General features: G+C 37.5%; 1 protein-coding gene across 1 annotated transcript; it reads left to right on the top strand.

Annotated features, from left to right (window-relative positions):
* The first annotated feature begins 28,034 nt into the window (after nucleotides 1-28,034).
* Nucleotides 28,035-54,035, top strand: LOC114892083 (enolase-phosphatase E1-like). The gene is made up of 4 exons (XM_029216799.1): nucleotides 28,035-28,140; nucleotides 29,648-29,659; nucleotides 51,451-51,506; nucleotides 53,217-54,035. Exons 1-4 carry the CDS (start codon nucleotides 28,035-28,037, stop codon nucleotides 54,033-54,035), a joined length of 993 nt encoding a protein of 330 aa, XP_029072632.1.
* Nucleotides 54,036-72,089: the final 18,054 nt, after the last annotated feature.

The raw sequence follows: 72,089 nt of genomic DNA, 5'->3' as shown, positions 1-72,089 counted from the left end.
TTTTATGACACCCTCAACCCAGGTTTTTAGTGTAAATGTCGTGTTGAACAACATATGGTCAATCTTTCTCTAACTAGAACTTAGACCTTCATATTTTGACACCAAAATGCCAAGAAATGTATTCGAGGAAATAATATTATTTTTAATTACAGGAGTCCAATATGACATTTTAAGGGACAGTGAGATGCTTTCCTAGAATCTAATTTAATAACGACATGGTTGAGCAGATGGAGCATAAAATGACTAGTTGTGTTCTAGTTTATTTTCTTAGGAGTGCTAGTTTCTCATGCACCAATTATTCTGTTGGGCTTTGGAAAACATCAGCAAATCAGAACTGTAGAGAAGGTGACAGTAAATTAAGCCTTATTGCAAAACATTACAAGTAAAGTGACTCATCTAAAATCATGAGATCTCTTAAGTAACTACTAATTTAGTTAATCAAGGTGATATGGCTTTAGAAAGCAAATTATGCTTAAATGAGGCTTTGATGTGACTCTGCTCCTTTAAATAGTTCCCATAGCATGTCCACAATGATGACAGAATTAAAATAATTTCATTGGATGTTGTGTAATCTAAGAGTTTAATGTTAGAAAGGCAAAGATTAAAATTCCCAAGTTAAGCTGTTATGTATTGGATAATGTATAAAGGAAAGGATCCCAAAGCCTCTCCATGCAATTCTAAAGTCAGGAGTCAAGCACACATATCCCCTCTACTGCAGTGGGAATAAGAAATTTTCCTTTTCTCTGTGGTTTCCATTACCAGGCATGGGCAGTCTCTCTTATAGTAAGTGTTAGATATGTAAGGGCTATAATGCTGAGGTTTAGGAGGAAAAATAAAAACAGAGTGGAGAGGAGATATAACATATTGGGGGATAGAAAGAGCTGTAGCAGCCAGATCATCCTGCTGGGAGGTATCCTTCATACCCCAGGACCTAAAGATGACCCCAGCTACCTTTCTCTTTATTGCTACCACTTTTACTCTTGATTATCATTTCTGTGTAATAGTTCAGTCCAAAACAAGTACCCTTTGCCACATTTTGTTAAAAATGTGTCATGAGAGCACTTCTGCTTCCAGACATAGTGAAGTAACAGGGACAGGATTTACCTTCCTGCTTTAAACAACTAACAAAACAAGCAACATGTGTGAAACAGATCTTTTTAGACATCAGACAACAGGCAGCATAGTAGAGTGATCTCAGAGAAGCAAAGTAAATGAAGTGGGCTTTGTGATTGCCCCAGCTCACTGCCTACAGAGAGTATCCAGCCTGTGGTAATGGGAGGGAAATTTAAACAGAACCAGAGACAGAGAGCTCTCAGGAGATCTGCAGAGATTCCTCTGTCACACCAATAGCAAAGTACTAATGATAAAAGCATGCATGTAAGGAAACCACCCAAGGCTGGGGGAAGAACCAGTATAAAGGAACAAGTTGGACAATGTCTAAGGATCACACAGGGCCAGGAATAGTTCACAAGCAAAGATGGAAAGACCTCTTAATATAGGTATGGTTAAGTAAAGTACTTAGAAGAGTATTGCCTTAATTTGTGAGACCAAATTAGCCCTAGACTAAAGGCTGTTTGTTCTGTACCAGCCTAACAAACTTAAAGGCAAGGCTCAAAAGTTTCAAATTGTTTCAAAGTCACTTAACTGTGGCCCAGAACAAATCCCTAAAAAGTAGTTAAAGAACTACAACAAAATCCAGTACCCAACAGCATAAAATTTATAATCTCTGACATCTAATAAAAAATTACCTAGTAAGCAAAGAAGAAAGAAAATATTATCTATAATGAGGGGAGAAAAATCAATTAAAAGAAAGAGACCCCAAAATGCAACAGAAGATAGAATTAGTACACAAAGACATTAAAGCTGTTATTTAAATATACTCCATATGTTCAAGAAGGTAGCAGAAAATGTGAGCATAGTAAAGAAAGACATAGAAGACCTAAAGAAGATGTAAATCAAATTTCTGGAGATTGAAAATACACTGCCTGGGATGAAAAATGCACTGAATGGAATTGAGAGCAGATTAGACAGTGTTAAGCAAAGGCAGTGAATTTAAAGCTATATCAATATAAAGTCTCCAAACTGAAGCAAGAAAAAAAGACTTAAAAAAAGTGAACATGTGGGACAATACCAAGTGAGCTAAAACGTGTATAATTAGAGTCCCAGAAAGGGAATGGGGCATTAAAACATTTAAAGAAATGACTAAAAATTTTCCAAATCTGATGGGAAATACAGATTCTATTCTCTACTGCCTGTATACTGAATCAGAATTTATTGGGTGGGCCTATGTCTCTGATTAAAAAAATGAACCACTGGAAATAGATGAATACACGGGAAAATGAAGAGTGTCTTTGAAGGAAGAGTATATAACTCTGAATTGAAATAGAGGAATGATCTGAATCCTGAAGGTTTACCATCTTGGAGTTGGTTATCCTGCTTTTGTGCCCAACACAATCACACACACAAACACATCATATTGTGAATTAATTCTAATAAGGAACATTTAATAAAATCTTTGAAGAAAAAATGGAGCTTCTCCTAAAAATCCCATACAAGCTCTGGATGAACTCTTCTCCTCTTTGTCTCATGGCCTCAAGCTATAGCAGAGTGGATGGGCTATATTAACATGGATGAATAATTAACAATATTATAATTAATAATTAAATTGTCTCAGAGGAAGATGTGCAGGTTTCAGATAAGCAGGTTATAGATTTGCTCGCTTTAGCATGAGCAAAATGAAAAGTGCAAATACAACAGCACCCATTTGTCTTAGAGAGAAAGGGAGAATACAGAACACAGATAGAGTACCTGGCTGAAGATAAAATATGATCTAAAGAACAAAAGAAGAGTCCTCATTAATATCTTGCATTGTAAAAGAAGTTAATAAAATGACAAATTTAATAAATCAATAGATTGAAGTCCAAGAAATAAAACACGAAAATAAGATCTAAAGAAAATTTACAGAATTCAGGGAAAAATCCTTTGATCCAAAATCCAACTTTACAGAACTAAAAATGTGAATTAGAAATAGTAAACAACAAAATAAACTGCATTAAAATGGAATTGAATTATTTCAAGGAAGGAAGTCTTAATATAGTTACCATGAACACATAAGAAATAAAGAGATCAAAGCAATAGGACAAACATACTATACATGACAGACAACACACATATAGGAAAAATTGTTCTGCTAGATTACAGAACATAACTCAGTAATAATCAAAATAATTTAAAATAAAATAAAATTCCTTGAATTAATGGCACAACTGAATATGAAGATTGAAAGGCACATCTCGTTAAAATGTTATAAATTAATAATAAGACATGCCTTAGTTCAATTACTGAGCTTTAAAGAAAAATACATCATTCTTTAGCATCACAGTAGAAAGTGCAAGCCATCTTCTATAATGAAAAAAAGTCAGGTTATTTTAACATTTCCCTCAGCAATAGGCAAATGAGCTAACACGGTTCTGAGAAAAGGTAGAAACAAAAATATTTCAGTTGGCCAAGTTGATTTTCATTTGTTGGGTAAATGGGCTCAAATTTTCAAATAAAAACAAACACAGAGGCCACTTTGCCAGCACCTTACATTAGTGGAACAGTACAACACTATAAACGGAGGCTGATGTTCTAAATGTCAAAAATTTTTTAATTATGCCTATTTTACATCTATATATCTGTAACTATATATCTATATCTATCTATCTATATATATATAACAAGCTAGGAACTATAAAATAAAGTATGTTCTCTTTTCCTACCTTGATAAATATACTCTTCAACTCTCTGGTTTAAATTAAGAATTTTTCAACTTTTTGTAGTAACAAACCAGAACATGGTGTGCAGCACAAGCCAGCCCTGATGAATCCACAACCCTTTTAAATGTTTGGTACCATGAGGGGCCTCATTTGTATAGGTATGAATACCTTAGACCACATTTCCAAGCTCTCTCCATACTTCCTCAGAAAAGTTGTCTCTGGGCCACCCCTCGGTCTAGGTGTAGTGGTATGGTCCACATTCAGAACAGACAGGCTGCTTCTGGAAACAGGCTCAAGGCTGTTTGGATAGAAATTGTTAGACTCCCAGGCACCCCAAATATGATCTAGAATAGGTGCAAGCACAAAGTCCCTAGGACATTTATACTCTTTGCTCTGTGGGAAAAGGCATGAGTTGGGATAAGCTAGTTCAAGCTCCTTTAAGGTATAGAGCCTGGGTCAGGAGCACATTTTTTTTTTTTCTTTTTTTGCGGTACGCGGGCCTCTCACTGTTGTGGCCTCTCCCATTGTGGAGCACAGGCTCCGGACGCACAGGCTCTGTGGCCATGGCTCATGGGCCCAGCCGCTCCGCGGCATGTGGGATCTTCCCAGACCGGGGCATGAACCCCTGTCCCCTGCATCGGCAGGCAGACTCTCAACCACTGTGCCACCATGGAAGCCCCAGGAGCACTTTTTGCCCAGGTCTAAGTGTAGTACTGGTGGCCAAAGCTCCCATAAGTTATTCTTGAAGAAACTACTGAAGATGAAACCCTGTCAACCAAAAACTAAATGGAGAAGACTCTAAAGGATTAAACCACCACTGAATTCCAGAAGATGGTAGAGGAATGACTACAGAATTTAGCAATAAAGAGACACAGCCAATAACTTTATTCCCTTCAACATTTTTTTCTCTGGTATAAAAGGCAACATACTGACATTTTCAAGCACATACAAATTCATAGAATACAGGAGTTGTGTCTTTCTTTAAAAAATTAATGATTAAATCCATTCAACTAATAAATCAGTATAGAAAAGTGTGGCAAAACCCTTGGTGGTTATCATGGCATCTATTTAAAATAGAAACTTAGACTAAATAACTGAAGGAATTATGGTTACAGAATAGAATATAAATGCTATAAACCCTGTAATATAAAAAATTATATCACCAAAATTAAGGGGTTGGAAGAGAAGACTGAAGAGTGCTAATTTCCTCATTTCTAAAAGCAGAGTCAATTATTCCATCTAAAATTGAAATGTGTCATTTAAAAGAAATGATAACTCTAGATATTTAGTGTTGCTCCATGTCTATGTTTCTTTCAAAAAAGTCAGAAAATTATATATTGAAATGAAGAAACATAAGTTTAAGATTCAGCAGTTTCTTCAGCTTCTCTTAGGTTTCTTCTCTGTTAAATGCAAAAATTAAATCTAATACTTTCTTTTAAAAAGTAGCATGTATAGGGTGATCAACTTTTTATAAAATTACTTTTATCTTTTGATTAGTCTGCCTATCTATCTATCTACAATATCTATTTTTCTACCTTCCTGCTGATCTATTCACTTATCCATTTTTCTGTTTACCAACTTCTTTGTCTATTTCATCTATCTGTCCATTCCTTGATCTGCAAATCTTCAAGAGATGCCTAGAATGATAATCATTTAATATAAATTCTATAGTGTTATTTTGCTTATTTTGTTAATTTCTTCCTTAATATCTACGTCTTGATTTCATTATAATATAACAAACATTTCTAAGTTTCACCAAAACAGTGAAGTTGTTATCTGAGGTAGCTAGGTTTGCAAACCACTGATGCAGAATATTTTGGGTGAGAAAATTCTTAGTGGAAGTTTTTTCCAGAGGCAGAGGACAAAGGAAGAAAAGGACTAACAAGGAAGGAGAATAAGGTAATTGATCTAATTGTCAAGAGCCTATATCAAACTGAAGGCCAGACTTAGTTCCTATTGATATCTACCTACAGATCAATCAAATATCTCAACTTTGCTTAGAATTTCAAATGAGTCTCAAGGATTGAAGTCTAGGTGGAATGTTACCTGCTGATATTTATAATTAGCCAGTGATCTTGCTTGGGAAGGAAAGCAGGATTCAAATGCCAACCTACAATGTCCTCACATTTCTTATTCTCTCCATCTGAGCTTGGATGCTGACATCTGCAATGGATACAGAGATGGTGAAGCAGCAACATGTAGAACTCTGAAGAATGCAGTGGGAGTGCATTACCCCCATGGGATCTCTGTAAGGCCCTTTATATTGTAGGGTAATGTCTCTAAGATCTGCTGTGCAATTAGTCCTTTTTTCATTCTGTAAAGAACAAACTGAGAATAGAGACATCGGGGGAAAATGCAAGAAAGCCAAAGGTCCTGAAACACATGGGGAGAGTCAGTAGGCTCCCGGCTGACAGGGAATTGCAGAAAGAAAGAGACCAAAAAAACTTGGAATGACAGAGGCAGAGAAAGAAGAGAATCAAGCCAGGGACCTTTGGGTTTAAATCTGCAAAGTATGAGACTGCCAAAATAAGTTGGACTGAGAAATTCAAATGACATATCTGTTCTTTAGATATGTGCATCTGGCAGCTCCATTTATGAAATTGAAATTTAATTTCAGAAGATGTGGGGATTTTATAAGACAATTAGATTCAACCACATGAAGTTGTAGTTTTTAGCAATTTCATGTGGTTCAGCCTAATATTGACTTTACTCTCGCCTCTGATTTTCTCTAAGGTCAGACCGATTTGGGTTTGAGTTGTGCCCAGTCACATTCTAGCTGTGAACACTGGGCAAACTTCCTCTACAAGATTCACTTTCTTCATCTAGAAAGTGGGAATGATATTATCATAGCAAAGATTAAAGTAGTTGATGTTTATTGAGTATTTATCCCAGTAAGCATTCAATGGCAGCTCTTCATTACTTTTGATATCATTAAATACATCTTTATGTCACACCTCCCTTCTTAAATTCTTTCTCTGACTTTCCATTGCTCTTGAGATAAAGTCAAACTCCTTGACATGTCTTACAAGGTCCTTCATGGCTTCTGGCTTTTGCTTATTTTTCCAGACTCTTTTTGCGACTCCCATAAAAAAATGTAAATACTTTTCACATCCCTGTGAAAGTGAAGTTCTTTCATTCCTCAGCAAGCCACTGTTTGCTCTCATTTCCTTAACCTATAACACTAATCCTCTGATCTGATCTTTCTCCATCCTACTCGTAAGTGCCATTTTTCTCCTAGAAACTTTTAGACAACCCCTATGCTGGGTACATAACTTCACAGCTCCCATAGGGCACTGTGTGTTTTCCCTCAGTTTGCTCACCAGCTTTTATTATAATTCTTTGTTTTGTTATCTCTCTCCCCCTCTGCCTTATTCTCCATTGCTTCTCACAACTGAGGATAGCACTGGACACATTTTAGGAGATCAACCATTCTCTGCTAATGCTGCCACATCAGAAACTTACATTACAGCAAATCCAATTTTTTTTTATTTTCCAAGATACTAATTTTTCCTTTAGACACAACTCACAGATGTATGGGCTGGCTGACAAGGAGAAAAAATACCTGTATCAACACCAGGTCTATATAGAAGATTTATTCCATATAAATAATTAATTATTAAATACAGTGGCTTTTAGTTTACCCCAATATTATGTCTGTGTTTAGATTTGTTTGAAGTTTAAAAGGGCAATGAACATTTCAAGTAAAGCTATGAATCTGAAAGAAAATATTCTGGATGTGATTGAAAAATGTTATTTACCAGATATTCAGGGTAATCAGGGAAAAAGGAGAATCTCAGTTCTCATGAAATGATACTTTAATCAATGTTACAAAATACAGTTAATATTTCCTTTCAAATTATTGCTTTCAAATTTTTTATTTATTTAGCTTATTTTTCTTTATATAAATAAGAGCTTAATTTACTCCAGCTCAGTAGAAGCAAAGGAGGAAGCTATTTGGATTAAAAATGAACACTTTTGCTTCAGGATGATGTGAATGCTTCTATTTAGAAAAAGGTTGAAGGAGAAACAAAGTATCATTTTTTCTTCACACTATACCCAATACTCTTAACACATCTGTCATCTGGTCAACAAATATGTGGTAGTTTTACCCTCTGAAAGCAATTCTGTAGTATCAGCTGGGTGTCCTATAAATTTAGCTCAATTCTTACATTACCTACCTAGAGATACTGTCAGATCCCTCTGGTTAAGGGCTCAGTCCCACAGACTACCTCCATTTCAGATGTCAATTTCTTTTATCACTGTCTTATAGTTTTCAGTGTACAGATCTTTAACCTCCTTAGCTAAATTTATTTCTAATTATTTTATTGTTTTTGATGTTCTTATAAATAGGATTTTTAAATTATTTTTTCAGATAATTTGTTGTTAGTGTATAAAAATGCTACTAATTTTTGCATGTTGATTGTATCCTGTAACTTTACTGAATTTGTTGATAAAGCTAATAGGTTTTTGGTGAAATCTTTAGGATTTTCTATATATAAAATCATGTTATCAGCTAATAGAGACAAATTTACTCCTTCCTTTCCAGTTCTGATTTCTTTTGTTTCTTTTTTCTTACCCTGTTGCTCTGGCTAGGACTTCTAGTACTATGTCAAATAGGAGTGGTGAGAGTGGGCACTCTTGTCTTTTTCCTGATCTTAGAGGAAAAGTATTCACTCTTTCACCATGATACGGAGAGACCCACAATGCTGGGGGAACTGGATGTTCACCTTGGTCTCTCTTTTCCCACTGGAGAAATCACAGACACTGGTGTGGGGGGTGGGGGATGGGGAAGAGGGTGTGTGTGTGGGGGCATCTCCCTGCAGCACTGTGCCAGCCTGGAAGAGGGGTGATGCAGTTAGAATGTAGCTGTTCCTCTTGTTCTTGTAATGCAGTCCTTCTCAGTCTCTGTGGTCCACAGGGGTGCTTCAGCCTCACTGCCCTGTTCACAGATTTTCACAGTGGTATCTTGTGTATGGATAGTTGCTATCTGGTGTTCTTATGAGGGGAACTGAAGTCAGGAACACCTATGCCTCCATCTTGATGACATTACCTCCTGCTATCTGGCCATTGGTGTTTGAACTTGATCTCCAGCCTTTGTTCTTTCCCCAGAGATTAGGGAATGGAGCTAAAAGTTCCATCTTGTTAATTGTGGTTGGTTCCCCTGGCAACCAGGCCCCGTCCATAGGTACTTTCCAAAATTCACATCATTACAGGTGTGGTTGAAAGGGGTTTCTTATACACATCAAAAGACACTTCATTGTTCTTATCACTTAGTAAATTTTAGGAGCTTTGTACCATAAATGGGATGAAGGCTGTGTATTTCTTATTATAACTCATTATACCATAGAGGCCAACTTAGGGCTCTGTTTAAAAGCTGGTTGATTTTATCATTCTGAGGAGTGATTCAGTCTACTACTTCTAATAGAGAGGAGACTATTGTTTTAATGAGTCTCATTATTTTACATTAAATATTTTGCCTTTCTTTGAGAATAGTTATAAAGCATATTATTACACAGAATGCTTTATACATGACAAGGAATGTTCATATATTTTCTTATTTGATTCTTATTAAAATTTTGTGATGTGACCACAGATGTGGAAATTGAATCTAAAACATGTAAACTAATTGCCAAAGTTCATTTAGTAGTGAGAAGTGAGTTTTGCACCTGTGTCTTCTCAAAACATAATTATAAAATAATTTATAGCCAATATGTTTTAAATAAGACTTTTCTACTTTTTTTGTACTATCCTATATAAAGATCTATTTGTTTTGTTAAATTATTTCTTAATGAATTTTCTCCCAAATAAAGCTTTATCTCATGTTACGTTTTTTTACTCCATTAAATTGACAGAATTCTCAATGTATACAATTAGCCAAATAGATATATAGAAGGTATCTTAAATGTTAGCCCCTAAAGACTATAGGATAATTAGATCCCATTTATATATTTTTGTTTTTATTTTCATTACTCTAGGAGGTGGGTCACAGAAACTGTTGCTGTGATTTATGTCAAATAGTGTTCTGCCTATGTTTTCCCCTAAGAGTTTTATAGTGTCCAGTCTTACATTTAGGTCTTTGATCCACTTGGAGTTTATTTTGGTGTATGGCGTTACAGAATGTTCTAATTTCATTCTTTTACATGTAGCTGTCCAGTTTTCCAGGCACAACTTATTGAAAATTCTGTCTTTTCTCCATTGTGTATTCTTGACTCCTTTGTCATAGATTAATTGACCAAAGGTCTGTGGGTTTATTTCTGGCTTTCTAACCTGTTCCATTGATCTATATTTCTGTCTTTGTGCCAGTACCATACTGTTTTTATTACTGTAACTTTGTAGTAAAGTCTGAAATCAGGGAGTCTGATTCCTCTAGCTCCATTTTTTTTTTCTCAGGATTGCTTTGGCTTTCTGGGGTCTTTTGTGTTTCCATACAAATTTAAATTTTTTTTTATTCTAGTCCTGTGAAAAATGCCATTGGTAATTTGATAGGGATTGCACTTAATCTGTAGATTGCCTTAGGTAGTATAGTCATTTTGACAATATTGATTCTTCCAGTCCAAGAACATGGTACATCTTTCCATCTGTTTGTGTGAACTTCGATTTATTTCATCAGCATCTTATAGTTTTCAGAGTACAGGTGTTTTGTCTCCTTAGGTAGGTTTACTCCTAGGTATTTTAAAAGCTTCTGCATAGCAAAGGAAACCATAAACAAAACAAAAAGACAACTCACAGAATGGGAGAAAATTTTTGCAAATGAAGTGACCAACAAGGGGTTAATCTCCAAGATATACAAACAGCTCATGCAGCTTTATGTCAAAAAACAAACAACACAATCAAGAAATGGGCACCAGATCTAAACAGACATTTCTCCAAAGAAGACATACAGATGGCCAAAAAGCACATGAAAAGATGCTCAACATCACTAATCACTAGAGAAATGCAAATGAAAACCACAATGAGGTATCACCTCACACCAGTCAGAATGGCCATCATCAAAAAATCTAGAAACAATAAATGCTGGAGCGGGTGTGGAGAAAAGGAAACCCTCCTACACTGTTGGTGGGAATGTAAATTGGTACAACCAGTTTGGAGAACAGTGTAGAAGTTCCTTAAAAAACTAAAAAATAGAACTACCATATGTTCCACTCCTGGGCATATATCCAGAAAACCATAATTACATAAGACACATGCACCCCAATGTTCATTGAAGCACTATTTACAATAGCCAAGACATGGAAGCAATCTAAATGCCCATTGACAGATGAGTGGTTAAAGAAGATGTACATATATACAATGGAATATTACTCAGCCACAAAAAGAATGAAATAATACCATTTGCAGCAACATGGATGGACCTACAGATTATCATACTAAGTGAAATAAGTCAGACAGAGAAAGACAAATATCATGATGTCACTTATATGTGGAATCTAATTTAAATAAATGATACAAATGAACTTATTTACAAAACAGAAACAGACTTACAGATATCAAAAGCAAACTCATGGTTACCAAAGGGGAAAGGTGTCAGGGGAGGGATAAATCAGGAGTTTAGGATTAAACATACACACACTACTATATATAAGATAGATAAGCAACAAGGACCTACTGTATAGCACAGGGAACTCTACTCAATATTCTGTGATAACCTATATGAGAAAAGAATCTGAAAAAGACTCTTTTCTCATATATGTATAACTGAATCACTTTGCTGTATACCGGAAACTAGCACAACATTATATATCAACCATAATCCAATAAAATTTTTAAAAAAGGCTATAGGATACATTGGATCATTCATTACATTTCCTATAACAAGTTGCTTCAGTGTCTTGGGGCTTTTCTTTTGCTTGTATTTACTGAAAAATTATATCTCATAATCCTACTTAAAATATGCATTTGCTCCATTACCTCTTTATTATTGCCTTCCCAAATGTTGTCCTTGGAAAATACAAACAAAAAGGTGCTTGTGTGAATGGGACTTAGAAAAGAAATTGTATTTATTGCCTGGTGTCTAGCATTCTCATAGGACTTTTAATAGCACAGACTATTGATAAAAGGAGAAAACATCCTTCTGTAGTTATTGCCCTTTCACAGTATAAATGTTTAACCTCTAACAGAACATTATTTGAGATTATTCTTTTCCTTAAGGAATACCAGGGCAGAATCAAAAATTTCAAGTTTAATATGGAAGAATAATTTTTTTTAAATTTTATGACTGATTTTTCTGATTATAAAAAATAAAATGGACATTGATGAAAAATTTTTTAACCTTGAAAAGTAGAAAGAAGAAAATAAAAATCCCTGAAGTCCCACCAACCAGGATAATACCCTCAAACTCCTCTTTCCTTCTAAACAGCTAAGTGTCTCCAGGGAACTCCCCAGCCTCCCATCCCTTGCAAAGCCACAGGCCCTTTTACAAACCCCTGTGCCTGAGACTCTGCTGGCACCAACTTGGTGCCTCATATGTTCCATCTCATTTCTTTCTAACTGCTTGTTAACCTTCTGACAATAAGGAGAGAGTGTGTGGCTGGTAATGCTGTCAGGCAGATCAAACTCTCATTGCCTCTGAGTGTAAAACCAGTAGAGCAATGGGTGTCTGCTAGTTGATGCAGATCATACCCTTTTTTGGGTGTTTCTACTAGACTGTCTTCTTGGTGCTTGATTTCAACTTACCCTCAGATGATTGTGCTGTGAGCTCAGGCCCACCTCTCTCAGCCTCATAGCCTGTTAACTGCCAAGGTAATTTTGGAACCCTGTCTGGCCACAGGATACTACTTGCTTTAAAAGGGTGTTTGGAACACACCCATTTTGTTTAAAAGGGTGTTTGGAACACACCCATTTTGTGCATTCTGCCTTCCTTCTGATTCCTGAAAGGGAAATTATGGGCTACAAGTGAGGGGGTATTAATTACTTTTGTGTCTCTTCATACATATTGCCAAATTACTTTTCTTATTAATTAGTATGTTCTCCCTCTATATTATTTATAATAAAATTTTATCTGGCAATGTTATTTTAAGCAAAAATTTACAGTTTATTTTCTGTTTTTAAATATGATTTTTTTTCATATTTTATTGATGTCCAATCTTTCACTTGTTCCTTGGCAAGATCTTCCACTACTTTTATGAATGCAAAAGTTTTACATGTACTCTTAAGAGGTTTTATCATCCGCATATTTACTTCATGTTTTCTTACGGGCATCTTTATATTTATTTATCTCTTTTATTTATCAAAAATTGTAGTATTTTATCTGATGGGGCATGGTAACATGATTATTTTTAAAATTCCAAACATAGTTATTCCAGTTTGAAGTATTGAAAAATCCAGATTGATCCATTAAATCATTTGTATAAATGATAAAGCAGAAAGCAAACTCCGGTTCTGTGCATAATTATGACAACAGTGTTTAATATGGTTTGCATACATTTTAAAAAAGCTAACTGGATTTTGTATTATGACAAAGGAAGGACTATATAAGGGCTTGTTATTTTAGCCCATAATAGTCCCTTGAATGACATGATAATGAAAAATCCTAGAAACCCTATTACTATAGTTGGTAGAATCATAAAACTACCCTAGTGTTTTACTGGATGGGAAGACAGTGTAAATGAGAATAAACATGAAAGCTTGGATTTACATATAAAAAGTGGACCCCAAACACTTCCTTTTAATGTCCCAATAAGTACCGTCAAAAAGAGAGACAACAGACAAAATATGTGGGTTTGTATAGCCATATCCATTCAAGCACTCTTTCAGAGTCACATAGACATTCCTGGAGACATCCCTCTTTAGGTTAGTGTCGTTTATGAACAATGTAGTTGCTCATCCACATTCCCTCTCTGTACCAAAAGTCCAAGTTCTTGGAAAAGGCAGCATCTCACTTTCCTTGTACACCTCCTTTTATGAATTACTCTGAGATTAGAGACATCAAGACAGACAACTGTTTAGTTTATTTTCTCTGCCATTATCATTATCCAGGAGGGTGGCTCATGCAGGAATACAGAACTTGGAACCATCTACATGACTTGATTTTAAAATTCTGGTGTGGGATCCAGTGTCAGCAGTGTTTCCTAGTTCCCCAGGTGATTCTTATGACTGCTTAAGTGTGAAAACCGCTATAGTAGGGTCTGTGTTTAAGCGATGTATTCTGTTCCATTGCCTATATATTATTTTTTGCTAGTTTGTCATTGATATTAATTCATGTCATTTTTGTTTTATTTACCTAGTAGAATAAGATTTATTTTAATTATTTTTATTTATAATTTCAAAATGTGCTTTTTGCCTTCCAGATGAATTTTAGAATAATTTTATCATGCTCAAAGGAAAATTTTACTGAAATTTTCATAGGAATTTAGTTCAACTTAATTGTTATTTTTAAAACATTTATGCATTTCAGGAACATAAAAGCTTATGTTTAGTCAAGATTTCTTTTATTTTTCTTGGTGAAGTTATATTATTTTCTTTGTAAAGAACTATAATATTCTTATTATATTATTATAATATTGTTATTATTAGGTATCTTATGTTCTTAGTTGCTATTGTGAATGAGTTTTTGTTTTTTCTTTTGTAATATCTTTGATTTGGTTTTTGTTACTATACAAACAATTAATATTTGGACATCTATTTTGTACCCAAGCATTTTAATATTTTTTACTCAACTGGAATATATTTTAAAATTTTATTTGTATTTTCTTGGCTTTCTGCAAATAATGATCCATATCTGAAAGTTCCTTTTGGTTTTCTTGCAGAGACTACTTATCTCGTGACAAAATTCTTGGGCAAAAATCCCCACTTTTTGTTTCTGGATTTGGGTTCTGGTTTTCTGGATGTGTTCAGTTTCTGAAAATTCATCAGGATGTACACTTATAATCTATGCACATTTCTGCTATAACATTTTTTTTAATCCCTTGTCAAACTTTGTACCCCTGTGGTTCTCAAACTGCAGAGTGTGTTAGAATTACCTGGGAGCTCATTAAAAATGTAAACTCTTAGGCCTAATGTCTCAGAGATTCCGATTCAGGAGATGTCAGGTGAACACAAAACACCTGATTTTGCTGAGCACCTCAGGTGATTCTCATGCAGGAGGCCCTTATTACATTTCAGGAACACTGCTGATATATTTTTTTTCCAGTGCCTTCTAGTATTTAGTGTTTCATGGGAAAAACCTGAGATTTCTGTCTTCCCTCCTTTACTTCCTATCCTGTATCACCTGGGTTTCTTTCCCCTTGGGTAAACACAGAAAGTGGGGAGGGAAACAGTAAGAGGATGGTGGAGGCAGCCCAAAGATAAAATTTAAACTCCCCCAGAATGAAGCATCAGCTGAGCAATGGGCTACTGCAGTTGATACAGATCATAAGAGAGGGTGGGCGCTTTTCTTTCATCTCCAGTCAGATGCTGCTGCTACAGTGTTTTAGAATCTGAATGAAGCCTGTAGTAGGTCATGATTGAATTCCTCAATGCTAATTGCATTTATTTAACAGAAATTCATCCTGATCTGCAAACATCTTCCTTCGTTCAGAGCCTCCCCAATCTTCCTTGTCATATCTTCATCTGTATTTTAATGAAGAGTTAGGCATTTGGGGAAATATAAGTCTGGAGTCATACTAAAGTAGAAATTTCAGGAAAAAAATTCACAACATTTTTCCTCTTCCTTAAAAATAGCACAATGATTAGTAGAAACAAAATTTACCAGAACAATTGTAGATATAGATGGATATAAATATAAATATATGGCTTTATATTACTAAAAGAACTCACATCTTAGAGTCCTAAAATATTAATCTTTCTCACATCAGTATCTTTGAGCAGCAGAATTGGAGTCAGAAGAAAGGTTTTAATCAAGGGTCTGTCACCTACTTTCTGTATACCTTGGACTTAAACTACCTAGGTTTTTCCCTGCAAAATGAGGGATCTGGAATCTGTAATCACTTAGGGTATTTTTTAGCTGTGTATAATGAGGTCTTGGGGGCACTCAGAGATCACAACTAAGAGAAAAAAAAGCTTAATTTCTATGTTATGCTTCTTATAGCAGGATATAGTGCATTTTAGAAATTGTTTGACAGAAATGAAGACAAAATATTTAGATTACCTCCTAGCTCCAAGTTCTTGTTAACTAGAGTTTATATGCCTGGTTAGAAATTTGAATAGCCTTTTCCTGTACAGTTTTGGATTATGAGATGGGCACTGAATTTGGAATTCACAAGCATGTATCCTTTATTTTTGAAATTACAGAATATCTCTATCATCTGCTTATGTGTATGTGTATAAACAAACATACATTTAAAATATTATTTTAGTATTATGAAAGCAACTCCTATTTAGGTAAGAAGTTCAGCTTTCCTGGAAATCACATTGCTCCCCTTGGTGAAAAAAAAAGTTGAATTTGTTTATTTTTAGTGATCTTGAGTTAATAAAAGCATTCGCATTTGTAATTTTTGTAAATGAACCAAACTTGAGAAGCAGATCTTAAAATTTGAAGAATACAGTGAATACTAACACTCAAGCCACTGAAAATCAAAAGTTCTAGAATATGTGAGAAAGTTTGAGAAACAATCATTATTTTGTTCCATTGACTTCTTTGTGATTCCGAAGGGCTCTTAGAAAGAGGACAATGTGATATTAAGAAGGAAACTATAGTCTGTTTCTGCTTGCTAAGGAGATAAAGAGAAAGATACCTTACTAACTGGGAGGTAAACAGAGTAAGAACAATTCTGAAAGCTGGAAGCTGCACAATCTAATTTTGAGCTAGGAACAGAAAAGTATCTCTAAAGCCATTATGAATGTTATCCATCCATATAATAAAAATGTAGTAAGTAGCCTTTATAGAGGAGGCATCAGAGATGAAAAGACATTAAGTCCCAGACCTCAAGGAGCTTAGGAGTTGGAGGACAAAGACAGTAAATAGATAAGAACATAAAGTGTAATAGGTGCTGCAATAAAATCATGTTTAGGGAAAAAGGGAAGCCTCAGGATTTTTAAAAGCCCAGCCTCTAATACTTTGTAAAGCTCCCTGGTGATTCTAATACTCTGACAAATGTAAGAACAACTATGTAAAAAGAGTCATTGAAGGGATGTATCCAATGTTTATTTGCTCCAGAGTAATAGGATAAAAAAAGCAACTAATATTTCTGATTGGTATGATAATTTTTGTTGACTTAAGTGGATATATTTGTGGTCCTTTTTCTTTTCTTGATTTATGAAGATCATGGGTTTTCCTATAATTTGTCTTAAGGATTCTAGTTATCTCAAATAATCTTCAACTATCATACATTTGTCTAAAACTGTCTTTCCAAAATCTGTCTTGTATGTATTGGTACATGTATAAGATCAGCTGTATGAAATGAATACCCAGTAAGGGGAGAAATGAGCTAACATAATAAAATTAAAATAAAAACCTTCTGTAGCTTTCTAAAGTGATATGGCACTGTCATAAAACTATTTATGACTCTAAACAATCAGATATCTCCTAATTAGGAACAGATTAACTCTGAAAAAAAATTAACCCTGAAAATTGAAAACAGCTAATCAAAACTATACATAACTGAGAGCATTGTAAAGAATGAAACCACAGACACATTAAGGCTTAGTTAATTTAAAGGATTTTGGCTGGGATTTGACCCCTCGAAGCTTCAGAAGGTGACTCATTAGACTGTTCTGCTTGGTAAACTTCTATTTCACCTCATAGGCAGCCACTGTGATTTGGATTCCTTGAAAGTTATTGTCATCATTCCCTTTTCATGTACCTCTCCTCAAAGTTACAAACATTTTCTCTCACCTACTTTATAGCAGGGAAGATAAAGGGGGAGAGATTGGGAGTCTAGGACTTGCTATCCTCTCAAGCTACCATCAGCTGTGTAACATCTTGTCCTTTCTCTAACTGGCTCCAACCAATTTATTCATGTCCCAAATTATTAGTCCCTTCTGTGAATACTTTCCTTGTATTGAAACCAAGATAAAGGATGTTGTCAGTACAGTGGGAAATGAAAAGAGAAAATACATTAAATTAAAAGAAAATTGAAGTTTCAGCCCATAGTTAAAGGAGATCAGGATTCCCCTGAAAAAGAGAATGCCTTTCTCTTTCTCACTTTCTCTCTCTGTAGTTTTCCATCTCCATCAAGACCCCAAGGAATTTTTATACTCTTGCTACAGTGACTGTTCTCTCCTGCTGGAAGACCTATGGATTCCTCCTCTTACAGAGTTTCTTCTTAATGTCTATATCTTCTTAATACCTAAATATAATAAATATCTATATTTATCTGTAATAAATAGAGATAGCTCACCCTCAACAAACTTCTGAAGTAAATGAAGCCAATTTGCTGTTTCACAGCTGGAGGCCCCAGAGGCTTAGTCAGAACCAACACTTTCTGCCACGTGACCCTCTGTTAAACCTTCTCTTTACTCCATTTTGGAATTTTTCAAGCCCAACTAACCTGTGCTACTGCAGTGCAACAACAGCATTGTCTTCTGCATCCTCCTTTCGAGTGGCACTGAGGTATGGTTTCCCTGCGTCTGGACTGTGTTGGGGGAAGTTATGGTGGTTTGCTCTCTAAGAACCTTTCTTTTTTCTCCAGTCACACTCCATAATGTATAATCCGTAGTAACAACTTTAACTGTGTTCCTTTCCATGTCATATCCTGCTAGCCTGTACTTCAATAAATTAATCTTTCTTTTGAGGAAATTCTTCTTTTTTCTAGTTCATTGGCCAGGTTTCTTTTTTTTTCTTTTCCTTTTTTCTACCTTTCTACTAACCCTGACTTGACTGAAAGAACAAAGTATATTTTTAATGTGATTCTTTTCCTTTTTGAGTCTTTGAGAAATCTCAATTCCTAGAGAAAGGTGTTCTGGAGACAAAAATTTCTAAACTTTCTTAACCTTTGGAACTGGAATGCTTCCATGAGGCTTACTGCACTTTGGTTTAGGAAATGATGTTACCCTCATGTTCCCTATTTATTGATAAAATACACTAATCATGGGTTGGACTCAGTCTGAAGTCCTAAAATCCATAACTCTCATCAAAAACAGTCAAGAGAGCCATCTGTGTGTCATCTTTGGAGAAATATCTATGTATTGTAGATCTTCTGCCCATTTTGTGATTGGGTCATTTTTTTGTTTTTTTTTTTGATGTTGAGCTGTCTGGGCTCTTTGTTTGTTTTGGAGATTGATCCCTTGTCGGTTGCGGGTATCTTCTCCTATTCTGAGGATTGCCTTTTTGTTTTGTTTTGTGGTTTTCTTTGCTGTGTAGAAGCTTTTGAGTTCAGTTGGGTCCCATTTGTTTGTTTTTGTTTCCATTGCTCTAGTTACGGATCTAGAAGGATATTGCTGTGATTTATGTCAAAAAAAAAAAAACAGTCAAGAGAGAGTTTAGAGAACAAGTGGTGATTGTATTGGGGGGAGTGGATGGTTTTTGAAAATCTATTAACCTGTTGATATATTGTACAAATCCAAGTTTAGTCCTAAATTTCACCCTCTAGTGACTAGGAATATCTACTTTTGCCCTTGGGACCTAAAGTCTGGATTGAAATGCAATACAAGGTCCATCTCCTAATACCTTAAAACATCTGTATGCATAAACTCTGCTTATTTTTGTTTCTAAGTGGTCCTTGGGTCACTTTTAAATAATAAAAAACTCACCACAGCTGTGCTTGCACTAGCAGCTGTGGTCAAGCTGCTATAACCTCCACAGTTCAAAAAGTCCACATACGTCACTGTGATCCTTGATCTCAATTAGCAGTCGTTGGTGTTTTTTCATTTTAGTTTTTCTCAGGAGGTTTTCTGCTCAATGCCCCATGTGACAAAGATTAGATAATATAAAACATTTATTCCTCTTATCATACTGGTTCTAACTAGTAGAATATAAACATAATGATAGTAGAGAGGGCTCAAAATATTGGCTTTATTAATGGCTGGGAAGCATACTCAAGCCCCAAAATACAGAGCTATAGAGTCAACAGTACTGAAAACTGCTGCTTGATTTAAAGCATGTGCTACCAACTTAATTCTCTTGACTGCTAGCTGTAAAGCTGAAAAGGGCTCTAATTGGGTCTGCCAGGGTAGGGGTGGTATGGCTGCATGATCTGTTTATTCCAGTGGTTTGCAAGTTTGAGTGTGCATCAGAGTCACCTGGAGAACCTGTTAGATCACATTGCTGGGTCCCACCCCCAGAGTTTTGGTCCAGTAGGTCTGGAGCAGGAATGGAGGATGTGCATGTCTAACAAATTCTCAGGCAATGCTCATGCTGCTGGTCTGGGGCCCATACACTGAAAACAGCTGATCTACTTTGTGGAAGCTAGAAGTGTAAAGCTGATCAATCACCCCCGCCCCCGCCCCGCCCCCGCCCCGCCCCCGCCCCGCCCCGTCCGCCCCGTTACCGTGGCCCAAGTGAAAGAGGTTTGCATTACTTTTCCAGGGCAGTAATCCTGCCCCCACGCCCTACTTCCCGCCCTCCAGAACACGTGACCCAGTGGATATCAGATTCAACCAGTTTCGCCCATCAGAAGGTTCCTTTCCTCCTAGCAGGGAAGCAAGTAAAAAGGATGGAACGGGAAGCCAAAAATATGTGCTCAAATTTTGTCCCTTCCTAAGGTATTGTTGCCCTTTTGAGGAGGAAAGAGAAGTCAGAGAAAGCTTTCTCATTAACAGTTAAGAGCAATGATTGAAATTTTGCTTCTTGAGGAATTAGTTGTGGGAGGATAACAGAAAAATATACATTCCAGAGGAGCCTACAAGACACTTTGAGGGAACACTGGACTCCTCCTTCTTCATGTGACAGAAGTATGTGTGATTACCAGAAGATTAGAGAATTTGGAGACCCCTGGATCACACAAAGGTGAGTAAGGCTTTTGTAACTTAAGGATCTTAAACTGGCTTTTATTAACTGTGTCATCTTGGGAAAGTCAATTTCTTTATGCCTCTGTTTTCTCATCTAAAAAAAATGGGAATAAGCTTCCTTTGAGGAGGGTGTTTGTGGATATTAAATGAAACAATTCTTTAAAATGCTGAGTACATTGTTTTGTCCATAATATACTTAGTAGGTGGTAACTGTTTAAGTAGTAAGAGGTTAGTGACCTAGGAGAATTCAAACACAGAAAGAACTTGAAGGAGTGTACTAGTTTCCTATTGCTGATATTGTAAATTATCACAAACTTAGTAGGTTAAAACAACACACATTTATTATCTATAGTTCTGAAGGTTAGAAGTTTGATACAGGTCTCACTCGGCTAAAAGCAAGATATCAACAGCGCTGTATTCCTTTTTGGAGATTCTAGGGAAGAATTCATTTCCTTGCTATGCTCAGCTTTTAGAGGCTGCCCACATCCTTGGCTAATGGCCTCCCCCTTCTATCTGCAAAGCCAGCAACATAGCATCTTCCTGACCCTGCTTTTTATCATCACATATCTTTCTTTCACTCTACTTTTCTGCCTCCTAATGTGATTATATTGGTCTCTCCCAGGTAATTCAGGATAAACTCATTATTTTAAGGTCAGCTTGTTAGCATCCTTAACAAACTGTAACCTTATTTGCCTTGAAGCCTAACATATTAACAAGCTCTGGGACTGGGACATGGATATCTTTGGAGCTGGGGGTATTATTCTGCTTTCCACAGGAAGGAAAGTTCATTGTCATTGTGTTCCATGAATATATGTTTGAGGCATGAAATTTTATTCGTTTGTTTATTCATTCACCAGCATATATTAAGCATTGATATCTATTTCACTAATCACTGGAGATACAAGGTGAATAAGACTATTCCTTAAAGGAACTTGGGATCCACTAGTGTTTTACAGACTTGTAAATAAGTCAAACAGTGAGAAATAGTACAATAGTGAAGCCAACAGAGGACCCAACCAGGGAATGGTCCATTCTGTTACGAATGGATTTGGTAGGACTACAGGAAAGGCTAGATAGGAAAGATGCTTGAGCCTTGAAATTTGTTAAACAAACAAATGGGGAGGCAGAAAAACATCCCAGACAAAAGATGCAGAGAGCACAATGACATGACATATGGTGGCTGCCTGGAAAATTGCAAGTAATTCAGCAAAAATGGAACATGCAAAGAGAGAAAGCTGGAGAGATAGATAGGTATCAGAATCTCAAATAACTATCTGCTGCTCTTTTAGCATAACCTTGCATTACCTGCATTATAGCAGTTTGGCTTTATCTTAAGGCTAATGGGGGACAATAGAGCAAGTTATGATGAAGCCAGATTACAGAAGCCCTTGGATTCCATGCTGAGGCTTCCTCCTCTTCATGATGATCTCTCCCTCATCTGATTCAAATCATTTAATTACTGATCAACTATATGCCAACCACATGACACTGTTTTCTTCTGGGGATAAAGGAAACACTATCTTTGGCCTTAAGCAATGTCAAGAAGACAACATACAATTATGGCATACTGTGGTAAGTAATGGAAATGAGATGTCCATACTGCTTACATGGCCTCGTGACCTACTGCATTGTGATATTCTTTCCATACGTGTACTGGTTTTGGCTACTCACCACTATTAATGTTTTTGAAAGCAGAAGCTTATGCAGAGCATTTGCTTAGAAAATCAGTATTAACTCTTCTCCCTCTGCATTTGCCATGGCAATGGGAAGTGTTTGGCATAGACTGCTTTGCATGTTCATTTACCTGGATATTTTTTAAAAGAAAATTCTTCAATCATTGTAAACCATTATTTGGATTTTAGTGTCTGTCCCAACACAGTTTCTTAGAAATTTCATCTACCTTTTCTTTTCTCTCCCTAAAATCTATCTTTGTAAGTTAATTTTTTTCTAAACAGTAGCTTTGAGAGGTATAATCTCCTTCAGCTGGGTCGCACTGCAGGTTGCAATGCAAAAGATCTCAGGTATTTCTGTTTAATGTTAAAACAGAATATCATAGCTCTGGACTCCCTCTCCTATCTGCCATCCCTAGAAGCTGCTTCCTTCCTAGAACAGACCTGCATTTAGACTTCTCCAGGAAAGCTGTTCATTTTCATATTCTACAATGGACAGAAGGGAGAAGGAGGAGAGCCCAGTGGTCCTCATCATCCATTATATAAAACAGCTGCTTTAGGCCACCCTTCTTCCCCACTAATTGCTGTTGACTTCTGGTCTCCTGTTACCCACAATCAGAGAGGGCTTTGAGACCTGCCCACACTTATTCTCTACTTGGGCACCATCAGTGTCTGTGGTGACTTGAGTACTCACAGTCCTCGAGCCTAACAATGCCCAGGCCTCTTTGACTGCAGTGGTCACCTAGTCTATCCCACCTTAGTCATTTATCTCAAATTACACACAGAAACTTTGAATCCTTAAAATTTGCCCCATCTCTAAATCTTAAACCTCAGTTTACAGAAATTGTGTTTTCCCCTTTGGATCCATCATTCAGTGTCTCATTCCATTCAGGCTGCTATAACAAAATACCATAAACTAGATGACATATAAACAGCGGAAATTCACTGCTCACAGTCAGGAGGCTGGGAAGATCATGGCACCGGCAGATTTGGTGTCTGAGAGTCTGCTTCCTGGTTCACTGCATCTTCACATGGTGGAAAAGGCTAGGGAGCCCTGTGGTTCTTTCCTAAGAGCACTAATTCCATTCACGAGGACTCCGTCCTCATGGCTTAAGCATCTCCCCCAAATCTTCACCTCTTAATACCATCATCTTTGGGGGGGTACAGTTTCAACATATTAATTTTGGCAGGGATACAAACATTGATTCTGTTGCATTCAGTCTTCTCTACCCTTGTCTGTGCCCCAAGAGGCAGACCCACTTAGACTCCATCAATGGGTTCCTTTGGTCTCTAGCTTCCAGTTTGTTTCAGTCAATAGAGAATCACGGATCTGAGAGAGGAAGAAGAATCTAGTCAGGGAATTTATTCCTCATGCACCTTATGGAGTTGCTATCAGGAGGCCCTTTCAATATAGTTATCCTCCATTGTTTCTGGTAACTACTCTCTCCACCTACCTCTTCATGTTAAGGCATTGTCAAACTACCCTGCTTTTGTTAGGCCGAGGTAATTATTTCTATGGTTTCCATACATCCTGCCCTTGGATACACATTTGTGAATAGTTGTTTTACTAAATGCTTCCATAATTACTCAATATGAGAGTTGTGTATGTTTTCTACTGGAACACCAACTGTTATGCTACTCTTCTTACTCTTATTCTCAACATATTATTATACTTTCAAATCTCAAGTCACCTGTCTGCTAATATATCAATTATTCTCCAATTTGCTTTTCTTTGCTATCTAACTAGATCTTCTGGTCCTTCAATTTAGTTACTCTTTTGTGTTTTCTTCTGACTCTTTTCCCTTGCAAAACTCCAGTCCTGCAACGATCTGCCTAGTTATATCTAAGTGGATATTACAAATTTGAACATTTTCCCCTACTTTTATCCTACTTTCAATAGATGGTCCACCCTGCTAATTTATCAGAAGAACATACATTTCAGTTAACAATTCCCTAGACTCCTCCCTGTATTTATATTCTTTCCTTCTTAAGGTTTTGTAAGTATAAGAAAGATATTGGTGGTAACTAACAGAAAACCTAACCCCAACTGGCTTACTCAAAATGCTGTTTGTTGGAGTAAGTATCTGGGAAACTCAGGAGGAAGGCTGACGTAGGCAAGGCAGGAACTCAAATCCTGTCACCAGAACATGGTTCTATCAGTATTAACTCTCCGTCTTAACTTGTGTTGACTTTGCTATTGAATGGACCTTCTCCTGTGGTCACAGGGATGTCCATAGCAGCTTCAAATATCACATTCTTTCATGTTCATGTTTAAAGGGGATGTTAGGTCTACTTTCCCTGTAACAGTCAAGCAGAAGTTCTGGGCCTGTGTCTAGTTAGCTTGAATTGGGGCAGCCCCCCTTCACTGAACCAATCAACCTAGTCAGAATATACGCTAATTACCTTAAATCATTCAATGCCTAATCTTGGATCTGAGGATTTGTTCAAGTACCCATGAGATTTGTGCTGAAAAACTAACATCTGGTTTAATTGAATTAGTTACTGGGGCAATGGAATGTGAGGTCTTATGTCCAATCAATGAAGAATGCAGCAGAGACCTCACTACTAGAAAAACTGTTGACACAGGTTCTGACCAACAGACTCAATAACAAGTGTTTCTGGGCTCCATGAACCATCACAATGGGTAGTAATGTCATTCTCAGGACCTAACCTGGAACCCCTGATTCTACTTAGCTAAGCTTCCTTACACTTATAAATTGACTATGTTTCAAACAAACAAATAAATACATAAAATTTGATTTAGCTGATACAAATCACACTGAAAGATATCCTACTGTATGATATTATTAAACTACTTATTTCCTTTAGTACTTTTTGTTACAACCTAATCAATAAGATAAGATAAAAATGGTTATTATAGCTAGGCCAGTGAAGAGCCTAATTTCTCTGGGGCTATTTAGTTATACTCCATTTAATAGGTAGCACTCCTAAAAATTCCATAGGAAATTGGATGAGTCTTCATGGTTTGTTTCATTCTCTTTCAAAATATAATAAATTAACATTGGCAAAGAGAATATAGGTAGGCAGTGTCAGAACTCTCCCAGTTTTGTACAGTATACAACAGACCTTCAAGAGAAACATGGTGTTCTATTATATCCATGTCAGTACTGAACTAACAAAGCATTTGCTTCAAGAAACCTCTAACAATTTAACATTTCTAGCATAGTGAAGAATTTCTAAGACATGCATACTGCATAAGAAAAATTCTTCAAACTTTCTTTTGAACATGTTTTTCAAAACTGTGGAGTTCAATATATTTTGAAACTCCTTTCCACACTTCAGCTCATTTGATTTTTGATAAACAGCCTGTTATATATACAGAATTTTTAAAAAGAAACTTGACTATAAAAACTCTATTGCAATACATTTTTCCATCTGATTCTGAGATAATTTTAATAAGTAATTTTCCACTTAAGTTTTTGGCTTGGTTTCTTGTATGAAAATGAAGAGAGAGAAAGTGAACTCCTTAGTGATTTGACTTATCTTTTCCTCCAAAGTCTGGTGAAGAAATAGTTTTAATAAATAGCTGGATTGCTGGTTTACTTATCTTTCCTCTTACTCCTGTGTATAGTAGTTATCTACACTTTTAACTACAAAAATATGGTTAGTGAAGAATGTATGACTTGGGATCAAATATTGGGTTTGAGTGTTGACTTTACCACTTATTATGATATCCTGAACAATTTTACCATTCTGAAGTTGTTTCCTTAGTAAAAACTGGGAAGGTAATAGTTAGCTCCCCAGTCTGTTGTGTAAGGATGATTAAGTAAGATACTCACACATAGTGCATTTAATAATAATTCCTGGTGCTCCACTCAAGATTTTGAATCTGGTTTATGAGAGAATTTTTTTCTACTTATCCCTCCAAATGTTTCAGTACAAATACATTAATTGTGCAGAAATGTCCTACTGTTTCCAATCCAAAAAAAAAAGCTGTTTTGAAAATGCCATGTTTATTCTAGATGAATAGTTTGTCCATTTTTTGACAAAGAAATTATTTTTTAAAATAGTAACAATACAGCTTAGCTTACAGTTTGCAAAACACTTACCTCATTTTGATCTCACTTTTGAGGCCAAATAAGAAATAAGGATCTGAAATAAAATTCAGTCTTAGTGAACAACATAAAGTGTGCATACTATTTTATAGTGTGAGGTCTTTAGGGTTGTTCTTGGCTACTGGGATTATTTAGGTAATAGGACAAGAGAACTATGGCAAAAATACTATAGGCTAAAGACTCTCGCTCCTTTTCCTCTTGCAAACATCATTAATCATCTCAGAGAGATGCTTTTGTTTATGCATTTTAAACAAAGCTCTATTTGTCTACAATCCTGATGGAAATGTTTATTAAACATATTCTTAGAGTGAACAGCTGTTAAGGGAAAATTGACCCCTTTTTTCCAAGCAAATAATGAATTTTATTATTTGACAGGCTTTTCAAATTTCCTTTTATCCTTTCTCATTTTTAGTGCCTGTGAATCAGTAACAGTTCAGATTAATTCGTATTCTCCTTTCTCCTGTCACCTCAGCCTGGCTTAGTACTGTGGATATGTTGCTATAGCTGTCTGAGCAGCGGCAGTGATTTGCATCAGTTGATGTTCAAGCAGCTAGCTCAACTTCACAGCCCAGCAGCTGTGATTGTTAATACCTGCACGCAAACCCTGTCTTTTTTCTAAATCTTATAGATTCTCCTACCTCCAGATTCCTTGTTTGCTGTAAAGCATTTTTATAAGTATACATATTTACTGCTATTAGTACTAGGCAGAGGTCTGGTTTGGAACTGAGGCTTCAAGAGTTTCTAGCTGTGGCTTCTGGGCGAGTGATTCATATCCGTCTCATCATATGTCCTCAACTTTACACCTAAGCTAATGGTAAGGACCATGAGACATTTTGTAAGGAATAGACAAAATTATGCAAAGAATCAGCACAATTATTGATGCTACAGGTGAATTCGAAAATACAGGCTAACATTTTTCTCCCTGCTCTCAGAAGTGAGATGGGGGTGGGCCTGGGTGTGTGGGTAAGAAGGGGATAGAGAAGTATTTGGAGAAGTGTTTTTATCACCATAAGGTTTATATGGGTGGGAAAAATGGGTACTCTTGCTAGTATGTTGGAAATTGGTTTACTTAACACAGATATGTGGAGAGCATTTTATGTGCCTGGCACTGTTCTAGACTCTGGGGATATATCGGTGAACAAAACAGATGAGATTCCTACCCACATGGAACTTAAATTCTAATAGATTTAGGCAGCCACATTACAGCTCTCTCCCAAGAATAATTTAAGTGAGATGAACAGCAAAACAGTGAGTTATAGATATTGAAGAGGAGGGAGGGGGGAGTTTAGTCCCCAGCAGATGAGAGGTTCAAATACAGGTCTAGAAGATGAAAGGCAGCAAGAGTGGTGCATGGGGAGGGGTGGAGGAATCAGCAGCCTAAAATGTGCATGAGGAGGAGTTGCTGGCCTGTGAGGCAGCCCTGGCCAGGACCCTCTGCTCAGTTCCTCCCAAGGTTTGTAAGGCTGGAGGCAAATGGCTGCCTGGCCATCATTACACAGAAGCAACAAGACAGGACCACATAGCGAGATCATTTTGGAGACACACTAAGAAATTGTACCTGGAATCCAACTGTGAGATCCAGGTGATATGACTTGTTAAAGATATTTTGCCACCATATAAATCATTATGCTGGAATTTCTGGATGATATGTTTGTTTGAAGGCTTAAGAGGCTTCCCACCTCCTGACATAACCTTACCCTGGAAAAATGACCATCATGCCATCCTCCGTGAGGACACTAGAGGTTGAAAAGAGAAGCCTCATCACCTCTGGTCCTTTCCTGAAAAGATCCTTGGAGGCTATTCCAGTAAAAGGTAACTTGTTTGTAAGGGCTAACTCGGGCCTCTCACTGTTGTGGCCTCTCCCGTTGCGGAGCACAGGCTCTGGACGCGCAGGCCCAGCGGCCATGGCTCACAGACCCAGCCGCTCCGTGGCATGTGGGATCTTCCCAGACCGGGGCGCGAACCCGCGTGCCCTGCATCGGCAGATGGACTCTCAACCACTGTGCCACCAGGGAAGCCCAGGGCTAACTTATAATCTATTCTTTTTTTTTTTTTTTTTGCGGTATGCGGGCCTCTCACTGTTGTGGCCTCTCCCATTGCGGAGCACAGGCTCCGGACGCGCAGGCTCAGCGGCCATGGCTCACGGGCCCAGCCACTCTGCGGCATGTGGGATCTTCCCGGACCGGGGCACGAACCCGCGTCCCCTGCATCGGCAGGCGGACTCTCAACCACTGCGCCACCAGGGAAGCCCCTAATCTATTCTTAAACATAGTTCTCTTTGATATTAATTTCATTTGGGAACCAGAAACACTATGCCTATTAAGCCCAGGGATGGGAGTAGAGGGTAAGAAATGGAATGGAAAAAAAAGGACTTAATTAAATATCTGTTTGTAGAAGTCAACTTGCCTCTAACCTTTCCCAATTCCTCCCTTTCCTCTCTCATAACATTGATGTCATTCACCTCACTTATCCATATGGTATAATCACCCAATACATCGTTATTATTATTACTTTAAACAACTATCTTTTAGATCAAATAAGGATAAGAAAATAACATACTTTATTTTACCTTTATTTATTCCTTTTATGATAGTCTTCCTTTCTTTATGTAGATCCAAGTGTCTGACTTATTTAATTTTCCACCTTTGACTTACCTAGCCTTTGCAGATTTCCCTCTCTCTGGAGCACCCACACTGTGGTTGTTGAGGACACCTTCACATTTAACTATCTTGTGTCTTGCATTGTTCTTTGTTGTTTCATGATGTAAACCATGATCCTCCAATAGGGTTATGAACTCTCTGAGGCAGAGGTCCTTAATTGTGTTTTTTAATCCCACATAGAGCTTGACACAGAGGTTGAGTATATAAAAGACACTGGATTAACCCCGATTGATTATAGACTAGTAGAAATGTCAAGGTGCAGCACGTAGGACTATGCTTACATGGGTTATGTCATTTGAATAGTTCAGGAGGTTTGACAGAGTGCCTCCAGTGACTTCACTGTTCCCATCAGAGAGCTTCATCCCCTGATGCAGGTGCTTCGTGTATGTAATTATGATTATTTTAATGATACCTAGTAAGAATTTCTAAGAACAGCTCACAATCTAAGCTTCAGAATTAACAAGGATAGAAATACACATCGTGGATGGTATGAGGAAAGTGATGGCAGTTTTAGTCATCACCGCTTGGTACCCAGGAACTGGTCCTGCAACTTCCTGACATCTTGCCTTCTTGCGGACACACTCTATGATCATGTGGGAGGTAGAAGCAAGTCAGGTCAACTTTTGCATTTTACCCTTAAAATTACTAATGCTTTTCAGGTAAAATTTCAGGTAAGTTTGCAGAATAGAGTTTGGAGGGATTTGGGGGAAAAAAAAAAAAGATTTTGATCTCAACTACACTGGCTCCCTTAGTGTTTTCTGGATAACTGTGAGTGGAGATTAAATACCAATGCTTAGATAGTACTTCTTTTTTATCTACTGCTATAACTGAGCATCATAATGTTTGTAATTTCTTTATCATCTAGTGCCACTTGTTGAAATGTTTAATGATAGCAGTGATCTCTGAAATCTTTCATGAGACCAAGAATGAGTGCCTGTCCCTTTCATAGTGTTAAAGGGTATATGACCAACAAGTGAGTGCCCTCACAGCCCTGCATTGCCCTGTTTTCCCAAATTATCCATGGCTTCACTTAGGTTTCCTAATTAACATTTTCCTGATAATATTTATTAAAAGTACCTCCTTGATATAGATGGCAGTCACATTAAAGAGGTATAGTTACCTTTTTATTAAATGGAGGGTAAGTGGTGACAAGGCACTTTAATTTTTGATTGTTTTCTTTCAACATCTCAGAAGGAAATTAGCCATCTTAAACATTTGAATTAGTGGAATTCATGGGATTTTAATTCTTCATTCCAGTGCCAGCTCTATCACTAACTAGCTTTGTATTTTACCCTCTTTGAGCCTTCCTATTTGCATCTGTAAAAATATGTGTGGGGAGTGGGGAGAGGTGGTTTAAGGTATTATCATCTGGAAAGTCTCTAATTTCAGTTTAATATTGAATCCCATGAGCACCCACTCTGATTGCACCACCTCACAATTGCAGAACATTTAAGAGTTTGAGATATATATATATATATATATATATATATATATATATATATTCATTTGACCCTTAAGGTAACCTTATAAAATAGTCAAGGTATATTTTGTTATATCCATTTTACAGATAAGAAAACTGAGGATTGCAGTCCATATAGGTAATAATTGAGAGCAGAGCACATTCTTTTGAAGCAGGATAGACGTGGTCCAAACACCTGCTTGGTTCAAAGGGTACAGAATCTAAAGCTAATTTTTCCCATAAGAAGATCTCCCCTTGAACATAACCAGTGACTTGTATTTCCATGACTTCTAAATAAAGAGGAAAATCTTAGAATTTGGGTCATCCTAGTTACCTATAACAGTGTGACACTTTTGTGTTGAAATCATTTGCCTTCTCTGCTCATGACAGTCAGGAGACAGGGCTGGGGTGTGGTGATATGGAGAGCTTCATCCCTGTGGTTTGCTTTGTAGAAGTAGTTTACCCAGCCTGAAGCTGAAATAACATACACTGTTAGTGACAATAGATTGAGTTTGCACAAGGATCATAGTTTTGTGTTGGGTGTTTAGAAATAGAGAACAAGTCAGGAATTACTAACACCTTGAAGTGAGAAAAGGGTAGTCTCTGGTGCCAGACTGATGGAATTCATGTTGCATTTGCCACTTACTAGCTGTTGGACCTCAGGAAGTCACTTAACCTCCACGTGTATTAGTATTATCATCAGTAAAATGGGAATAAGAGTGTTATAAACCTCAGAGTGTTACTATGAAGAGTATTATACATATTTAATAAATATGTATAAAGTGCTTACATCATTGCCTAGTATACAGTATGTGTTAAATAGGTATCCAGTATTATAGTAAGAGTTAATATTTATTGGCTATTTCCTATGTCAGACATGAGTTCAGTGATTTATGTATATCATCTCATGTAACTCCCACTACAATCCCTGAGACAGGGACTATTTTACTGCTCATTTTATGCAAATTCACATAGCCAATAAGCATTAGCATATCTCTTAAAATTGTGCCCTCAACTTCTATGCTAAAAATAGTTATTTTCTAATATAAGTTGCTTAGAAATAGAGAAGATGAAAGTAGGAAGCCCTATTTCAGAGCATTCTGTGTTTTTAAGCTGACAAAAGTAACCTCTACATTGCAAACTTTGTTTTAAATGATTTGTCTTAAACGTTGTCAATAAATGGTTGATATTGTTGATATAACCTTAATCTGTCATATATATAAATTCTAGGTGTCTTTTAAGCACAGTGACTCTGATTTTGTTGTAACTGTACAGAATGAAATAGAATGTTTAACACTGATGATCTATGGTTTTAATGTTAAAAATGAGTTCTATTAGAAGCAAAAGAAAATGTCGTCTCAGTAGAGTACAGATGCCTGGAATAAATTTGGGTTGCAATGAGATGGGATGATTCATCTATTTGTATGGATTCTTTCCATTGTGCACTGCATGTTAAAATGCTTTACAATGATGGATTATTTTTCTTACATCTCTATAAACTTAATATTTCCACCATCTATTTAGTCAGAAAGATGTTCGTTGAGAATGCAGATGTTTCAGAGATGTTTCAGAGATGTTTTAGAGAGCATAAGCTTTAAAAAACTTAGATCCATTTAATTTGAATGTCCTTGAGCAAATTATTTAAACTCTCCAAATCTGTTTCCTTATTTATAAAAGAAAGGGTTGTTTTAACTTCACTTAGCAAGGCTATGTCAAACAAAAATATTGTACCAGGCACTTTATAATATTCTGATAAAAGTCATTGCTATTAAGACAGGTCTGTGTAATAAAACAGAAATTTGTATGATCCCATCTCTATTAGAGTTCTCTGGAGAAAAAGAATCAGTAGGATAGCTCTGTCCTCCCTCCCTTCTCTCTCTCCTCTCTCTCTCTGCCTCCCTCCCTCCCTCCACTGTTACCTACCTAACCTTATATATGTATTAAATATACATATATAGAGATCTCTTAATATCTCTATGTAGATATCTATATACATATCTATATCTGTAAATATATATCTAGATCACTCTCTTGACAATTATCTAATTACTAATATTAACTATTATTATTAATTATTATGACAGAGATGGTAGGAGCTAGTAAGTGTGAAATTTGTAGGGCTGGTCAGTAGGCTAGAAATTCAGGAAGAGTTGATATTGCAGTCTTGAGTCTAAAATCTCCAGGTGGGCCAGCAGGCTGGGACATCAGGCAGTGTTTTTATGTTGTAGTGTTGAGGCAGAATTGCTTCTTCTTTGGGAAGACTCAGTCTTTCCTCTTAATGTCTTCAACTGATTGGATGAGGCCCCCGTTATGGACAATAATTTGTTTCACTTAAAGTCAACTTATTGTAAATGTTAATTATGTTCACAGTTACCGTCACAGAAACATTTAATGTTTGACCAAACACCTGGGCACCATACCCCAGTCAAGAAGACACATTAATTAGCTATGACACCATGGAACTTTCTTTTCTTTTTCTGGTGTTAGGGTCACCACTACACTGATAAGTGTTCTAGTCAGCTATGTTATGCTGTTAAGGATGCCTTAAACCCATTCCACAGTCAACTGAGATGGGAGGATTTGTTTGTTTTGTTTTGGGGAGGATTGTTAATGGAAGGTGAATCATAGGAAAAACCACAATCTTTGGTGCTGGAATTCCTAGTGCCAACAGAGTCAGTAGTTGATAATTGACCAAGAATGGCAGATGTGGTGACATGGGAATGAAGCCTAGAAAAGTGTACTTTGTGCTTCTGGGGTCTTCTCTTTACCTCAGCTCAAACCAGATCCCCTTTGGGGATTGAACGCTCTTCCCACAAAGGTGTCCTATTACTGTCAGGTGAAGGCATTTCCCTCAAGTTAGTACTTCAAACTTCCTATCATGCCAGAATGATGGAGTCACTTCCCCCCTAGCAACTGCTGTGGCTGCCTCATTTCCCGGGAAACACTGGCTGCTATGCAGGTGACAGACCATCAGTTGCTTATTTGAGTCATATTTGAGATGTAGCTGGTGCTTTGGAGGGGAACATGGGAGTTATCCACTCTCCATTTCTGATGCAACAACTGGAGACATCCCTCCAAAGAAGATAATTCCAATACTGCCTTTTTGAAATGAGAGCCTAATGGAGTGCCATATGCTACCTCTTCTGAATTTGGCCCACATGCTCGGTGGGCCCAGTGCCATCTCTTTGGGGATATATATTCTTTTTTTTTACATCTTTATTGGAGTATAATTGCTTGACAATGGTGTGTTAGTTTCTGCCTTAAAACAAAGTGAAGCAGCTATATACATACATGGGGACATATATTCTTGAAAGAAAATTAATAAGTACAGGCTACCCAAGCCCTATAGAAAAATGCTCTCAGGTATTTGAGAGTGTGTTGTTAGCTGTTATCATCTCAGATATTCTCCTCCAAAAGGAGGCGATCTGTGGTGGTATAGGTTGTTTTGGGACCAGTATATAGTATCTTTATTTTCTTCAAGATGTTTTTCCATAGGCAGATTACTCTAGGAGACCAGGGGCCTGTGTGTATATTTAAATTTTTTCCAAAATAAAAACCTGTATCTGCAGGATAAGAAATTGAGTTCGGACACTGGTATGTGGACATTGTTCTGCCCATGTGGACTCTCTCTCTGCAAAGACCATTATAAAGAAATAATGCCTTTGATATTTGGGGAGAAAATTCCCATTGAAGTGCTTCATCTTCAAAGTCATCCTTTCTATCTTCCTGAAGGCTGACAGATGGCCACCATGGGGCAGTTGTATAGACTGGCTGCTGAATATAACACTCGTACTAAGGTCCATAGTGAGAGACAGACTTCCCTCCCTGCAGAGGCCACAGACAGGGCCTTATCAGGGATGACAGGCTGCTGAGGGGATGCCCAGGTCCTGTGCCTGGTGAGCATGCTGCTGCAGTGTGCGACCACAGAGGGCTCTTGCCTGTCCAGGTGCTCTCAGCGGCGGTGTGATAAAGACTTTGGAGGCAGTTTGAAAGCCTACTTCTGCAAACACTTCCTGGGATGATTTGTAATACCCTTCACATGTCATATTGAAGTGGGGTAGGTAAGGCTCTGAGAAGATAGGTTCAAGTTCAGGGGTGTTGAAAATGAAATAAAAGTTCTGTTCCAAACTGTATTTCGGGCACAGCCATGGGCTTTAATTAGGCTGGGTTTCTATTTGTCCTCCTTGATTGAGGGACATAGAAGAGAGCTGCTTCTGCTGCCCTGGGGACAAAAGATGTCTGATGACACGTGAGGCAGATCGGGGATCTGTGTGCTGACTCTGTCCACAACTTCCCCCCATGGAAAAGTGACTTTCAGCTAAACAGAAGAGAAGTGGACTCTGATGCTTATTTAAAAATAAATTATATGTCCACTGACTTCTCGACTTGTTTTGGAACTTGAAGGGTAAAAAAGTAACAAAAGAACATTTCGCTTATTGGAAAATCTGTTATCTTTGAGACACTGAAATACATGCTTTCCTCTGCCTACCTCATCTTCTTAGTGCAGTGATTTATTCTGACGTTGTCAGTCTAATCAAAGAACCCAATCTTTGGCACAAAAGGAAACAAACATTAACTCCACCTCTAGAGAGAATAAGCTTGATAAAAGAATATCAGGGCTTTGTCTCATGGTTCAGAGCTTTTATCATTTAGCTCAATTCTTCCCTAATACACACACCTGCACACTGACAGAGCTGCATATGAAGTTTAAAAGGGAATACTTCGGTTCTGGGGAAAAAAATAGTTCCATCTGGTGGTTTAGGACCTCATTTAATTTTTCAAATGTTTTCCGAGGGACGTAGCTAGGTGAAGGTGGTCATTTCAAGGCCCTTATATTATAGAATTTTGATAAGTTTTCCAAATTTTTACTTGCTCCCTTGTAGCACATTATCTCCTATCAACATTTGAACAGCTATCTGTGAGGTTGAGAATTTTGTCTCTTGTGTCTTGTTTTCTTGAAGCCCCCTCTAGAGGCCTCTGATTATCACCTGAGTTGCCATGTTAATAAATACTTGTTGATGTCCTTTCCATGACTTTGCTAGTTTTTTCCCTCCTTTGAGAAAGGTCTTTCTTTTGTCTACAATTAGGCAACATAATTAGGAAACTTTCTTCCACAGCCACTGGAAATAATAACTGGCAGTTGGGACATTTGTGGAGTGAGTGGTGAAATGGGAGTGGTCATGCATGTGATTAGAACATTAGGCCCTGTTGCATAGGCTCACACCCTAAAGTTCACAGAAAAATCATAATCACAATCAGAGTACCAGGAGCAAAAAGGGTTTTACCATGTTGTAGAGGTCAATGATATATTGACCTCCGTAATCTCTGGGTGAACCTGACTGCTATGTGTTGCCCTGTCCCTTGCCTTTCTTTAAAATTATAATTAGTCTATCACACAGTACTAAATTTCTGAAACATCTACATTACTTTTTTATATACATAATCATTTTCTCATGTATCAGGTAGATTCTTATTTGCCTGAATCTTAATATTTGGCCAAGAAATGGTAGACTAACTTCCCACTGTTAGCTGCAGGAAATTAGGCTTTAGTTCAAAAGCTTTTTGTATTTTATTTTCAGGCAAAGGTGCTGAGTACTTTGGCTGCAGTGCTTTGAACTAACCTTGTGCCTTTCATCTGAGTGTCTTACAGTTGCTGTATTTTCTCATTTAAACACACGACTGCCTTAGGAGATAGGAGTAGAGTAATAGCAATCCTTTGTAGATAAAGACTTGGGATACAGAGATTTGAAACCATGTGAAACAGTCTGGGAGAGACGGTAAAGGAAATTAGGATTCCTACACAATGCTGAATAATGGACTGGAATATTTTCTATACACAAGGTACACAGGCTTCTCTTTGTTCTAGCACACACTGAGGGTCTCTTGGACTGTCAACTATGTGAAGATTATTTTATTCGTTCATTAAAGTTCAGCTTGGAACTCCTGAGCTCAGGTTGCCTGCTATTGCAGGCCGACTACAGACATGATAAGGCTCTCAATACCCACACCCCAAGGATCTTACCTTTTTCTGACACCAAAACAATCTATGCCCAAACTGCCTTTAGAGAGTCAGGACCAGTCAAAGCCATCTATACCTCCCAATGCAGTGAGCAACCTCCTCCAAAAACCAAAGTTCAGTTTTTTGAGCACCTATATTTCTATTCTTTAATTCCCATACTGTTCAGTGATTCTTACCAAGCTTCATTGCTGTACTGCCGACCTTCCATACAATAAAATCATGGTGCCCTCTAGGAAGCCTGTTCTATTATAGATTACCTTCCTGCATCTTTAATATCTTCATATTACTCCGTGGTGTGCTGGTAAATATTCAACAATGTACTATCTGAAAAAAGACGTGTATATATATATACACATGAGTTATTAATATTTTTACTAATATAAAGAATGTGTAGCATACTGTTTACAAATAATACATGGTACTCTCTATTATAAATTCTGTATAGCCAATGCATTTGCACTTAACATTTTCATGATTTTTTGCTGAACTCTTGTATCAATAACAAACCAATGGTTGTAAATGGCTGTAAGCCCGGCATGAATGTTGGTTGGTACTTTCATTTGGATGGATAAGTAGGATAAAAGTGAAACAATGAAGGCATATGTCAGAATCGTGCTTATTTGTCAATGACGTGAGGGACTTCTGTGCTGAATCAGATAGAAGTTTAAAATACCGTGAGAATATTTTCGCAAGTTTTACTTCATGCTGCTCACAATAAAGTATCAACAGACATGACACACTTTTAAGTTTCATCTGCATTATTTTCTCCACTATTTCCTTAAGTCTAAACCAGGATTGGGCAAACTTTTTCGTAAAGATCCAGGTATTAAATGCTTCACATTTAGAGTCACATTGTTTCTGTGGTAATTACTCAACTCGTGTTATAGTGGAGCCATAGACATTACCACTGAGTACTGGCATTTTCCAGTAAGACTTTATTTACAGAAACAGGCAACAAGTGGGCAATAGTTTGTCTAGAAAATTGGCAAAACAGTAAATCAAACCTTGATCTATTAACATTTACCGGTTTCTATGGTGTAAGAACTCCATCACAGCCAATTTCAAGCTACCAGTGTGATGTTACTGAACATGTATTTGGGAAAGAATGTGCAGTAGCACCCCATTATGTAATATTTCCACTATATAGACACAATGGGTGGAAATATCTCAAGAGTATGGATAATAAAAGGTAGTATATTTATTAGAAAATGAGGAGTTTGAGTATTTATTACCTTTGGTTTTAATGTTACTGCCTTAATTATAAGGTCATATAGTCTAATTTTTGATAATCATTATGTTCAGCAATCAGCACTCAAAATTTCTAAAAAAAATTGTAATTAGGCCTTGCAAGCTGGCATGAGCTGGTTCTACCACACCATTTCTTTTCTTGGCACATTTCCCATTGGAGTTTTAATATTTTATATTCAAGGAACTGTAAAGCAGGACCTGTAAATTCATTCCATAGACATTTCATTAACTATGCATTTGTGTCAGACATTCCACTGTCATTCTTGACTCCTTTCTCTTACTTTGAGATGCATTTTCTTCACCTCTCCTGAAAAATGTCTGCACCTTTGAAGCTTGGCCTTCTTCTAACCCATTGACTACTCTATCATTCTGTTAAATTTATTGATTACGTATTTCACAGTCCTCTGCCATCCCCAGCGTGACTTCAGCTGCCATGTGGATGATCCTATTAACATTCCAAGTAATTTCTTTAATTCCAGTGGCCTTTACGACTGTTCTAATAACATATTTCCATACATGTTTCCTAAACTTCTCAATGACTAGTTTAATATCTTGAACTCTGATATCTTACTTTGTGAATTAAACTATAAACTGTGTTATCTTCCTAATTTTAAGATATTTAAATTTCTTTTTTTATTGAAGTGTAGTTGATTTACAATATTTTTTTAGTTTCAAGCATACAGGATAGTGATTCAATATTTTTATAGATTATATTCCATTTAAAGTTATTATAAAATATTTTATATATTCTCTGTGCTGTACAATATATACTTGTAGCTCATTTATTTTGTACATAGTTATTTGTACCCTTTAATCCCCTACCCCTATATTGCTCTTACCTTCTTTGGACTCCCCACTGGTAATCACTAGTTTGTTCTCTATATCTGTGAGTCTGTTTCTGTTTTGTTATATTCATTCATTTACTTTTTTATATTCCACATATAAGGGATAACAGACAGTATTTGTCTTTCTTTTTTAGTGATATAATTCACTAAACATAATACCTCCAGATTCATCCATGTTGTTGCAAAAGGCAAAATTTCATTCTTTTTTGTGTGTCTGTGTAGTATTCCATTGTGTGTGTGTGTGTGTATATATATATATATATATATATATGCTACATCTTTATCCATTCATCTGTTGGTGGACACTTAGGTTGCTTTCATATCTTGGCAATTGTAAATAATGCTGCTATGAACATTGGGGTGCATGTATCTTTTTGAATTAGTGTTTTCATTTTCTTTGGATATATACCCAGGAGTGGAATTGCTGAATCATATGGTAATTCTGCTTTTAGTTTTTTGAAGAGCCTCTATACTGTGTTACATAGTGGCTGCACCAATTTACATTCTTACCAACAGTGTACAAGGTTTCCCTTTTCCCTACATTCTCACCAACACTTGTTATTTGTGGTCTTTTTCAGGCTAGACATTCTGACAGGTGTGAGGTGATATCTTACTGTGGTTTTGATTTGCATTTCCCTGCTGATTAATGATGTTGAACATCTTTTCATGTGTTTGTTGGCCATCTGTATGTCTACTTTGGAAAAATGTGTATTGAGATCTTCTCATTTTTTTAAATCAAGTATTTTTTTTTTTTTTTTTTTTACAATGAGTTCTATGAGGTGTTTATATGTTTTGGATATTAATCCCTTATTGGTCATATCATTTGCAAATATTTTCTCCCATTCAATAGGTTGTCTTTTTGTTTTGTTGATGGTTTCCTTTGCTGTGCAAAACTTGTAAGTTTAATTAGGTCCATTTCTTTATTTGCTTTTATTTCCTTTGCCTGACAAGACATATCCAAAAGTATATTGCTATGATTTATGTCAAAGAACGTTCTATCTACTTTTTTCTTCTAGGAGTTTTCATGGTTTCTGTCCTTACATTTAGGTCTTTAATCCATTATGAGTTTATTTTTGTATATGGTGTGAGGAAATGTTCTAATTAAATTATTTTACATGTAGCTGTCCAGTTTTTCCAACATCATTTATTGTGTGTCTTCCACATTGTATATTCTTGCCTTATTTGTCTTAGATTAATTCACTACAAGTGCATGGGTATATTTCTGGGCTCTCTGTTCTGTTCCTTTTATTTATGTGTCTGTTTGGTGGGCCAGTACCATACTGTTTTGATGACTGTTGCTTTGTAGTATAGTCTGGAGTCAGGGAGCCTGATACATCCAGCTTTGTTCTTTTTTCTCAGGATTTCTTTGGTTGTTCAGGGTCTTCTGTGGTTTCATATTAATTTTTATTATTTTTTAAAAAGTTTTATATTGCAGCATAGTTGATTAACAACGTTGTGTTAGTTTCAGGTGTACAGCAAAGTGATTCGGGTTATTACAGGATATTGAGCAGAGTCCCCTGTGCTATACAGTAGGTCCTTGTTGGTTATCTATTTTAAATATAGCACTGTGTACATGTCAATTACAAACTCCCAATCTATCCCTCCCCCCATATTAATTTTAAAACTATTTGTTCCAGCTCTGTGAAAAATGTCATGGGTATTTTGATAAGGATCACATTAAATCTGTAGATTGCTTTGGTTAGTATGACCACTTTTTTATTTTTTAAAATTAATTTTTATTGGAGTATAGTTGCTTTACAATATTGTGTTAGTTTCTACTGTACAGCAAAGTGCATCACCTGTACATATATATATATATCCCCTCTTTTTTGGATTTCCTGCCCATTTAGGTCACAACAGAGCACTGAGTGGAGTTCCCTGTGCTGTATAGTAGGTTCTCATTAATTATCTATTTTATACATAGTATCAATAGTATATATATATATCAATCCCTATCTCCTAATTTCTCCAACCCCCACTTTCTCTCCTGGTATCCATACATTTGTTCTCTATGTCTGTGTCTCTACTTCTGCCTTGCAAGTAAGATCATCTATACCATTTTTCTAGATTCCACATATATGTGTTAATGTATGATATTTGTTTTTCTCTTTCTGACTTACTTCACTCTGTATGACAGTCTCTAGGCCCATCCATGTCTCTACAAATGACCCAATTTCGTTCCTTTTTATGGCTGAGTAATATTCCATTGTATATATGTGCCAGATCTTCTTTATCCATTCCTCTGTTGATGAACATTTAGGTTGGTTCCAAGTCCTGCCTATTGTAAATAGTGCTGCAATGAACACTGGGGTGCATGTGTCTATTTGAATTACGGTTTTCTCTGGGTATATGCCCAGGAGTGGGATTGTTGGGTCATATGGTAAATCTATTTTTATTTTTTTAAGGAACCTCCATACTGTTCTCCATAGTGGCTGTATCAATTTACATACCCAGCAACAGTGCAAGAGGGTCCCCTTTTAACCACACCCTCTCCAGTATTTATTGTTTGTAGATTTTTTGTTGATGGCCATTCTGACTGGCATCAGGTGATACCTCATTGTAGTTTTGATTTGCATTTCTCTAATAATTAGTGATACTGGGCATCTTTTCATGTGTTTGTTGGCCATCTGTATGTCTTCTTCAGAGAAATTTCTATTTAGGTCTTCTGTCCATTTCTTGATTGGGTTGTTTGTTTTTTGATATTGAGCTGCATGAGCTGTTTGTATAATTTGGAGATTAATCCCTTGTCAGTTGCTTTATTTGCAAATATTTTTCCCATTCTGAGTGTTGTCTTTTCATCTCAATTATGGTTTCCTTTGCTGTGCAAAAGCTTTTGAGTTAACTAGGTCCTATTTTTTAATTTTTGGTTTTATTCTCATTACTCTAGGAGGTGGTTCAAAAAAGATCTTGCTGTGATTTATGTCAAAGAGTGTTCTGCCTATGTTTTCCTCTAAGAGTTTTAGAGTGTCTGCCCTTAAACTTAGGTCTTTAATCCATTTTGAGTTTATTTTTGTGTATGGTGTTAGGGAGTGTTCTAATTTCATTCTTTTACATGTAGCTGTCCAGTATTATTGAAGAGCACCACTGATTGAAGAGACTGTCTTTTCTCCATTGTATATTCTTGCCTCCTTTGTCATAGATTAAGTGTCCATAGGTGTGTGGGTTTATCTCTGGGCTTTCTATCCTGTTCCATTGATCTATATATCTGTTCTTATGCCAGTACCATACTGTCTTGATTATTGTAGCTTTGTAGTATAGTCTGAAGTCAGGGACCCTGTTTCCTCCAACTCCATTTTTTCCCCTCAAGATTGCTTTGGCTATTCAGGGTCTTTTGTGTCTCCATACAAATTAAAAATTTTTTTGTTCTAGTTCTGTAAAAAATGCCACTGGTTATTTGATAGAGATTGCATTGAATCTGTAGATTGCTTTGGGTAGTATAGTCATTTTCACAGTATTGATTCTTCCAATCCAAGAACATGGTTTGTTTGTTTCATTTTTTATTTCTTTCATCAGTGTCTTATAGTTTCCTGAGTACTCCTCTTTTACTTCCTTAGGGGGTTTTACTCCTAGGTATTTTGTTCTTTTGGTTCCAATGGTGAATGGAATTGTTTCCTTCATTTCTCTTTTTCATCTTTTATTTTTAGTGTATAGGAATGCAGAAGATTTCTGTGAATTAATTTTGTACCCTACAACTTTACCAGATTCATTGATTAGCTCTAATAGTTTTCTGGTGGCATCTTTAGGATTTTCTATGTATAGGATCATGTCATCTTCAAACAGTGACAGTTTTACTTCTTTTTTTCCATTTTGGATTCCTTTTATTTATTTATTTTCTCTGATTGACATGGCTAGGACTTCAAAAACTATGTTGAATAATAGTAGTGAGAGTGGACATCCTTGTCTTGTTCCTGATGTTAGAGGAAATGCTTTCAGGTTTTCGCCATTGAGAATGATACTTGCTGTGGGTTTGTTGTATATGGGCCTTATTATGTTGAGGTAGGTTCCCTCTATGTCCACTTTCTGGAGAGTGTTTATCATAAATGGTGTTGAATTTTGTCAAAAGCTTTTTCTGCATCGATTGAGATGATAATATGGTTTTTATTCTTCACTTTGTTAATATGGTGTATCACATTGATTGATTTGCGTATATTGAAGAACGCTTGCATCCCTGGGATAAATCCCACTTGATCATGATGTATGATCCTTTTAATGTGCTGTTGGATTCTGTTTGCTAGTATTTTGTTGAGGATTTTTGCATCTATATTCATCAGTGATATTGGTTTGTAACTTTCTTTTTTTGTATTATCTCTGTCTAGTTTTGGTATTGGGCTGATAGTGGCCTCATAGAGTGAGCTTGGGAGTTTTCCTTCCTCTGAAATGTTTTTGAAGAGTTTGAGAAGGATGGGTGTTATGTCTTCTCTAATTGTTTGATAGAACTCACCTGTGAAGCAACCTGGTCCTGGACTTCTGTTTGTTGGAAGATTTTTAATCACAGTTTCAAGTTCATTACTTGTGATTGGTCTGTTCATATTTTCTATTTCTTCCTGGTTCAGTCTTGGAAGGTTATACCTTTCTAAGAATTTGTCCATTTCTTCCAGGTTGTCCATTTTATTGGCATAGAGTTGGTTGTAGTGGTCTCTTAGGATGCTTTGTGTCTCTGTGGTGTCCATTGTAACTTCTCCTTTTACATTTCTAATTTTATTGATTTGAGTTTTCTCCTTCTTTTTCTTGATGAGTCTGGCTAAAGTTTTATCAATTTTGTTTATCTTCTCAAAGAACCAGCTTTTAGTTTTATTGATCTTTGCTATTGTTTTCTTTGTTTCTGTTTCATTTATTTCTTGAGTCTTTTATTTATTTGTTTGGTTTTGCCGGGTCTTATTTGCAGCCTGTGGGAACTTTAGTTGCCACAGGCAAACTCTTGTTTGTGGCATGTGGTATCTAGTTCTCTGGGCAGGGATCAAACCCAGGCCCCCTCCATTGGGAGTGTGGAGCCTTAGCCACTAGACCACTAGAGAAGTCCCTATTTCATTTATTTCCACTCTGCTCTTTATGATTTCCTTCCTTCTACTAACTTTGGTTTTATTGTTCTTCTTTCTCTAGTTCCTTTAGGTGTAGGGTTAAATTGTTCATTGGAGATTTTTCTAGTTTCTTGAGGTAGGATTGTATTGCTATAACCTTCCCTCTTAGAACTCCTTTTGCTGCATCCCATAGGTTTTGGGTCATCGTGTTTTCTTTGTCACTTGTCTCTAGGTATATTTTAATTTCCTTTTTTATGTCTTCAATGATGCCTTGGTTATTTACTAGTGTATTGTTTAACCTCCATGTGTTTGTGTTTTTTAAAGTTTTTTTTCCTGTAATTGATTTCCACTCTCATAGTATTGTGGTTGGAAAAGGTGCTTGATACAATTTCAATTTTCTTAAATTTACTGAGGCTTGATTTGTGACCCAAGATATAATGTATCCTGGAGAATGTTCCATGTGCACTTGAGAAGAAAGTGTATTCTGCTGCTTTTGGATTGAATGTCCTATAAATATCAATTAAATCTGTCCGGTCTATTGTGTCATTTAAAACTTGTGTTTCCTTATTAATTTTCTGTCTGGATGATCTGTCCGTTGGTGTAAGTGAGGTGTTAAATACACCCACTATTACTGTGTTTCTGTCATTTTCCCCTTTTATTGCTGTTAGCATTTGCCTTATGTATTGAGGTGCTCCTATGTTGGGTGCATAAATATTTATAATTGTTATATCTTCTTTCTGGATTGACCCCTTGATCATTATGTAGTGTCCTTCCTTATCTCTTGTAACAGTCTTTATTTTAAAGTCTATTTTATCTGATATGAATATTGCTACTCCAGCTTTCTTTTGATTTCCCTAGAATATATTTTTCCATCCTCTCACTTTCAGTCTGTATGTGTCCCTAAGTCTGAAGTGGGTCTCTTGTAGACAGCTCGGATATGGGTCTTGTTTTTATATCCATCCAGCCAGTCTATGTCTTTGCTTGGAGCATTTAATCCACTTACATTTAATGTAATTATCAATATGTATGTTCCTATTACCATTTTCTTAATTGTTTTGGGTTTGTTTTAGTGGGCCTTTTTCTTTTCTTGTGTTTCCCACCTAGAGAAGTTCCTTTAGCCTCTGTTGTAAAGCTAGTTGGGCAATGCTGAATTCTCTTAGCATTTGCTTGTCTGTAAAACTTTTGATTTCTCTGTCAAATCTGAATGAAATCCTTGCTGGGTAGAGTAATCTTGGTTGTAGGTTTTTCCCTTGCATCACTTTAAATACATCCTGCCACTCCCTTCTGGACTGCAGAGTTTCTGCTGAAAAATCAACTGATAACCTTATGGGTATTCCCCGCTATGATATTTGTTGCCTTTCCCCTGATGCTTTCAATATTTTTTCTTTGTATTTAATTTTTGATAGTTTGATTAATATGTGTCCCAACGTGTTTCTCCTTGAGTTTATCCTGTATGGTATTCGCTGAACTTCCTGGAGTTGATTGACTATTTCCTCTCCCATGTTAGGGAAGCTTTCAACTGTAATGTCTTCAAATATTTTCTCAGACCCTTTCTCTTTCTCGTCTTCTTCTGGGATCCCTATAATTTGAGTGTTGTTGTGTTTATTGTTGTCCCAGAGGTCTCTGTGACTGTCCTCAATTCTTTTCATTCTTTTTTCTTTATTCTGTTCCGTGGCAGTTATATCCACCATTCTATGTTCTAGCTTGCTTATCCGTTTTTCTGCCTCAGTTATACTGCTATTGATTCCTTCTTTGGATCATCTTTACTGTTATTACTCTGAATTTTTTTTTTCAGGTAAATTACTTATTTCCTCTTCATTTGTTTGGTGTTTTGGGTTTTTACCTTCCTCCTTCATCTGCAACATATTTCTCTGTATTCTCATTTTGTTTAACTTACTGTGTTTAGGGTCCCCTTTCTGCAGGATGCAGTAGCTAGTTCCTCTTACTTCTGGTGTCTGCCCCCAGTGGGTGAGTTTTGTCCAGTGGCTTGTGTAGACTTCCTGGTGTGGGGGACTGGTGCCTTTGTTCTATTGTGTGGAGCTGGATCTTGTCCCTCTGATGGGCAGGACCATGTCAGGTGGTGTTTTTCAGGGTGTCTGTGAGCTTAGTATGATTTTAGGCAGCCTGTCTGCTAAGGGTGAGATTGTGTTCCTCTCTTGCTAGTTGCTTGGTGTGAGGCATCCAGCACTGGAGCTTGCTGGCCATAGGGTGGAGCTGGGTCTTGGTGTTGAGATGGAGACCTCTGGGAGAGCTCTCACAGATTAATATTCCCTGGGGTCAGGAGTACTCTGGTGGTCCAACATCCTGGGCTCAGCTTTCCCACCTGAGTCTCAGGCCAAACCCCTGGCCAGAGCACCAAGAACCTGCAAGCTCTGTGGTTCAGAAGAAAAGAAAAAAAAGGAAATGAACAGACAAATAAAACCCCAAGATAAATGGTAAAAGCAAAACCAAACAGATGAAAACACACAAAGAAATACACACACACAAACAGAAAACAAGAAAGATGAGAGCAACCAAACAGTAAGTGAACCCCAAAATGAAAACAAATAATAAAACTAAATTAACAAAAACAAAAAACTGAATACAAATCAAGAGCAGAAAGTAAACTAAAAAAAGGCAAAGAAAGCATAAAACAAACACACAAAAAGATTAAAAAAGAAAGAAAGAAAACAAAAGGAAAAAACACAAAACAAGAAAAAGTAATGTAAAAATAGAAAAATATAGAATATAGTTTGAAAAAGATAACAACAAAGCAAAACAAAGGGAAAAAACAAGTAAAAATATAATGAAAAAGTAAATAGAAAAAAATAAAAAATATACTATAAAGGCATAAAAAAGAAGAGAAATAAAAAATTAAAATTAGAAGAATAATAAACAACAGAACAAAATGAAACAAAAAATAATAGTAATAATAATAGTATTTTCCTGGGGCCTCAGCTGTCAGTGTCCTTGCCATTATAGTGAGCCACAGCCAATCCCTGCCTTCCCAGGAAATCCTCCAATATCTCTAGGTAGGTTTCCGGATCTACTCTGGGGCCAGCTGAGACTCTGACCTGGCCCAACTCCTGCATGTACTTGCCCCCAAAGTGCACGGTTGCCCCTAATGTCCACAGCCTCAGGTGTGGGAACACTCATTGTCTATTCAGATATTCCACAGATGCAGGGTTTACCATGTTGATTGCGGGAATTAAATCTGCTGCTTCTGTGGCTGCATGGAGAGATTTCCCTTCCTCTTCTTTGGTTGCACTGCCCCTGGGGTTCAGCTTTGGTTTTGGACCCACCTCTGCATGTGGGCCACCCTCAGGCATCTGTTCCCGGCCCAGGTGAGAGGGGGCGAAAGCAGCGGCTGATTAGCACACACTTGCTCACTCAGGCTGGGAGGGGGAGGGATACGGCAGTCACAGTTGGGATGTGTGGGGAGTGCGTGCAGCAGCAGAGGCTGGCAGGAAGTTGCAACAGCCTGAGGCACACCGTGTGCTTTCCTGGGGAAGTTGGCCCCGGATTGCAGGATCCTCTGCAGCGGCGGGCTGCACAGGCTCCCAGAAAGGTGTGGGCAGTTTACCTGTGCTTGCTCACAGGACCCTCGGTGGCAGTGGCGGCAGCAGTAGAGGAATCACCTCAAGGCTGAGATAGCAGCCTTGGCTCGCGCCCACCCCTGGAGCTCATGTAGGTGGTACCCTGCTGTCTGTGAGTGCACGGAGAAAGAAGCTCCTAGGCAGGCCTGCCCCTCTCCTCATGCACCCCCCAACAATGGTCCGTTGCCTCTCTTGTGGGCCCAGGCTTCTTCCCACACTCCCTCAGCTGTGGCATACTAGCCCCCTCAGGCTGTCTTCACACAGCCAACCCTATTATTCTACCTGGGGTCTGACCTCTGAAGCCCAAGCCTCAGCACCCAGCTCCCACCTGCCCGAGTGGGCAAGCCAACAAGCATCTCAGGCAGGGGAATGCTGGTCGGCACCAATCCTCTGTGCGTGATTCTCTCTGTTTTGCCCTCTGCACCATTACTGTGCTCTCTCCTGAGGCTCTGAAGCTCCTCCCATGCCCGGTCCCCGCCAGTGAGGGGGCTTTCTAGTGTGTGGAAACTTTTCCTCCTTCACAGCTCCCTCCCAGACGTGCAGGTCACATCCCGATTCCTTTGTCTCTTTTTTTTTTTCTTTTGCCCTACCCAGTTAAGTGGAGATTTTCTCAGATTTGGAAGTCTGAGGTCTTCTGCCAGTGTTCAGTAGATGTTCTGTGGGAGTCGTTCCACTTGTAGGTGTATCTTTGTTGTGTCTTGGTCTCCTACTGAATGACATTCAATTCCTATAGTTCTTATAAGTAATTTCTTGAAGTTTGTTGGAAAAATATCCAAAGATTTCTAATTTTCTCTCCCCCAGTATATAAGCAAGTAGGTCAACAATGCCTGCTGTTAACCTCTTCTTCACAGGAAAAGAAAGTCCATTATGAAGTTCTGCACCTTTGCAGGTAGGTAGAGAATGGGGGGAAATACACACAATCTGCTGTAAGTTCCACATTTATTTGGTCAGTGATCTTAAATACAACAGGAGCAAAGTAGCAACACTAAGCAGGAGCCAGTGGAACGTATCTGGTAGACTTCTCCATAACTTTGGCTTCCTTATGAGGCACATAGCTGTTGGCTCAGAAAGAATCTTGCCTATCCTAAGAGAGACACAGACTTACATCACTATTCAGAAAAAATCTACATTAAAAAAGTATGTACACCAATAAAGCAATAAGCTCATTCAAAGGGAAGAAACAAAATTGATGCTCACAAGTCTCTGAACAATTTCTTTGCTTTCATCTTTTCAGTGCCTTGAAAACCCTGACACTTTGCAAGTTTAAACCAAGAATAAATTCAACAGCATTTTACTCTGCAGCATTTCTAGAGAAACATGGAAGAGTTCTTGGAAATGCTACTTTTGTTAAAAATCAATAACTGTAAAATATTTCCTAAGTAGACAAGCCCCCATTTTTTGATCACTGCTATATCTCTGAGCCCCATTTTATGCTGTAACATAAAATACAGTTACATTGCCTCCTTGGTATCTCCCTTTAACTTTTTAAGAAAAATATAAACTTTCGTGCTATTCACTTTGAACTCGTGCTTATTTAGAATTTTAGCTTTAGTTTCTTGTGTTGCCTTTAGTTTTTATTAATTTTGTGATTATGTGAGAAACTTTAACCTGCCAATAAAATAAGGTGCTAAGATAGTATATTGTGGGAACTGCAGTCTTGCTGTAATTTCCTTCGTCGAGATTCAACAATGAACCTTCAGGTCATTTTCAAATGTGTTCTTAAAATTTAATTTCCTTTGCTTTTGGTAGTAGCATGAAACTAAGATATTCCAGTTAAGTAAGGTCATTTTATTAGTACACTTTATATGTTTTTCAGCTATAGTGAGGTACTTTGCAGTACTTTGAAATGTGCTTAGCTTGAGTGCAGCCTGAAGACTAAAGCAGATACAAAAAGCAGTGGTTTTTCAAGTGTTACAGAGTGATGGGACCTGGGACTGAGCCTGATTTTAGTAATGGTTTTAGTATTTTTCTTTCTGCAACACATTCAATGCAATCATGGTAGATAGATTCTGGGTAAAACATACAAATGTATACAGAAAAATGTCAATGCTGTTACTTTTATCCTCATCCAATCAGTGAATTTTTCTGTGTACTAACCTTGAACTGTAGAAGGAAAGTATTATTCTATAGGCAAATAGATCACCGTTACTTTTGAACCTCCAGTTAAAAAATCAAGAGAAAAGCTTTCCCTGAATAATTCTGAAATCCATAATGCTCATCTTTTTTTTTTTTTTTTTTTTTTTTGCTGTATGCGGGCCTCTCACTGTTGTGGCCTCTCCCGTTGTGGAGCACAGGCTCCAGACGCACAGGCTCAGCGGCCATGGCTCACGGGCCCAGCCGCTCCATGGCATGTGGGATCTTCCCGGACCGGGGCATGAACCCGTGTCCCCTGCATCGGCAGGCAGACTCTCAACCACTGCACCACCAGGGAAGCCCCATAATACTCATCTTTGAATCACTAATCATGCTATCAATAGATTTCTTGAATTAAAAAGAGCTTTTTCCCCTTTCCAATGGAAACAAAACATTTCAAGAGTGCAGTCAAGGTAGAGCTGATGAGTGTTTGCTCTTGCAATTCTAAAGACTTTTTTGCTCTTATTTCTTTTGATATTTATTTGTTGGAGCATAAGGAGTCAGGTGCTCAAAATATGTGAAAGATAAGGCAACATGACCTACCGTGTCCTTTACTTCGTTGAATCAAAGCCTGATTAGCACCAGAACTGAAACCATGGTTTTGTTTCTGTTTGTTTGTTTGATTTTGCCTAGTGATCAACTATACTTGACTGCTTTGATTTTTGAATCATCTTGTCCTTCAGATTATTGGATTTTCCTAATCAAGTTGAAGTTCAGCAGTCTTCACAATATGTCAGAAAAATTCCCATGATGTCAGTCACCACAGCCTTAGACTATTTGTCATGTACTCTAAGTAACCAGACAGAAAAATCTAATTTTCCATTGTATGAACCAGCAATATATATCTGAAATTCAGCAGATTGGCATTACCTGGTACAAATTCAGAGGATTATATTCAGATTCTTTTCTGACTCAGGTCCAGTGATGAAATCCTAGTATATAAATACCTGTTATCTGTATCTGAAGGCAGACTCAGAATTCATCATAGAGTGCGAAACAAGAAAGATGAATATATTCACATTACATTTATCCTCAGTGAAAATGTTTAAGTGAGATAGTTGAAAATGACACTGCAGCCACTAGATGAAATTCAGATTAGTGATTATCCAGAAGGTCATGTGGACTCTGTATAAACTGGATAAATTAAACCTAAAGAAACAAAAACTTGAGAGCCATGATATCTGTTTTCAAAGGAGTGCCCACTGAAAGAAGGGTTAGATTTATTTTATTTTTCTTTAGAAGATAGAAGCACACCAGATTGTGGCAGGTTATTGAATGCTGAGTTTGGCTTAATAAAAAAAAAAAATGTGAATAACTAGAGGTAGTCTGTAAGTCTGCCTGAACCAGCAGTGAGTCTCTGTTATTGAAAATATTTTAGAGTCTGAATGACAATCTGCCAGGGATGTTGGACAGAGAACTCTTGATCTGGCAGGGAATTTGGATTTGTCACTTTTAAGGTTTATTCCAACCCTGGTTCTGTTATATTCACCCTGGAATAAATAGTCAGCACCGTCACCTCCTTTCTAGACCTCTCGTTTCCTTTTGTTTACCATAGGATAATACACAAAGAAGGGAGAAAAGAAGCCCAAATTCAGCTGTTAGTTGGGCTGACCCTGTTAGTGAAATCTCATAAACATTTTTTTTCCATACTCCTCCTTAGCTGCTTCTGGGACCATCTTTTTATGAATATGATTCCCAGATTCTCTCACCCAATTTTCAATTGGCTATTCCTTAATCTTTTCTGAGGTCATGAGTGTTTACTCTCTCTATCCTTCTGTCAGCCTTACTTAATATAACTATTGGCCATCTAAGAGTATGAAGTTAGAAACTTCTGTTTTCATTTATGTAAAAAAATTGCTTTTGAATGAAGCAGGTTATGTTTGACTTCTCAGCAACCTCAATGCCCTCAAGTTCAAGGCAAGGGATGGAAAGTGACATATTTAATGCCCAGCATCAAATGAGCCAAAGAAAAGCAAACACACAATTGTTTTTCATTAAATATATTCCTAATCCAAAACTTTTCAAAATAGTTATCCGTGGTCAAATAAGTTTCAGAAATATTTATAATACTCATATTTAACATTTAGTGAGCATTTACTAAGTGTATGTATCGGTCAGGTTTAGAGTTTTATATACCTTATTTCATTCTCAATTTTCCTATGAAGCAAAAGTTATTACTGGTCTTATAGATGAAGAATCCGAGGCATTTGCCACTTCCGAGGTACTGAATGGTAGTGCCAGGAATTCAGCAGAGCATGTATAACCCTGTGTCTTCACTAGAAGACTGCTCAGTGACCTAAATGCACATTTGTGGTTTATTAATCTTCACACAGGAGAAATAGCTTATCAGCTCTGTTCCAGAAGTGTTTGACTACAGGGCACTTTAATGATACATGATGAGAGAGTAGTATTTTGAGAAATACCATCTTAAATTACATTTTATCTGTATCACTAGTAACCTTGGTCTCTTTTATTAGAAATCATTTCAATAGAGGAAAATTTTCTAACTAGAAGAATCTCCATTGTGACTTGCAACAGGATGTTGTGAAATGCTGTTTGAGATCAGTTTTTATTACTGGAAGTTAGCAAATCAGGCAGAAATTATAGTGGAAATAGCAGCATGTTCAGAACAAAGTTTTGTGTGAGTGATAATGAATGACTGCTGTTCGGGATGAGTTTGGAATGGTTTCTTATGCAGCAAGAAATATAGAGATAATACATCTGAGTTTTGCAGGACTCTGTATTTCAGGGGTGCCAGATATCTCATAATACCAAGGATGTTACCTCAGCCATAGGGCTTGTTGAACTTCTCCAAAATCTGATAGTAAAGAAAGTTCTAATGAGAGGTGGCATGGGTGATATGGTCATACAGTGAGGGGAAAAGAACTACTTCTGCAATTTCTGGGTTGTTGAGAGATTCTGCACATTTTTCTTAGGCTCAAAGTTGGACTCTGGAAATAGATGAGCTTGGAGGCTACTGGAAATTGCCACAATATGGACAAAAATGAGTTGCATCTGAGATTGCAGTATCATGTCTCATGCTGGAGATGAAGTTGAATTTTATGCAGGATGAAAATGCATTTGTGAGATGCTTGGGATATACTACCCGTGCAGACAATGAGCTTAGTAAGAGCTGATAACCGATGGAAAGGGAACAACAACCTTACCACCATGTACATACGATGCTCATGTAAGGAAATAGCAATTACAACTACAAGAAAGGACAGGCAACTTAACAAGGGCTGTTCCCCCTTCTCTGATACAACTCCAGAGAGGCAAGCATAGTAAACAAGGAGGGGGAAAATCCTACCATATTTACCTCCATCTGAGCCCAAGTTTCACGAGTAAGAAAGTTATTAGCAAGACTAATAAACTGGTATTGGTAGGCAGAATGAGGAGGGCTTTGCATCCAATACAAAATTAAAATATAATCTGTACTAAACAGTTTTAATAACTGAAAGTACCCCCAGAGTGATGGAAAGTTTCTAAACTTTTGTTAATGAAGCTCACCATGAAGGATAAAAGAAAATTCTCAAAGCACCATCGGTAGCAACTACTGGAAAAATAAAAAATGTTTTGTGTATATATTTCAATAAATTGAGATTCTTCAAATTCATTAATAAATTTTGATTAAATCTATTTAGTGGTCCTGAACAGATCTGTCCTTGAGATTGTTCAGCACAATTTGGGGAGTTTGACAAAATGGTCTGATTCTTCCTTTAGAAAAAAAGAATCAGAGCCTCGGGCACCTTGCGAGTTCAGGGTCTCTGTGTTGCGGGTTTCTCTATTTTCAGGGGCGCCGACATGTCCTCTCCGCCTCGTGCATCAGGCTGCGCGCGGTTGTGCGCTCCGGGACTCTTTTCAGGGCTGTCAGAAGCCCAGCAGGTTGCTGGGCCCAGCTGGCACTGCCCTCCGCCCTCCCTACCAGTAGGTCGATTCTCGTAGTAACAGCCGGTGGGGAAATGGTTGTGCGCTTTCGGTGCCTGCCGAAGTCATTGTGATCCTGTTAGATATCGAAAGTACCACAACCCCGATTGCTTTCGTGAAGGACATTTTATTTCCTTACATCAAAGATAATGTTAAAGAGTATCTGCAGACACATTGGGAAGAAGAGGAGTGCCAGCAGGGGGTCAATCTTTTGAGGAAACAGGCTGAAGAGGACTCCCACCTGGATGGGGCCATTCCGATCCCAGCAGCATCCGGGAATGCGGTGGATGACATGCAGCGGATGATCCAGGCCGTGGTAGTTAACGAGTGCTGGCAGATATCTCTGGACCGGAAGACCACGGTGCTGAAACACCTGCAGGGCCACATGTGGAGGGCAGCCTTCAAATCTGGGAGCATGAAAGCAGAGCTCTTTGAAGATGTGGTTCCAGCAGTCAGGAAATGGAGAGAGGTGGGAATGAAGGTGTATATCTATTCTTCAGGGAGTGTAGAGGCACAGAAACTGTTATTTGGGCATTCTACAGAGGGAGATATTCTTGAGCTTGTGGACGGTCAGTTTGGTACCGAGATTGGACACAAAGTGGAGAGTGAGAGTTATCGAAAGATTGCCAGCAGCGTTGGGTGCTCAATCAATAACAACTTGTTTCTGACGGACGTTACCCGAGATGCCAGTGCTGCTGAGGAAGCTGACATGCATGTAGCTGTGGTGGTGAGACCTGGCAATGTGGGGTCAACAGATGATGAGAAGACTTACTTCAGCCTCATCACATCCTTCAGTGAACTGTACCCGCCTTCCTCAACCTAGAGGAGGAGTTCTAAGGAAGAACAAACTGTCTTCACAGAGTTGTCCCTGTAGTCTAGTTTTATTCTAATGGTAAAAGTAATTTACTTAAAAAATACATATATACACATACCTAAAGTAAGTGTGTGTATGTTCAAATTACCATTCACAGGCACGTAAGTGGGAAAAATAATCTCAGTTCAGTGACAAGGAAACTTATTTAAAGATGATGCTTTGTATGTAGAAATTGTTTGAAACCACAACTCTAACCATTACTGAGGGTGAAATATAGGTGATAGAAGAAATTATTACTATACAGGTCAAATGTGTTATGTTTATCAAGTCACGTACCCAAATAGAAAGGTAGGTTTGAGAAGTTACTCAGAAGCCTGGTTATTTTAAAAACTAGAAGAAGTATTTCAAAGACATTCCTAGTAATAATCTAGTCCCCTTTTAAATTGCGAGTTAGATTACAGCAACTGAATTTCAAACTATTAACCTCCCTATGTACAAATGACAAAGCTATTTGTTTCTGCTCCAAAAGAGAGCAAAGTTGGGAAAGGAGACTCATTTGAGTCTTGATTCATCATGTATCTGTTACTTAAGAAACTTGCTAATCATTGTGGTACCCACAGCAAGCAGTTGCCTTACCAGTGAAAAACATGCACTAACATTACGTTAGTAACATTTCTAAAACATTTCTAAAATAGAAATGTGCTTCCTAATGTTTAACAAAACAGTCCTAATCCTGCCAGTGATCACAGATTTCAGAGTTACCTTGCTAACTACTTCTTAGCACAGTTTGAGAAATATGTTAATTGCTGTTTACTATTAAAAAACGAAAGGTTTACTGAAATTTGTCCATAAGACCTAGAAGAGCCCTAATACCTAATATTTTCTTCTGAAATGGATGTGAGAAATGTAAATTTTATAACAGCATTATTTATCCTAGTTCAGCCTACTAGGATGTCATGTCAATTTCATGTGGTAATTAATAAAAACATTTTCTTTAAAAAAAAAAAAGTTTGGGAAAAGCTGAGTCATGTTTAATCAGCCACTTGGAGAAATACAGAGTAACCTAATTAGGGACAGCTGAGGCATACAGCCTTCTCATCTGTTATGAAGGAATAAGGCTGCTTGGTTGTAACCAAGGGCCAAACTAAGATGCCAAGATGTGTTTCAGAGGGGGGCATTAGCTCCTAGAGTAATATATGAACTAATTGCCCTGGAAAAAGATTTCTTCCAAGTGACTATAGAAGAGTTAATTATTACTCCGAAAAGTGCTAAACTAGAACTGGTGTGTATTGATTTATCTATTTAACATTTCAGAGTAAATTGCAATCATGTGGGTAAAATAGGCAAAGTCCTGAGGCAACTTGTAAGAACATGTGTGTTGCAACCAGGTAAAACTGAATCTTTGGGGCTATTTGGAATTACTGTGAAACTCACGGTTGTGCATAAGGAACAGCAACATTTTTGTTTACAAATATTTTGTTTCTTATAAATAAATATCATTGTTGGAGAGCGGAACAACAACTCTGACAATAACTGGTCTTAGTAGCAGAAAAAAGATGCAAAGAAAGCCTTGAATGGATTGGAAGGGTTGGTGTGGGAAGAAAATGGGGTTACCACATTTTGAAAGCTAAAAGTACTAGCATGATAGAAACAGCACAGTTGTGAACTAATGGGCCTCTGAAGCTCTATGTGACTTCAAAATTATTTGCAAGTGGTCTTCTGATTCAGGAAAGATTTTTATAGGTAAATTTCAAATGAACAAGAGAACTGTTAAAGTTGGAATGTCGTTTTAAGGAAAAGGAAAAATACTGGCCTTGTATTTTCCATGCAACTCAAAATGCAGGAACTTACAATCTAGCAGCTATTTAGCCAAATCTCCGAGTAGACCATTACAATTATGTCCTTCCTTATCATTTGTAATGAAGAGCCTTTGAGTCTTTTCCATCAAAGGCAACTTTGTAGGTACAAGGCTTGGGAAGTGAAAAATATGATGCAATTCCTCAAATTTCCCCTTTATCCTCTTTTATTTTTTAATGGTACGCGGGCCTCTCACTGTCGTGGCCTCTCCCGTTGCGGAGCACAGGCTCCGGACGCTCAGCGGCCGTGGCTCAGCGGCTGTGGCTCAGCGGCTGTGGCTCACGGGCCCAGCTGCCCCGCGGCATGTGGGATCTTCCCAGACCGGGGCACGAACCCGCATCCCCTGAATAGGCAGGCAGACTCTCAACCACTGTGCCACCAGGGAAGCCCTATCCTATCATTGATAGTAAATCTGACAACAGAATTACAGCCCACACCGCCAAAATTAGGCTGAAGAGCGTAGCAGCTTACAGTTCTCTGCTTGTAGAGAGCTAAATCAACTGGCTTGAATGGAAACATAAAATATGACTTCAGTTAAGCCTAGGATCATTGTCTACAACTCCACATTGTACATAGGACTTTTTTTCCTAAAGAAAAGTGTTCTTTAAACTGAAAACCCATTGTGCATGTTTTGCTATAAGATAGTTAGAAAGGCTTTAAACTGTGTTAAAGCCATTCCACCATGTGACCATTTCCATAGGGAGTTCTCAGTTAAGAACTAGATTTTTGAACCTTGAAAATACATGGTTACAAAGATATTTGTAGGTACTTCAGTGAAATGATGAAACCCTTCAAGCAAGTGAGGAAAAAAATCTGTACTAAGGGATAAGTTCTTTCTATGCCTGGGGAAGCCACTATTTTAAATTCTGTTTTGCTAAGTTTTTTAGAATGCTGATACCCAAATATATACTTGTTAGTTAATATTGCAAAGTCAATCTAGTGACATTAAAGGCAAAGCAAAGAAATGATAGGTCCATATTCTCTATTAGTCTGGCAAACATTTCAAAAGAGGTGGTGTAGTATATGAGATGACAGTCTGCCACGCTGAAGTAGTATAGCTTATAGCATTGTTTTTGAGTCTTAAATAAGACAATAGTATGGTATGGCTGACAGGTATTGTTACCAAAAGCCTCTGTTAATGAAGGCTCTACCTCCTTCAAGATCAAATGATGTTCCTTCCTTTACTAAACTGGAATTTCTATGGGTCTGTTTTACCTGTAGTGATTAACAAATGCTCTTTAGTGAACTGACACCTAGTTCATGAACTAAAAGAGCTTAGGCTGGTTAGAGAGACAGGCTTATATGCAGAAACGTAGACATGGGGAGTTACGGGATTATAGCCAGTTTAGCATAGATTATAGAATAGCAGGGATGTCGAGTAAGCTCTTGGTGAACTGCAATGATCCAGGAAGCTTCACAGATAGACAAATCTTAGGTTAGATGGGGAAAGATTTCTGTAAGCAAAGAGAAAAGTGAAGGGAATTACACATGGAAGTACAGAAGGGGCATAGGTGAGTGAAAATGTGTCAAAGAAACAATAATTTTACTTATCTTGCCAAAGGATTGTTGTATTAGTCCGTTGGGCTGCAGTAACAGGGAACCACAGACTGAGTATAGCTTAAACAACAGAAATTTGTTTTCTCACAGTGCTGGAGGCTGGAAATCCAAGATCAAGGTGCCAGCAGGATTAGTTTTTGGCGAGGCCTTTCTTTCTGGCTTGCAGGCAGCCACCTTCCTGCTGAGTCCTCACATGGCCTTTCCTCTGTTCCTGCACGCTCTGGTACTCTAGTGTTTCTTTCTCTTAAGAACAGAACATTTCGGTTAGGGCCTCAACCTTGTGACCTCTTTTAAGCTTAATTACTTCCTTTAAAGGCCCTATTTCCAAATATAGTAACATTGGGAGTGAGGACTTCATCATACGAATTTGAGGGGGACAAAATTCAGTCCATTACAACTGTAAAGGTGAACATAACACTTGAAAGGTAAGTTAGGCCAAGATTGTCAAGGAAATTGCTGAGGCAATATTCCCCATCCCACGTCTACTGACTAAATATCCATAACCAATGATATGCACGTATGTGACTCTTACTACTGGATGATTCAGGGCAGATTAGCTGGCTTTCAACCCCTTCTCCTTTTCTCTCTACCCTTCTCTTCAGAAATATATAGGAGAGTGATCTTGTAGAGATAATCTTGATTCTGCTTGGATTTACTTAAAAGAAACTCATTTTTTAATAGGGACAAAAGTACTAAAACATTAGTATTTACAGTCACCTCTTCCCTGGCTTGGTAAGGAAGACGATGGATTCTTACAGTTTGGACCCAGGACCCTGATTGTGCTATAATATCTGGAGGAGGGATTGATTAAGAGACACTCAGGAAGACCACAGTGGATATTTGTTGGCTTTCCCCTACAGCTAGCTGCCCACCGCAATCTGAGTGGGCTCATACCCTCCTAACAGGCAGGTATGTCCATGTGACTAACTTCTAGTTAATGGAATTTGAATGAAAGTACCAAATACCACTTTAGGCCTGGCCATAAAATTCTGTGATGTCCACTGATCTGAAGTCCATTAAAAAGGCAAAACTAATCTATGGCTTAGAAGTCAAGAGTGGGGTTGCCTTTGGATCAGAGGGAAAAGGCAGTGATGTGGAGACAAGAAGGATGTTTCTTGATGATTTTCTTTGACCTGAAAGGTGGTTATATGGGATTATTCATGTATGCTTTCTATCTGTTTTTATATTAAATGTTAATGGAAAAAATTAAAAATATCCTTTCATGGCCTTTTTCCATGTTTTCCCTCTTTTGGAGGGCTGCAATAAAAAGGATATTCAGGACCAGCTAGAGAAGCACATGTTGAAGTTGGCAGAGTTTTTACCAGCCTGGGTCTCTTAGAGCTGTCCCACCTATCTGTTCACCTACACACTAGAGTGGGTTTGAACCATTTTTCGCTTTTGTGTTTAAGTTACTAGCATTACCCTAATATGTTTTCCTATTTTCCGTTCACCCCTTCTACTTTCAACAATATTTTCATCTTCCCATCTTACCTATTCCTCATTTTTGGCCACATGGTTCCCTTGAGTTGATCCTACCTCCATTTCCAATCAATGATCCTAAATAGATTAAGCTAATCAATATATCCTATCCCATTGTCCACTGTGAAGGGCTGGGCATAAAACCCTATGCGATGAGATACAATGAGAATTGCAGAAAGTTGCTGGGGTTTCTGTGAACATAAGCTTCTTTGGCTCCCAGAGGAACTGTAAGAAGAGACTTTCTCCCTCTAGACCTAGTGACCTTATGATTTGGGGCTTCAGGCAACTGCAGCATCCTGCCACCAGGATCCTGTCATCTTGCCTAAGGCTAAAGATGACACAAAGAAGAAGTTGAGCTCAAAAATAGATCGATCTGGCAAACTAGTTTGAGCTGTGCCTGAAACACAGGAGGGACTTTTTGATTTCATAGTCAAGAGGTCCTCCAAGTTAGCAAATACTTTGATGAATATAACTAAATGTTGGTATTTATTCATTAATAAGTATATATTAATATATATATGTGTGTATGTATGTGTATATATATATATATATATATATACACACTTGATACTGCTAACATCCTTTGACCTCAGTTGCTACATTTATAAAATAGGGTTATGGGGGCTTCCCTGGTGGCGCAGTGGTTGAGAGTCTGCCTACCGATGAAGGGGACGCAGGTTCGTGCCCCGGTCCGGGAAGATCCCATATGCCACGGAGAGGCTGGCCCCGTAAGCCATGGCCGCTGAGCCTGTGTGGCCGGAGCCTGTGCTCCACAACGGGAGAGGCCACAACAGTGAGAGGCCCATGTACCGCAAAAAAAAAAAAAAAAAAAAAGGGTTATGCAAAGGCTAAAGGCTGGGCCAAAAGACATCTTGTGATCCTTCTAAATCAGATGTTAGTGTTCTTGAGTGGCTTTATATAACATGATTTTCATTATTTGTCTAATTATTTTAATACACATTTACTACAGTCAGGCTGTGCTCCAGGTTTCCATTTCCACCTCCTTTTTCTTTTTCATTTCTGCCTCTTAAAACCTATTTTATCTTAAATTCTATCCCCTCATCATCTCTTTCCTATAAAAAGTGCACATTAATAACGTCACATTACTTTTCTGTTACATCACTGTTTTTCAAGTGAGATTTTCCTGTCTCATTTATGCTATTGGAAAACATTTTATAAAACTGTGATTTAAAATGTATATTTTCATCTTTCAAATGTTTCCTTCATTCATTCCTATACCAACCCAACTAAAATGAATGTTTAATTATTGTTGAGTGATTGGTAGAAGTTAATTTTTTGAAGATAATTATCTATCTCATATAATCAATAACTGTAGTCATGAAGCTTCAAGGTTCGTCCTGTTTGGATGAACCATAGAATTTGGAACAAATTTCCCTGAGTGATATTTTTTATTCACCTAGATTAAAATGTCACAAAAACTTGCCTTCTCCACTTAAGAGAAGAGTTATTTTCTAAACTATAATTTTAGTCTTACTGTCTAAAGTTCTCTGAATGAAGGCAAGACAACAGTGTGAAGCAATGAGAAGAAATTAGGAGATAAAGATTATGGTCAGGCTTTGACACTAATTTGTGGAATCAGATAACTTATCCTACCTGGATCTCAGCTTTCTTGTAGAAAGCCAGACAATCCACAGGAGCCTTACCAGGACTAACAATCCTATGGATAAAGACTAGTGTGAACGTGGATTACAATTTGTGCTCCTAATCAAAATGTATATACTTTCTGCATCTAAGAGGCATAGTCTGCACACCACCCAGCTTCAGTGAATAAACACAGGCAATTTCCTGATTTCACTGTATTAGCTATTGTAGCATTTGACAAGAAGGCATGTGTTTCTCAGGATAAAATGCAACTACTGGGAACTAAGAAAGCTTAGTTAAGTCAAGATATCTAGGCTTATGCCCTAATTCTGCTGCTTACAAGGTTTGTGACTTTGGGCAGCATATGCTATATTGGCCATTGTTTCCAAGTATGGGGGAAAAAAAAAAAAGCCCAACCAAACCTCACTTCCTTATCTGAATATTATTGTTGTTCAGTAATAAAAATATAAAGATGATAGTACTTTGCTCTCTGTGTACCTGTGCTTAAACCCATGGCAGAGCCTTTAGTCTTTGGTGCTGGCATATAGAAGCAGAAAAGACGTCCTAGATCATGTGTTTTCTCACCTTGGAGCAGGTGCTTTTCTATTGTCTCTTCTTGTAATAACACTGAATCCAGCAAATGGCCAGTACTTCGCTTTCTTGAAGGCCAAGACTAGCTCTTTGTGTCAGAGATACTTGAATTCATTTTGGATATTTTTATGTATTCTACAATTCTCTTTATTTAAAACAAAATCTAATCTCCTTAATGCCTCTGCCTATAATCAGCTCTGTTCAAATCCCTTTAAAATCTGTTTAGCCTGTAAACTTAATTTCCTCCACTGGAGGATTTTTAATTTCTTTTGGCAGCCTGCTTTTTTCTTGGACCTTAAGGCGAGACTAAGGGCCATTATTTTCAAATGATATTTTTGAACTATACAAATACATAAGTACTCCTGTTGCTTCTGTGCACAAAAGAAAGTATTCTGTTAAATGATTGGAATTGCTCTTTTTATGCTAATTTGAGCACAGAATTTTTGGATTGAATTTATCAGCCTCTGAACACCCACCACGGGCTATAACAGGCTGCTCCTGTAAATGAGATGTCGCATCCCAATAAGTAAATACATTTCAAAATGAAAAGGAAATCTATTTCAAGAATTTTTCTTACTTTACTCACATGTTCTGTAGTCAGTAACTAAATTCACTAATGTCTTAGGATGAAAAGTACCGTATAAAATTTTATTAAAAATCTTGTTTATTACAGAAATAGGATGAACACTGCAAATGTGAAAGATGTAATTGGTGTACAATTAGCCTAAACGTGGTAAGGTAAAACAAGAGGTTAAGCTAATAGGCGTGTAGAGTGAAAAAAAATCTGCTTAAACTATACTTGTAGCATTAAATTGTTTATATCATATTGGTTGATGTTTAAAAGATATAAAGCCACTTTTAAAAGCAAGATACTTGCTCATTTACCCAGCAACAGCCTGGGCAACTTAGTTGAAACAGCTGATGCAGTAACAGACCTCAGTGTAAATGTCAACAAGAGAAAATAGGGTTGTTTGTTGGTATGCTCCTTTGTTTTTTTGAGAGAGAAATTTGAACTTCAAGAAAGGAAATTGTCTCAAAGGAAAAACCAGGAGAAATGATATTTCTCCACAGACTATCAGGGGGCTAGACTGACAACTCTGATAAACAAGAAAGAAGGTTAATTTGAGATGTTTTGGCTCTTAATATAATAAACAGTGAAATTATGTGACAATATCATTGAGACATTAGAACATTAATTTTTAAATACCCATGCTAAAATAATGAAGATCAAAAGCAGGATTGCAACCAAGTGTAACTGTACATCAAGTATTTGGATACCTTTTACATGCCAGTGCCTGTATTAAATTCTGTGGGCACAATTGGAAAGAAAAATACTCAGACTTCAAGAATATTCTATGAGGAAAGAGGAAATCACACTAATATCACATTTCTTATTAAAATCACTGGATACTCACAAGTTATGCCTTCTAAGTTCCAAGAAAAAAATTATTTTACCCGTCCAAAGATGGCCCACAAATGAGCTCTACCTCCTAGTACTTAAATTTAGGCTGGCAGAGTGATGCTGTGTAACATTTGAGGCTACAGCAGAAGTCCTGCAAATTCTGCCTTAGTTTCTTGAAACACTCGTTCTAGGTGAAGCCAGCAACCACATAATAAGTGCGACTACAAGATGCTCATGATGTAAGGCAGTGGTCCCCAACCTTTTTGGCATCAGGGACCGGTTTCATGGAAGATTTTTCCACAGACTGGGGCAGGGGGTATGGTCAGGATGATTCAAGCGCATTACATTTATTGTTCACTTTATTTCTATTATTATATTGTAATATATAATGAAATAATTATACAACTCACCATAATGCAGAATCAGTGGGAGCCTTGAGCTTGTTTTCAGTTGCCACTCACTGATAGGGTTTTGATATGAGTCTGCAAGCAATTGATTTATTATGGTCTCTGTGCAGTCAAACCTCTCTGCTAATGATAATCTGTATTTGCAGCCACTCCCCAGCGCTAGCATCACTGCCTCAGCTCCACCTCAGATCATACGGCATTAGATTCTCATAAGGAGTGCGCAGCGTAGCTCCCTCATATGTGCGGTTCACAGTAGGGTTCGCGCTTCTATGAGAATCTAATGCCGCCACTATCTAACAGGAGGCAGAGCTCAGGTGGTAATGTGAGCAGTGGGGAGCGGCTGTAAATACAGATGAAGCCTCGCTTGCTCACCTGTCAGTCACCTCCTGCTGTGCAGCCTGTTTCCTAACAGGCCATGGACCAGTACCTGTCTGTGGCCCGGGGACTGGGGACTTCTTATGTAATGAAACCCAAGTTAGCCATGTGGAGAGGACACAAGAAAAGAGAGCACTGATGAAATTTGCAAGCAATTACAACTATTCTAGCCCAGCCTCTAGACATGAAAATTAAGTGGCCTCCTAGGATATTCCAACCCCAGTACATTCTAACCCCAGCCACCAACTGGAGAAGAAGGCCCCAGATATATGGCTCTAGTCAAGCTATTTCAGAAATCTCCAGCCACTTGATTCTTCCTAGCTGAGGTGGCAAGCATTCTTTTTTTTTTATGATTAATATCCGAGAATATCAGTAATAAAAATGTTTCATTATTGAGGATATTTGCTGTGAAAGTTTTTGGTGACATCTTCACCAAAAATTAACAATATATACTTAATTAACAATATATACTTATGTTCCTAGTTTATTAAGGACGTGGAAGTATGTTGAATTCATGGAATACCCTTTCTTCATCACAATTCACAATATTAGTTGTAAAATTATCTGTAGGAAATGGGAAATAGAAAAAATTCTGGTTGACTTCTTTAGCTATTTTGAATTTACTTGAAGTTCTAATATAATACTCTATATGAAAACAGGCTATCTGTCTTAAAAAAAACAAGTTATATCAAACAAGAGTTAGAGAAACAATAAAGAGGAGGGTGTTAGAGCTGGAGGAATATTCTGAGAATATTTTGCACATAGAGAAGAGTAATGATTAAATGAACTCTTCATATTTTAAAAGTAAATATTAATCCTCAGATATTTGAAGGCGTATCTTCTTCAGAGAGGTCAGGTTTATATTGTAGGGGATGTTTATTTAGCACTTTGAGGTAGTTACATTAAACTTACAGGTTTCTTGTAACTTTGCTGAATACTTGAAAGACAGACTCATATTTGAAGCCAGTGACTCCCTCCCTCCCTCCCTCTCTTCCTTCCTTTCGTTCTTACTATTTGGCAACTCACTACTGTACTACCCTATATAGTTACCAGTATGAGATTTGAGTTAGATAGTAATTCCATTTTGATTTCTCTTTTGCAGAAAGATAAGAAATGAATAAAATTTCATGCAATATTTATTAGAAAATAGTGAACCTTTATTTTTTGTTGAGATGGAATTGATACATAACACTGTCTATGTTTAAGGTGTACAATATATTGACTTAATACATTTATATATTGCAATAGGATTATCTCCACAGCACTAGCTAACACCTCTATCATGTCACATAGTTATAATTTTTTTGTGGTGAGAACAATTAAGATCTACTTTATTAACAACTTTGATATTTATAATATAGTATTGTTAACCAAAATCACTATGCTATACATTAGCACTCCAAAAATTTTTATTTACTAGTTACAAGTTTGTTTTCTTGAATAACATCTCCCCAATTCCCCACCCTCAGCTGCTGATAACCACCATTCTATTCTGTTCTATGAAATCAGCTTTTATAGATTCCCCATACAAGTGATATCATACAGTGTTTGCTTTTCTCTATCTGACTTGTGTCTGAGTTAGCATAATGCACTCAAAGTCCACCCATATTGTCGCAAATAGAAGGGTTTCCTTCTTTAACATGGCTGAATAATACCCCAGTGTGTGTGTGTGTGTGTGTGTGTATAAAAGATATAATCATCTTTATCCACTCATCCTTTGACAAACACTAGGTTGTTTCCATATTTTGTCTATTGTAAATAATGCTGCAATAAACATAGGAGTGCAGATACATTTTCAGTGTTCTGTTTTCTTTGGATGTATATCCAGAAGTGGCACAGTGGCTGCACCAATTTTCATTCCTACTAACAGTGTACCAGTGTTCCCTTCTCTCCACCCCCTTGCCAACACTTGTTATCTCTTGTCTTCTTGAGGATAAGATGTTCTAACAGGTGTAGAGTGATATCTCATTGTGGTTTTAATTTGCATTTCCCTGGTGATTAGTGTTGTTGAGCATCTTTTTCTGTACCTATTGTTCATTTGGATGTCTTCTTGAGAAAAATGTCTATTTAGTTCCTATGACCATTTTATTTACTTATTTATTTTTCAATTTTCTGGAAGTGTTTATTAATACATCTCTTTCAATAACTTCAAATATTATTTTTTTAAGAATCTTAAAAAGAATATATTTTTCTTTTTTTTAACACCTTTATTGGAGTATAATTGCTTTACAATGGTGTGTTAGTTTCTGCTTCACAACAAAGTGAATCAGCTATACATATACATACATCCACATATCACTCCCCTCTTGTGTATCCTTCCCTCCCACCCTCCCCATCCCACCCCTCTATGTGGTCACACAGCACCGAGCTGATCTCCCTGTGCTATGCGGCTGCTTCCCACTAGCAATCTATTTTACATTTGGTAGTGTATATATGTCCATGCCACTCTCTCACTTTGTCCCAGGTTACCCTTCCCCCTCCCCATATCCTCAAAGTCCATGCTCTAGTAGGTCTGTGTCTTTATTCCTGTCTTGCCCCTAGGTTCTTCATGACCATTTTTTTTTGTTTTTTAGATTCCATATATATGTGTTAGCATACGGTATTTGTTTTTCTCATTCTGACTTACTTCACTCTGTATGACAGACTCTAGGTCCATCCACCTCACTACAAATAACACAATTTCGTTTATTTTTATGGGTGAGTAATATTCCATTGTATATATGTGCCACAACTTCTTTATCCATTCATATGCCAATGGACATTTAGGTTGGCTCCATGTCCTGGCTATTGTAAATAGTGCTGCAGTGAACATTGTAATACATGTCTCTTTTTGAATTATGTGTTTCTCAGGGAATATGCCCAGTAGTGGGATAGCCAGGTGGTATGATAGTTCTATTTTTAGTTGTCTAAGGAACCTCCATACTGTTCTCCATAGTGGTTGTATCAATTTATATTCCCACCAACAGTGCAAGAGGATTCCCTTTTCTCCCCACCCACTCCAGCATTTATTGTTTGTAGATTCTTTGATGACCATTCTGACCGGTGTGAGATTATATCTCATTGTAGTTTTGATTTGCATTTCTCTAATGATTAATGATGTTGAGCATTTTTTCATGTGTTTGTTGGCAACCTGTATGTCTTCTTTCGAGAAATTTCTATTTAGTTCTTATCCCCATTTTTGGATTGGGCTGTTTGTTTCTTTGATATTGAGCGGCATAAGCTGCTTGTAAATTTTGGAGATTAATCCTTTGTCAGTTGCTTCTTTTGCAAATATTTTCTCCCATTCTAAGGGTTGTCTTTTCCTCCTGTTTATGGTTTCCTTTGCTTGCAAAAGCTTTGAAGTTTCATTAGGTCCCATTTGTTTATTTTTGTTTTTATTTCCATTTCTCTAGGAGATGGGTTAAAAAGGATCTTGCTGTGATATATGTCATAGAATGTTCTGCCTAGGTTTTCCTTTAAGAGTTTGATAGAGTTTGTCTGGCCTTACATTTAGATCTTTAATCCATTTTGAGTTTATTTTTGTGTATGGTGTTAGGGAGTGTTCTAATATCATTCTTTTACATGTAGCAGTCCAGTATTCCCAGCACCACTTATTGAAGAGGCTGTCTTTCCTCCATGGTATATTCTTGCCTCCTTTATCAAAGATTAGGTGACCATATGTGAGTGGGTTTATCTCTGGGCTTTCTATCCTGTTCCATTGATCTTTCTGTTTTTGTGCCAGTACCATACTGTCTTGATCACTATAGCTTTGTAGTATAGTCTGAAGTCTGGGAGCCTGATTCCTCCAGCTCCGTTTTTCTTTCTCAAGATTGCTTTAGCTATTCCGGGTCTTTTGTGTTTCCATACAGGTTGTGAAATTTTTTGTTCTAGTTCTGTGAAAAATGCCAGTGATAGTTTGATAGGGATTGCATTGGAACTGTAGATTGCTTTGGGTAGTATAGTCATTTTCACAATGTTGATTCTTCCAATCCAAGAACATGGTATATCTCTCCATCTATTTGTATCATCTTTAATTTCTTTCATCAGTGTCTTACAATTTTCTGCATACAGGTCTTTTGTCTCCTTAGGTAGGTTTATTGCTAGATATTTAATTCTTTTTGTTGCAGTGGTACATGGGAGTGTTTCCTTAATTTCACTTTCATATTTTTCATCATTAGTGTATAGGAATGCAAGAAATTTCTTTGCACTGATTTTGTATGCTGCTACTTTACCAAATTCATTGATTAGTTCTAGTAGTTTTCTGGTAGCATCTTTGGGATTCTGTATGTATAGTATCATGTCATCTGCAAACAGTGACATTAATTTTTCTTTTCTGATTTTGATTCCATTTATTTCTTTTTCTTCTCTGATTGCTGTGGCTAAAACTTCCAAAACTGTGTTGAATAATAGTGGTGAGAGTGGGCAACCTTGTCTTCTTCCTGATCATAGTGGAAATGGTTTTAGTTTTTACCATTGAGGATGACGTTGGCTGTGGGTTTGTCATATATGACATTTATTATGTTGATGTAACTTCCCTCCATGCCTACTTTCTGGAAGGTTTTTTTTTTTATCATAAATGGGTGTTGAATTTTGTTGAAAGCTTTCTCTGCATCTATTGAGATGATCATATGTTTTTTCTCCTTCAATTTGTTAATATGGTTTATCACATTGATTTGCGTATATTGAAGAATCCTTGTATTCCTGGGATAAACCTCAATTGATCATGGTGTATGATCCTTTTACTGTGCTGCTGGATTCTGTTTGCTAGTATTTTGTTGAGGATTTTTGCATCTATGTTCATCAGTGATATTGCCCTGTAGTTTTCTTTCTTTGTGACATCCTTTTCTGGTTTTGGTATCAGGGTGCTGGTGGCCTCATAGAATGAGTTTGGGAGTCTTTCTCCCTCTGCTATATTTTGGAAGAGTTTGAGAAGGATAGGTGTTAGCTCTTCTCTAAATGTTTGATAGAATTTGCCTGTGAAGCCATCTGATCCTGGGCTTTTGTTTGATGGAAGATTTTTAATCACATTTTCAATTTCAGTGCTTGTGATAGGTCTGTTCATATTTCTTCCTGGTTCAGTCTCGGAAGGTTTTGCATTTCTAAGAATGTGTCCATTTCTTCCAGGTTGTCCATTTTATTGGCATAGAGTTGCTTGTAGTAATTGCTCATGATCCTTTGTATTTCTGCAGTGTCAGTTGTTACCTCTTCTTTTTCAGTTCTAATTCTTTTGATTTGAGTCTTCTCCCTTTTTTTCTTGTTGAGCCTGGCTAATGGTTAATCAATTTCATTTATCTTCTCAGAGAACAAACTTTTAGTTTTATTTTTCTTTGCTATACTTTCCTTCATTTCTTTTTCATTTATTTCTGATCTGATATTTATGATTTCTTTCCTTCTGCTAACTTTGGGGTGTTTTGGTCTTCCTTCTCTAATTGCTTTAGATGTAAGGTTAGGTTGTTTATTTGAGATGTTTCTTGTTTCTTGAGGTAGGAGTTTATTGCTATAAACTTCCCTCTTAGGACTGCTTTTGCTGCATCCCATAGGTTTTGGGTCATCGTGTTTTCTTTGTCTCTAGGTATTTTTTAATTTCCTTTTGATGTCTTCAATGATATCTTGGTTATTTACTAGTGTATTGTTTAAGCTCTATGTGTCTGTGTTTTTTAAAGTCTTTTCCTGTAATTGATTTCTGATCTCATAGTGTTGTTGTTGGAAAAGGTGATTGATTTGATTTCAATTTTCTTAAATTTACTGAGGCTTTATTTGTGACCCAAGATATCTGTCCTGGAGAATGTTCCATGAGCACTTTGAAGAAAGTGTATTCTGTTGTTTTTGGATGGAATGTCCTATAAATATCAATCAAGTCCATCTTATTTAATGTATCATTATTTAAAGCTTGTGTTTCCTTTTTTATTTTTATTTTGGATGATCTGTCCATTGGGGAGAGTGGGGTGTTAAAATCCCCTACTATGATTGTGTTAGTGTCAATTTCCTCTTTTATGGCTGTTAGTATTTGCCTTATATATTGAGATGCTCGTATGTTGGGTGCATAAATACTTACACTTGTTATATCTTCTTTTTGGAATGATCCCTAGATCATTATGTAGTGTCCTTCTTTGTCTCTTGTGATAGCCTTTGTTTTAAAGTCTATTTTTTCTGACATGAGAATTGCTACTCCAGCTTTCTTTTGATTTCCATTTGCAGGGAATATCTTTTTCCATCCCCTCTCTGTCAGTCTGTATGTGTCCCAAGGTCTGAAGTGGGTCTCTTGTAGACAGCATATATACCTCTCTTGTTTTTTATCGCTTCAGCCAGTCTATGTCTTCTGCTTGGAGCATTTAATCCATTTACATTTAAGGTAATTATTGATATGTATGTTCCTATTACCATTTTCTTAATTGTTTTGGGTTTGTTATTGTAGATCTTTTCCTTCTCTTGTGTTTCCTGCCTAGAGAAGTTCCTTTAGCATTTGTTGTAAAGCTGGTTTGGTGGTGCTGAATGCTCTTAGCTTTTGCTTCTCTGTAAAATTTTAATTTCTCTGTCAAATCTGAATGAGATCCTTGCTGTGTAGAGTAATCTTGGCTATAGGTTTTTCTGTTTCGTCACTTTAAATATGTCCTGCCACTCCCTTCTGTCTTGCAGACTTTCTGTCAAAAGATCAGCTGTTAACATTATTGGGATTCCCTTGTATGTTATTTGTTGTTTTTCCCTTGCTGCTTTTAATGTATTTTCTTTGTATTTAATTTTTGACAGTTTGATTAATACGTGTCTTGGCATATTTCTCCTTGGATTTATCCTGTATGGGACTCTCTGTGCTTCCTGGACTTGATTAACTATTTCCTTTCCCATATTAGGGAAGTTTTCAACTATAATCACTTCATATATTTTCTCAGTCCCTTTCTTTTTCTCTTCTCCTTCTTGGACCCCTATAATTCGAATGTTGGTGCGTTAATTTTTGTCCCAGATGTCTCTGAGACTGTCCTCAATTCCTTTCATTCTTTTTTCTTTATTCTGCTCTTCAGTAGTTATTTCCACCATATTATCTTCCAGGTCATTTATCCGGTCTTCTGCCTCAGTTATTCTGCTAATGATCCCTTCTAGAGAATTTTTAATTTCATTTATTGTTTTGTTAATCACTGTTTGTTTGCTCTTTAATTCTTCTAGGTCCTTGTTAAACTTTTCTTGTATTTTTTCAACTCTATTTCCAAGATTTTGGATCGTCTTTACTATCATTATTCTGAATTCTTTTTCAAGTAGACTGCCTGTTTCCTCTTCATTTGTTATGTCTGCTGGTTTTTTACCTTCATCTGCTGTGTGTTTCTCTATTTTCTCATTTTGCTTAACTTACTGTATTTGGGGTTTCCTTTTCACAGGCTGCAGGTTCATAGTTTCCATTGTTTTGGGTGTCTGCCCCCAGGTTGGTTCATTGGGTTGTGTAGACTTCCTGTTGGAGGGCACTAGTGCCTGTGATCTGGTGGGTGAGGCTGGATCTTGTCTTTCTGGTGGGTAGGTCCACATCTGGTGGTGTGTTTTGTGGTGTCTGTGACCTTATTATGATTTTAGGTAGCCTCTCTGCTAATGGATGGGGTTGTGTTCATTTCTTGCTAGTTGTTTGGCATAAGGTGTCCAGCGCTGTAGCTTGCTCGTCATTGAGTGGAGCTGGGTCTTGGCGTTGAGATGGAGATCTTTGGGAGATTTTCGCTGTCTGATATTACATGGAGCAGGGAGGTCTCTTGTGGACCAATGTCCTGCAGTTGGCTCTCCCACCTCAGAGGAACAGCCCTGGTTCCTGGCTGGAGCACCAAGAGCCTGTCATCCACATGACTCAATAAAAGGGAGAAAAAAAAAGAAAAAGAAAGAAGAAGAGAAAATAAAAAAAAATAAAGTTATTAAAATAAAAAATAATTATTAAAATTTTTTTTTAAATGTAATGAAAAGAAAGAAGAGAGCAACCAAACCAAAAAACAAATCCACCCATGATAACAAGCACTAAAATCTATACTAGAAAAAAACAAAACAAAAGAAACCAGACAGAACCCTAGGACAAAGGGTAAAAGCAAAGTTATACAGACAAAATCACACACAGAAGCATACACATACACACTCACAAAAAGAGAAAAAGGGAAATATATACATATATTGTTGCTTCCAATGTTCACCTCCTCAATTTGGGATGACTCATTGTCTATTCAGGTATTCCACAGTTGCAGGTACATCACATTGATTGTGGAGATTTAATCCACTGCTCCTGAGACTGCTGGGAAAGATTTCCCTTTCTCTTCTTTATTCGCACAGCTCCTGGTGTTCAGCTTTGGATTTAGCCCTGCCTCTGCGTGTAGGTCGCCTGAGGGCATCTGTTCTTTGCTCATACAGGACAGGGTTAAAGAAGCAGCTGCTTCATGGGGTCTGGCTCTCTCAGGCCGGAGAGAGGGATTGGTACAGAATGCGGGGCGAGCCTGTGGTGGCAGAGCCCGGCATGACATTGCACCAGCCTGAGGCATGCTGTGTGTTCTCCCAGGGAAGTTGTCCCTGGATCACAGGACCCTGGCAGTGGCGGGCTGCACAGGCTCCCGGGAGGGGAGGTGTGGATAGTGACCTGTGCTTGCACACAGGTTTCTTGGTGGTTGAAGCAGCAGCCTTAGTGTCTCATGTCTGTCTCTGGGGTCAGTGCTCATAGCCAAGGCTCACACCCATCTCTGGAGCTCCTTTAAATGGCACTCTTAATCCCCTCTCCTCATGCACCAGGAAACAAAAGGGCAAGAAAAAGTCTCTTACCTCTTCAGCAGGTCCAGACTTTTTCCCATACTCCCTCCCTGCCAG

The sequence above is a fragment of the Monodon monoceros genome, unplaced genomic scaffold (assembly GCF_005190385.1).
Source record: "Monodon monoceros isolate NGI ecotype Baffin Bay Population unplaced genomic scaffold, NGI_Narwhal_1 Super_Scaffold_12, whole genome shotgun sequence".
In the NCBI taxonomy this organism is placed as follows: domain Eukaryota; kingdom Metazoa; phylum Chordata; class Mammalia; order Artiodactyla; family Monodontidae; genus Monodon; species Monodon monoceros.
Note: the sequence above shows the minus strand (reverse complement) of the source record. Positions and strands in the feature narration are given on the sequence as shown.

Coding starts and splice junctions, on each gene's coding strand:
- LOC114892083 (XM_029216799.1), top strand. CDS start 28,035: ATGACCATCATGCCATCCTCCGTGAGGACACTAGAGGTTGAAAAGAGA. Junction 51,507..53,216: donor AGGCATTTGCCACTTCCGAG/GTACTGAATGGT, acceptor CCCTACCAGTAG/GTCGATTCTCGTAGTAACAG.